General features: G+C 34.0%; 4 protein-coding genes across 4 annotated transcripts in view; 2 read left to right on the top strand and 2 right to left on the bottom strand.

Annotated features, from left to right (window-relative positions):
* Positions 1 to 21,558: 21,558 nt before the first annotated feature.
* On the top strand, positions 21,559 to 43,721 carry LOC133188365 (peroxisomal carnitine O-octanoyltransferase-like). The gene is made up of 16 exons (XM_061323753.1): positions 21,559 to 21,634; positions 22,034 to 22,189; positions 24,646 to 24,770; positions 29,038 to 29,219; positions 30,464 to 30,591; positions 30,928 to 31,133; positions 31,632 to 31,745; positions 31,945 to 32,049; positions 32,157 to 32,240; positions 32,427 to 32,534; positions 33,127 to 33,257; positions 33,919 to 34,042; positions 34,622 to 34,700; positions 42,201 to 42,294; positions 42,508 to 42,627; positions 42,933 to 43,721. Exons 2-16 carry the CDS (start codon positions 22,054 to 22,056, stop codon positions 43,066 to 43,068), a joined length of 1,872 nt encoding a protein of 623 aa, XP_061179737.1. The 5' UTR covers positions 21,559 to 21,634; positions 22,034 to 22,053; the 3' UTR covers positions 43,069 to 43,721.
* A 5,374-nt stretch (positions 43,722 to 49,095) lies between these two features.
* On the top strand, positions 49,096 to 64,452 carry LOC133188366 (peroxisomal carnitine O-octanoyltransferase-like). Its single transcript, XM_061323754.1, has 15 exons — positions 49,096 to 49,247; positions 49,868 to 49,992; positions 50,497 to 50,678; positions 54,362 to 54,489; positions 54,952 to 55,157; positions 56,034 to 56,147; positions 56,681 to 56,785; positions 56,923 to 57,006; positions 57,162 to 57,269; positions 57,791 to 57,921; positions 58,605 to 58,728; positions 59,601 to 59,679; positions 60,007 to 60,100; positions 60,329 to 60,448; positions 64,108 to 64,452. Exons 1-15 carry the CDS (start codon positions 49,112 to 49,114, stop codon positions 64,241 to 64,243), a joined length of 1,872 nt encoding a protein of 623 aa, XP_061179738.1. The 5' UTR covers positions 49,096 to 49,111; the 3' UTR covers positions 64,244 to 64,452.
* Positions 64,453 to 67,492: 3,040 nt separating this feature from the next.
* LOC133188753 (uncharacterized) lies at positions 67,493 to 70,141 on the bottom strand. Its single transcript, XM_061324240.1, has 6 exons — positions 69,994 to 70,141; positions 69,737 to 69,871; positions 68,835 to 69,244; positions 68,198 to 68,318; positions 67,852 to 67,934; positions 67,493 to 67,588 (listed from the first exon to the last, which is right to left on the bottom strand). The coding sequence occupies exons 1-6, from the start codon at positions 70,139 to 70,141 to the stop codon at positions 67,562 to 67,564; spliced, it is 924 nt and encodes a 307-aa protein (XP_061180224.1). The 3' UTR covers positions 67,493 to 67,561.
* A 579-nt stretch (positions 70,142 to 70,720) lies between these two features.
* LOC133188750 (neurogenic locus notch homolog protein 2-like) overlaps positions 70,721 to 72,089 on the bottom strand; it is an 8,548-nt gene continuing 7,179 nt past the window's right edge. The window contains exons 13-16 of the mRNA XM_061324239.1: positions 71,284 to 71,397; positions 71,168 to 71,185; positions 70,827 to 71,012; positions 70,721 to 70,731 (exon numbers count right to left, since the gene is read on the bottom strand). Of these exons, the coding sequence (XP_061180223.1) occupies positions 70,721 to 70,731; positions 70,827 to 71,012; positions 71,168 to 71,185; positions 71,284 to 71,397 (329 nt within the window). The remainder of the gene's footprint in view (positions 70,732 to 70,826; positions 71,013 to 71,167; positions 71,186 to 71,283; positions 71,398 to 72,089) is intronic.

Genomic DNA, 72,089 nt, shown 5'->3' with positions numbered 1-72,089 from the left:
AAACAGTATTCTTTTATGTTTCTCTAATTTTTTGTCCAGTGCATATCATAACAGATATCCTTATCGTATCCAAAATATACATCTAATGATTTTACATGACTTTTAGCAATCTGTACACCATAAATATATATTTCATGTAGATACATATCCATAAAATGTCCTGTCAATAAACAGTCTTTTTATCCATATTCAATTTCGGGCCTGCGACATTACTATATTCAAATGTTGTTTCTTGAACTTTTTTCAATGAATCAGTATCAAAGGCTCCATTGCATTTCACCGTTCACGGTAGCTCAGTCGGTAGAGCGCTCGCTCCGTGATCGGGAGGTCGTGAGTTCGAATCTCGGCCGCGACAGACCTAAGTCGATAAAAAATAGGTAGCAACTGTTCCTTCGCCATGCGCTCGGCACTCTGAAGTGAAAGTTGCGGGTCCTTCGGATGAGACCTTAAAAACCGAGGTCCCGTGTCACGGCAGGTGTTGGCACGATAAAGATCCCTCACTGCTCAATGGCCCTGAGTGCCGAGTAAAGGTCAAAATTTGAAGCCCTTCACCGGTATATGGTGACGTCTCTATATGAGTGAAAAATTCTCGAATGGGACGTAAAACAATATACAATCAATCAATCAATCCATTGCATTTCTGGGAATAATAGTTATCTACTTCTTCTTCAAGTTGTCGTTTGTACCTCATATCTATTTCATGATAATGTAAGTAATGTTCAGAATAATGTTTTAAATCAAGAAGTTTTAATTTACTTTCTAAATTTGATACGCTTTCTTATAATTATCTTTGTTTTTTTTTTTTTAGAACAATACATGCAAAAATCTTTAATAGATATTTTCCTCCGTTCCTGACTATTGGATCATGTACGTAATGTTTGAGTTTTAATAATAATCACGCCCCTTAGGCATCTGCACATGATCAAGAAAGAATAATGTATATGTTAAGTGACGTACTATATGAATGTTTAAGAGATATCTTAGATGTCATTACCAGAAAACAATCCGAATACCAAGGTAATATCTTAACTGACGACAAAACATAAAAAAAATATGAAATTGAAAATTTAAATACTTTGGCAATATCTTAACAAAAATCAAAGTATTTAATAATATGTTGACAAGGAGTATTCATGGGAATTTGTCAAAAATTATATATAACAGCACAATTAACTGCAAGTTTATTTTATAATGACAATTGTGTGTTCTGATCTTATTTGAAAATTTATGAACTTGATTGAATAGATTGCTTCAGTCAAAATTTAAAAGATGCAGGGCATTCAAAAACTAAGGTTGGACTGTCATTCACTATGATGAGTACATTGTATAATACATTCCTCATGTTCTTGGAAGACTTGAAACGCAACAAAGTTATAAAAGTAATTTCGGATATGATAATTCCTGATATTTTTTTCATATCATTTATTTATAATTTAGCTATCCTACGTTAGTAACACAAGTCATTAGTGCTTTATTAAAACCTTTTTCACTAAATGCAAGAACAATATATATCGGGCACACCTGAAATAAGTATGTTCAAGGCAAGGGGTAAGACCTTCATTTCCCTTACTATATGAATGAAATATATGGAGATAACGAACAGTATTCAAGCTCAAATGTCCATTAAACAATACAAATCAGGAGCAGAGCAAACATGGACCTCTAAAATATCAGAGGAGGGATCAGGTGCCATGGAGGAGTGCACATCTTCTGCCAACCGGTCACATCCGCCATGTGCTCCTTGTCATGATCGGAAAATAACGGATCAGGAAAAATCTGTCGACGATTCAGTGTGTAAATAATGGTCTAATAATTAGTATGAAAAACGTCAGTTAGCATTTGACTTAATGAAAGATTGCATTTGTACCCTAACCCTGACAAGGTCATTGTATCGACCATAGAACTTACGAAATAATGACTTAAAACGAGGCTGTTGATTTTTTTTGTTTCATCAACTTGTTTGTCAATAATTTACCTCATTTTAGAAATTGTTCATATGTAGAGCATGCTCTTGCGTATCGAATCAATTGAGAAATATAAACCCCGTATGCAGGTGATAAGGGTATATTGCTGCATAAGTAAGGGAAGCAAGGAAAGCTGACGATAGAAAAGTTGAAGTCATCAGGTTTATCATAAAGTTTTGTTGTTAGATTACCATTAACGTCTCTTTCTAGTAAAATATCAAAATAAGAAACATGTGTCAGAATCAGAAATAAGCAACAATGAAGGAAAAATACTTTTAACTTTCCGAAGCTTTAAGAAAAACATTACATGTCCACTTCATTAAAATCGACATGACTTGATCTAGAAACAACCGTTTTTAAAGTGTATATTTTTAGTTTTCAAACTAGCCTTACAAATTTATATACACTGATTTTTTTCTCTCTCCAAATTCTATCAGAGAACATGATAGAAATACGGAAGCATTATTTAAACCATCTTTGGTTACATGTATTTCCCAGGACTATCAAGCGCATGTGTATTTGCATTCTTTGATGAAATAATAAATAAATATTGGTCGTTTATGTACAAACACGTTGAAAAAAGTATCGATATCATCATAACCTAAATAAAAGTCACATATCCTGGTTACATTTACAAATTTTCAAAAAAAAGTTCTGGAACCTTCTCTATTCTAATCTGTGAGAGAAACCACTGAAATTATAAGATGAATTAATGTTCAAATTAAATATAAACAATCAATAATCTTATTTCTAAGCAATGCTTGCTTTTTGAATAGCATATCTGAAGCAGAAAAAAATACAAAGACATGGTTTGATCATTGCAATTATGTAGCATATGAACATTGAATATAGATATGAACAAGCATCATGGACACCTGTTTGCGTTTTTAACTTGTTTGGAATGAAAAATGTGAAGAAAACGAACAGTGATCAATCTAAAAAAAAAATACAAATTGCAAAATTCCTGATGAAATTCAGTAAAAATTGTGAAATTTATATAACTTTGATAGTAAAGTATGACAATGTTTTATTTAATGACTTTTTTTAATATTTAATCAAGTATGTACAAGTTCTGATTCTGTTTATCCGTATATGATAGGTGGCCGGTACATGATTGGTCCTCGTGGTATGTAGGGAATCCCTGGTCTGGCGAAATACACGTCAGGGGCGTCAGGAAGGTCCGGGGAATCCCCTCCGTAAAAATCTATAAAAACAGGTCAGAAAAGTTAACAAATGTACACTTACCAAAACAAACGTGATCAATTAATTATTTGTACTGGGTTCCGTCTTATAAAATCTCTTCAATCGATAAGAAATATAAGGGAATTGTATTGATCTTGTGTGATAAAGTTATTAAAATTCTATTTAAATGTTTTATCCATATTTTTAGACGTTTCTTGATTTTTTTTTCTTGTCGGACAAACAATTCCAGGGGGCTAAGGGTATCTTTTGAATAATAGTTTAGAGAGTTTTATAGTAATGACTAATTTAGCCTTGGTTGACAAACGCCTAACAAACATGAGGGCTATCCAAAAGGGTTTTGGACGTTCACTCATGACAGGTCAGAATAAGAGACAAAGCACAATTATTATATAAGCTTTTTTTTAACAGATTAATAAGTATTGCACATACAAATAGAAAGATCCACAACTTATAATAAACATTAAGCAGATGGTATTTAGTACGTTGCCCCGCCCAGCCGGTTTAATGTTAATGTAGCGTTTACAACATAACGCTATTTTAATGTACTTTCCTTGAAAAACGCTAGTTGATTGGACTAAGGATCGCTTTGTTTCATCTGGTGATAGTAGAGGAACCTTTCACATTTACATTTCTCAATGAACTACTCAGTTTTATTAAAAAGAATGATAAAATGATATGAAAGTGTACATGTTATGTATATTTAAGAATTCCCTGAAGTAAATGACCTTTTTCTGCTGAAAATTATGTAAGAATGTCGGAATACTATACATTTATATGCTATGAAGTTAAATTTGGTATCTCTACGGGAATGCTAAGCTTTTATATGTATACACAAAATATTTTAGAAGGAAACCGCCTTTGTTCGCGTTGATCAGTTTAACAGATTTTTTGGTGCCAAGCTTCCTTGACGGCATTATTTTAAGAAAATATCAAATAATATTTGCTCATTTTCAAATACATGTAGTACAGTGAAAAAGCCTTTATAAAAAGATAATCGTGAACACTTACACATAGGGGCCCATTGAGCAAGAGCAGCCGAGAACACCAGAGAAAGGTACACCAACACGGTAATAAAATTCATGGCAGCTGTGGTATGAAATAAACAGATAAATAAAACGTAAATAAATATATAAAAGTATATAACTAATGTATAACTACATAGAAAATATTGACTAAATAGCTTAAAAGATCAACCATAGATTAAATAATCAAATTTGTAAAATGTACATAAGCAAATCAATATGTGGGCTGTAAGCAAGTAAATGAAGAAAATATTTTCATTAATATTTCATGCTTCCGGATACCTGAAAATACGACTCATCTTAACAATATTAGCATGTTTATTTTTTTTTTAAATTCAAATCTGATATTTTGTAACTACTTCTTAAAATTTACTTTTATTATTCACTAGACAAACGGGGTAGAGGTAGAGTGTAGTCTTTGAATCATCAAATCATTTTAAAATAATAAAGAATTTAATCAAATTAATTTAAAAAATACTCACCAATAAATTAATAATATTTAATTAAAAGAGAAAGATGAAATTATAGATATTGTGACTGAAAAATAATCACATTATTTATCCAAACCATGCATAATGTTGAATAGTATTCAGAATACATAATAATATAATGCAATACATAATATGGAAATATAAAACACCAAAAATAAAAGAAATAGCAATACTTCTCGCATTAAAAATAGTTTAAACAGCCAAAAAATTATTAACACATTAGCTCAATTAATATTTTTGTAAACAAGTAAGACTATATTTTTACACTGACCTGTCGTTTATTTGCTTGTTTTTGATTCTGCCCCGTGAGACCTCTGCCTAGTAATGAGTTCATGTCGTGGTCTTACAAACATATATCTGTTCCTGGTTATTTGTTGGTTCATTACATACAGCGATAAATAGATCGTAATAATCCAAACAACAGGAACATGGTCATGTAAACGATTTGTTATAATAAATTACGGAAATAAAACAAAATTTTTTGGGTTATGTTTTTCTTGTTAGGTCCGTGTATATCTTTTTTCTGTCATCAACCGTCATAATTCATATTTAACCTCAGTGCATAAAAACGTCGTGATTGGACAATTAATTCGTTTATTGACCAAAACAAAGTATTTAGGAAATATCCTCATTATTTTTAATGTATAGGGTTGTTAATTTCTATTGATTTTTATTAAACACAATCCAAAACTTATGAAACGAAAAACCGCAAAGTTTACAAGTAAAAGTACTCTTATATTTGAAAAGAGAAAAATATACCAAACATAAAAAAAACCTCATAAGGTATTAAGCAATGAAGTGGTTGACCTGTCGCTCATTATACCTGTTATAAGGATCGATAACGTTATCTAAATATACACCCATATTTATTTCGGTTCCAGTTTATATGATATTAAACTGATCACCTATCAAAAGAGGTTTGGCGCAAAATATTTTCTAAATAGACATACAATGATCATAAAAAGAGTGAATAAACACGTGTAAATATTCCTACCATAATCTACCATCTGCGATGGACGTGCTTAATGATAGGAAGACAAAATTACCTTCATATACCTAATCTTAAGACATGCTGGTGTACTGTAAAAAAAGTCTTGGGGGATAGTGTTTGTTGTTTTGCATGGTACGAAAAGACCCATAAATTTAAGGTCTACACGAAATTTTAAGGCACAACATTTACTGACCACGAAATTAGATCTCTGTGAATCAGTATATTTTCCACAATTAAACAACAGAATCTGAGCTCACGAAAACGAGTGCCCTACAGTATGTTTGAATCAATATAAAATAAATCTTACAAAATTAAAAAGATAACATAAAAATTTAGTCGAGTAAATTATACATGCAAAACTAGCTATCATTTTACAGCTTATATATATATATATATATATATATATATATATATATATATATATATATATATATATATATATATATATATATATACTAGAATTATTTTGAAAAACAAAACATTAAATTTGATATACGATACAATTTAATATTTAAACATCAAATATGACATTAGAACATCAACGCATGGTACTCGGATCAATCCTCTAAGTATTAGTGCATGTATTTGTACTGTAGTTTCATACTAGTACTGGCAATTAATTCTGTAGTACTTTTTCTTCTCAACTATCTGCACTTTGCTCAAAGATATAAGATGATGTATCGGTTGCTAAGCAATTGATTTGTTTATATATCGTAGAATCATGTCTGAAATTAATATTAGAATGCTGAACATTTTCGGTGAGAATAAATTGCAACATGTGAGTTTATTTTTTTTTATGTTTTATGTATTGATCAGCTCGAATAGTGAATTATTAGAGGAAAGAAATGAATGTTCCACATTCCTGATTAAAAAGGATACGAAGCATAATGATATAATATTGTCTGTGATGGAACAAACAACGCTGTATGATTATTTAGATTTAATGTCTAATTTAATTTGTTAATCAACTAAGATGAAAAGAAATCATTAGTAACCATATTTACAAAAACTGAATTCTTGATTTGTATCTGTTGCATAAGTTCCTAATTCCTCATTATAAAAGGAAATGGAACATAAATACGTTGATTACGTGTCTGTATGTATTACTATATTATTGTAATGTGTAATGAAAACAGTATTTATATATAAATATTTACATTCCGCGTAATTCATAGGAAATCTACAACATTCAATACCCTATGATGAACACGAAACCTTGCATTTTCACTGCACGATACTATACATAGTAGTTCTAAGGAACTACTAGTATATGCATTTTCTATACTCTGAAATACCAAAATGTATATTGTTTTGGCTCAATTTGATTAAAAACAATTACCCTATGGCTATTAAATTATCATATAAATATAACAATTGTACATATAAAATTAATTTGTCATGATTTTCCCCCTAGCAATATTTATTTGCGGAGATAATTAAGGCTCTCCAGATTGACATCATGTAGTTTGTTTATTTGTTTGTTTATTTTATTACCCAAGCCATATGGGGTAAATTCGTCAGTTTTTGAGTAGTTTATTGTTTTTTAAACACCCTGTCGTTACCCAAACTGTCCCGTGTTTCTTTAAAGATTTTAATGAAATGATCGTTGAGTACCGTGAACTGACTATATAATGTGTACCTTACCTCTTCTTTCTTTTTCAGTAACCTATTAAATTATATTATTAAAAAAACAATGAAAATTAAGTGATAGTTCACACAGTTTTAATTATTGTTACAATGCAGAATAACTTGCGTGACATCCTTTTTGCATTTTTTCCTACTGAAGCTGAAACATCAGGCCATGTTTCATGCATGGGTCTCCTTATTTCTCTTTTCCCTTCTTCTTTGCTTATTAACATTGAAATAATGTATAAATCTGATAGACTACCGTATATACTCGCCTATAAGTCAGTTTTTTGGGAGTTAAATTTTGGTCCAAAACTCTGGGTCCGACTTATAGGCGAGTCATAGAAAGGTTGGTATTTTTCCGGACAACAAAAGGTAGTATTTTATCAACAATCCTGCCGATTATCGTTAAACAACGTCTTTATATATTAAATCATTTATGTATTCTAAGATTATTCATACAGTACAATATTTATAAAATTTTAATATTTTTGTTTTTATCTCAAGTGTGTGTCATTAAATTATAATGTTGGAATGTTTTACTAGAGAAAGACATCGATGTCAAACTAACAACTTAACTTTATGATAAATATGATGACCAAGTTTTCTACAAGAAGTCTTTTTACATGCAAGTTTTAAGTTTTTCGCAAATTCTATTGTCGATACAGTGACCTAAGCAAATACAATCTGTATTTGAGTCGAGTGTTGACTAAGTATTAAATACAGCTGTTAGGCCATTATTCTCATACTGAATTGTCTACAAATTTCTTTGTTTACCCAGTCATGACTAGGGACACTCGATGGATGTGACTGGTCGACAAGGGATGCATACTTTTCCATGGCACCTGATCCCACCTTTGATGTTCTCTGAGGTCTGTGTTTTCTCTCCTAACAATTTATATTGTTTAATTGGACTTTAAGCATGATTACCGTTCGTTATCTAGACAATTTAACACAATATTTAGATGTCAGACACCTATACCCATATTTAATTTTTAAACCTAGCACATCTTTGATTCTGTTGTATTTCAATTGCTTACGGATAGAAGGATTGATACATAATACAGACTTAGGAATGATCAACTTTATTTCTGCTATTTGGTAATATATATATATATATATATATATATATATATATATATATATATATATATATATATATATATATATATATATATATATATATATATATATATATATATATATATATAAAGCACTAAAAATGACCAACGACACGTTCAATAAAAATTGTCAAATTTTCGCGGGACGACCTGTCCCTTCCTCAGGTCAAAGAAAAAAGTTAAGACGTCATAAAAACAAAGGAAATAGAGAAGCAAAAACAACTAGCACTACTACTAAACTACCAAACACTAAATATTTACAATGTTACATGTTTAATATGAAGTTTATAAACAGTTGTGAAGAAAGAAATCCGGAGCGCTATGAATTGCGTCCGGTCTATCGGATGTACTCTGATGAAGTGCGATTAACATAATTGAACGAATTAATTATCGCTAATTAATTACGACCATGTAGTAAATCGTACATTCTCTAAAATAGCGTAACTATACATGATAAAAGGAAACTAAAGAAAGATAATATGGAAGGGCAATTTTAAAATATGAGTTTGGATATATTAAAAATTTTGAAATCGGATAAAAGAAATAAACAAAAATGTAAGCTATAAATATTTGCGTAGGTTGTTCCAGAATTGCTAATGCGGATTAACGGTAAAGTTTACACTATATAGAGAGAATGAACTTGTTTGTTACAATCCGGGATTGGGTCTAGTTCACGTTCATCCTGGTGAAGTCATTTAGTTTGTTAATACCATTAGGGCGGAATGACTTCAGCCTGTGCATCCAGAAATTTTCCTTGCCCTTTCTCTGAGCGTCTGTCCATCTTGGATTATGGTCAATAACCACTAATGTCATGTCCTCCCATTTGTGACCTTCAAGGTTGAAATGTTCCCCAACGGGTTTATTGAGTTTTTCGGTCCTAATGGTAGAACGGTGATTATTGACTCTCCTGCGGAGATTTCCTGTTTCACCAACATACTGTATGGAGCAAACTTTGCAACTGATGAGATAAATGCAGTTGTCTGTTTGACAGGACAAATTCCCTAGTATTTTGTAGCTGCGGCCTGTAACGGGGCTGTTAAAGCTGTCTGTGTCAGAGCTGTACATACAGAGAAGACATCTTCTGTCAGAGCAAGTTTTAAAGCCCCCGTTAGGTAATGGATTGTCCCATCTGGTTCTTACTACCATGTCCTTTAGGTTCCTCGGGCGTCTATATGCAGCCAATGGGGGCTCCTTAAAGACATCTGTTCGTTTATTTGAGTGGAGAATTGGCAAGTTCTTTTGAAGGATACCGCTGAGGTTCTTAAGGAAGGGATGGTATATGGTTACCAGAGGGACCCTGCCGCTATTGTTTTGCCTGTCATGTTCCGTCATCTCAGCAATAGTAGCTTGTACTGTGCGGGCATTGTAGCCTCTCTTGCCTAAGTGGGACTTGAGGAAACCGCTTTGTTCCTGATATAAGGCAGGGGATGAACAGATGCACCGAATTCTGGTGGCTAGACCCTTAGGCACACCCTTAAATGTGTGTGGGGGATGACAGCTAGTTGGCATAAGATACAGATTGGAATCTGTGGGTTTCCTGTGGAGACTGAACTCAATTTCACCATCAATCAGGGTACATGTAGTATCTAGGAATATGTTTTTCGAATTAAAAACGTCTACTGTAAATTTGATAGACTGATGAAAGCTGTTGGCAAACGAAATGAATGCCTCGATGCTCTTGCGACATTCCACCCACTTCATCTCTATATCGTCAATGAAACGCAACCAGCTAAGGGGCCTAAATGGTGCTTGAAGTAACAAGTTGCGTTCAAGTCTGCCCATGAAAATATTGGCATAAGATGGTGCCATTTTCGTACCCATAGCAGTGCCGTTAACCTGCAGGTAATGTTCTCCATTAAACATGAAGTTGTTATACTTGAGAACATGTTCAAGGAGCTTGGCAAGGATATACAGTGTTGTTGGTTTTTAGTGCTTTATATATATATATATATATATATATATATATATATATATATATATATATATATATATATATATATATATATATATATATATATATATATATATATGTCTCATTCATTACATAGAATGCAGTTATACAGTACCCTTTATGAACAGACACTTGTGTTTGACACACAGATATCAAAAACTACTTAAATCATATCTTTTTAAATTTTTCTCTCACAAATATATAAACATTTGCTGTTCTTTTTTTTACACTGTAATAAAAAGAAATTGTTTTTATCCCATCAACTTAAAATATCTATCATATTTCCTAAAGTTCAATCAAAATTCTCTTTTTCCTCCTGATTAATTATAATTAATTATAATAATATTGTTAACTTAGGGCACCTTTTTTAATGTTTTGTGGCAATATTTGATTTTGTAATAAGCAATGTTGTACTTTAATTTTCACTATCTACATCATTATTACGTATATGCAGTATGCGCAGTAGTTGTCGTTATAATATTATCTTACTATTTCTTACAAAAATTTGAAACACAAGAACATTGTTTTGTACTAAGTATAAATAGATACGGATACAGCACAGCATGAGTCATTTGACAAAGCGTCGCTGCCACATCTAATTCAGGGGTCATAAAATCACTCTTAACATAATCAACTAACTGGATAATAATTACTGGAAATACCGGAAGTGCCATTGCCAAAACAGAACTACTTAATATCAGAAAAACACGCCTCTGCCAAGTTAAGCTACGGTTTACAACATTTTCTCTGGGCATAATGTTAGTCCTTCCAGCAACAGATTTCGACGTCATTCTGGGTATTGGTGCTAAATGGTCATCGCGAAAGGATGTGGAAGGTACATCAGAGCCATGATGATTGGATAGATTTTTTGCCTCTGATGCATGACTGGATAGATTTTCCGCCTTTAAGTCATGACTGGATAGGTTTTCCGCCTTTGAATCATGATTGGATAGATTTTTTGCCTCTGAGTCATGATTGGTTAGATTTTTTAATTCTAAGTCATGATTGGGTCGAACTTTTACCTCCGAGTCGTGATTGGAAGAAGATTTTGCGCTGAATTTGTTTTCAATCACTACGACTTTCTGTTGTTTCAAAGATTCAGAAATGGTACGTAGAGTGTGTTTATTGGAAAGCCAATGTTCTTTGCTTGTTTTCTCATTCCCTCGTGTGTTTTGATTAACATTACATGTAACAAGTCGACCCAATCTGCTAATTTTTCTTGACAAGGTTATATACACAACAAGAACAATTATTATTTCAACTAAGATAAATGTCCGGACATATCTTACCGCTACTCTTTCATTTTCTCCATATAAATTTCTGAGGTTGCATGTTTTCGAGTTTCTACTTCCATAATGTAAGGTTATCGGCAGGATAAGTAACGATGAAATAAGAATGGAAATAATGAAAAAAATCACAGTACCTCTTGTTGTAATCATATGTCGAAATAAATGTCTTTTTCTTGGTATAACTGCGAGAAAACGCTCAAAGCAAAGGAAAACAAGTTGCAAGACCTCCACATTCCTCCCCACCATATACGTGCTGGATAAAACTAAACAACTGTAGTCTTCCTGGGATTTCCAAAAGAATAGAATAAGAAAAATCACATCGACGAATGTCTCGTTCAAACTTATGATTAAGTAAGCCAGTCTTTTGTTATGCTTTTTGAGTGATTTGTCCTGGAACATCAAAATGCAGCATCCAACGTTACTTAGAATTGCAATACCCATAAACAGGGACAGTATCGTGTACCAAATCACCGAGTTCATTTCAGGGTACTTGAAGACAACTGAAGTCTTGTTCATTTTGAAATTCTTCCTTCCAGAAATATCTCTCTTTGTTCTAGACAGTTATTGATCGTAAAATGAGCATAGAATACCACCGCAGTTTTCTACGAGCTTGAGAGAAGATAAAAAAGAATTCCTCTCTCTTTTTGATTTGGTTTTATTAAGATATCATTTTACAAATGATTTAACGTTAATTAGACACTTTGATACACTATCGATGTGGTAATTAAACTTCTTTACAACAAATATTATCAAATTTCAAGAAAAAAGAAACTTCAACACAAGTCGATGTTCTTATTGATGTTTTAATGGTGGTCATTTTACGTCTCAAATCGTTGTAATTATTTTTCTCCAAATCGTTGAATTAACTAATTTTCTAAATGGATTTCATGAATATTATGAAAGTTGTTCAAAACGTACGTAGACAATGTCAATTTTTGTTATCTTACAATCAAGAAATTCAAGATCAGCACATTATCGCGCAAAAAATATTTATTTTGCTGATGTGCAACGTTTCATGCCAATTGATTAAATTCATGTTACTTAATTCTATAATTACTATGTTTTGTTACAACGGAGCAAACTTTACATTATTGTAGTGTCAAAAAACATAACGTACCGATCGAGTCTCTCTCTCTCTCTCTCTCTCTCTCTCTCTCTCTCTCTCTCACAAATATGTCTATACCACTTAAAATCTAGCCAAAAATATTGGTTTAGTAGCATGTGTTCGTTGGTTTGTCATACAGGAGTAGTATAGAGTGATGCAAAATAAGCAATTTTGAGGAGTGAGGAGCAAAATGAACCCATCATGAACCCGGAAGAAAATTGTGAAGGAGTATTTACGTAATCCGGAAAACAACTTGATCCGAAAGTATTGATTAATCTTCTTAAATGAGAGATTACAAGTAGAGAAAATCAAATTGTTTACTTGTAAAAGAATTAAACTCAGATTCATCACAAAAAAATGTAAAATACAGATAGAAATTTAGAAAATGTTTAATAATGAAGGAGTTTTGGCTTAATCCGGGAAACAACTTGATCTATCTTTTCGAATGAGAGATTATAAGGATAGCATATACTTATTATCTGTATCATTAGAGTATATATAAATATATATGATTTAAAAAAGAGAGGATGAAGAAACGTGTTAATTTTAGCAAACACATCTCTGTTATAAATATTCCCTATGAAGATCGACAAGGGAATGGATGCAGATAGGAGTAAATAGATGTCGTTCCAAGAGACGAATTGAAAATGCATCAGATATTATTGAATCGGGTTTTGATGAAACATCTTGAGAAAATTTCTCTTAAATTTGTAAGGTGTAGTCGATCATGTTAGTTCAATTCAATGACAACATACAATCATCGAAAGCCATACTTCCGATTTGTATCATTTAATAGTCATGATTAATCTATGAAAACACAAAACTGTTAAGATCGGAAACTACGTTTCTGACAACACGATTTGATGATACATTTACTTTCATTTGTATCAAAATGAATTCTCACTGTAAACTGGATTTTGCTAGTCTACGATTTTATTTAAGATTTCAAATCCTTGCTCAGATATTTTATTCATTGTTTAAATTTTTATGTAAAAAATTCAAATCTTTGTTTATATATATATTACATTTATTTTAAAGTTAGATAATCAGGTTAACAAATTAATTACACCCCTCCCCTTCTTTACGACAAGATATTTTTATAAATAATAACTTGTACATATTTTAAGTATATGAGATATACAGACATTCTTCCTTCGAAAGGGAACTAAGAGTATAGGTTGGATTACCACTTGCAGAGCAGAAACAAATCCAAGTTCATCTGAAATACAATGAAACTAATTAATAAATCAAACTAATATAGTCTTACAAACAGAGAGTATATTATTACCTACTTATCAGGTGGGACCAGTACATACTGATCGTGAAATCTATCTAATTCTATTTCCACTTCTGAATTATTTAATACAGAAGGATAGAGGGTTAGCATATTGCCCCTCAATCGCTTAATGCGAGATTTCAACATCCATCTGATACTTTTGAACTATTCTGCCAAAGTGTCAAAGTCTTCTTTTTTCATGTTTGACCCATCGCCTGAATTCATAATATTTATAAATTTATTACGTCAGTTGAAGGAACGGGGTGTCCCTAAATTTTGGTCCTTTTGAAATAAGAGGTTTTAGGTCCTCATTATTAACTATATTTACATGACCAGTAATGAATCTGTATGTAAAAGAACGATACATGTAGCTCAAGTCCCTATAATGACAAGCAGTTCTTCACTCTGGCATACACACCTTTGCTCACGGTCATTATAAAATCGGACCATTTGATAATCATGAGTAAGACCATGAACCATGAATTGTGAAAATTGGTTATATAACAAGACATATCTAATTCGTCATATAGATTTATTGACTATGTATATTTTTTAGTGTGATGCATGCATTTTACACAATATGTAAATACATCTTCATCATCACATGTCAATTTGATAATAAAGAATTAGATTTAAACAAAGACTTTGTTTTATTGTTACATATTAATATCAAATCTCTTGTACGTGAATTATTCATCCCTTTCCCCGTCGTCAGATTCTTCCTCGGAATGATCCTGGTAAAAGCTGTCATCAACCTCCAACAACTGATCAAACTCATGTCTATATTTATTAAGAGTACGGGAAACCGCTCTTTCCAGATTTATATCCTTTTTCTCCATAAGGATTGAAACATCTCTCTTGATGTCGCGATGGAGTTTGCTTCGATTCAATTGCGCCAAAATTAAAAGAATTCTTTTGTACTTCTTAAAAAGTAAGTTTCTGTCTTTGGGTAACATCACTTCGCTTACTTCCTCTCGAGCTTCCTTTTTGGAGAGTTTTGAATTTTCCTCCATAAGCTTATAAAATTTTTTTTCGAACTGAGATTGATTTTCCTCCCATACTTCATTGACTAGAGTGGCGAATCCTTTGTCATCATCTTCGTCACTGACATCAGACATGGTGTCGTTTTCATCTGTATTTTCATCCATTGGGCAACCATTTTTGATATGACGCTGTAAATCATATGAGCTGGCATACATGGTTCCGCATTCGGCGCACGATGGGTATTTCTCGTCAAAATGCATATTTCTCGAATTAAGTTGCGATGGCCAAGGATAAGTTTTAAGATAATCAGCAGCTCCCATTGGTTTTCTTTGATAATACAACATATCTTTTTCATGATAATCCTGCATAGGTCTCTGAAAAGCCATCTCCTCGCTTTGATCGTCGGTGTGAAGAGTTTGAGAGTACGACGGATAACCTGGAAACGTCTTCTGTGTTTGATGTTCTGCTTTCAAATGATATCCAAAGTAGTCTCGCGCTCTTATATATGGTTCAAATATGTCCGTCTGGAATCGCTTTGATTCCGGGGTCATTTGCTTTAAATCTAACACTAATGCTCCGTATGGGATAGATACAGCTTTTTCATAAACGTCTAGAAGCTTCTTAGAATTTCCTGGATACATCTGCCGTGCTAGGATTCCGATCTGTTGTCTATCTCTGGGATTTTTAAACAGAACTATGTACTGACTGTTTAAACTCATGGTTCGATTTTCTTTTCCTTTGTTGAACAAATTCTGCATGATACAGATCACACTTAGGTTGCGATGGTGTGCACCTTCTGTAAACAGCTCACAGATCTCCTTGTCCTGGGTTGCATCCTTCATCATGTCGTCAATGATCAAAAGAGTTCTTTCCCGAGGGTTGATAACTGTATCTGAATTAATTTCTTCTGTAATGCCTCGAATAAATATTATACCAGGAATCCAGTACTTTAGTTCATCATAAAGAGGCTGCCATCGCTTATAAATCCACAACATTCTCTCTGGTACTGGACTTATGAGCTGTTTATTGTGAATTAATAGTTCCTTGATCCATGTGGATTTTCCAGACATTGTCGGTCCTGTGACAATCATTGTGAAGGGATGGATAAATTTAAATTTCTCATCTTCTGATGTCTTTGTTGGAAGAGACAAATCTTGAGGAGGAGGGGGAGGAGAGGGAAGAGGAGAAGGAGAGTCCTGAAGAGGAGGTAAGTGCTGAGGAGGAGGAGGAAGAGGAGGAGGAGGGGTAATCATCTCCTGACGATGAGGATATGCATGAGTGGTCTGAGGATATGGTTGGCTCTTTCCATGAGTAATACGTTCATGCCTCCTCATGTTATCGTACCTAGAAAATTTACGTTGGCAGACAGAGCATGATATTGACTGCATGGTTGTCTTGGACAAAATGAATGAATCTTCCCTTTATCCTCTTATATATCCTGTAACTCATACTCCTTAACCCAGGAATTATTTTTTTTTATATCCCTGCCATTTGATCAACACTTTCGTCTGGCGTCTGGGCATGCGTCTTTTTAATTCTTTTTAGCATTTTTTTCAATTTTCTGAATTATCACAACAACAGGAAAATAGAAAATGCTAAAAAGAATTAAAAAGACGCATGCCCAGACGCCAGACGAAAGTGTTGATCAAATGGCAGGGATATAAAAAAAAATAATTCCTGGGTTAAGGAGTATGAGTTACAGGATATATAAGAGGATAAAGGGAAGATTCATTCATTTTGTCCAAGACAACCATGCAGTCAATATCATGCTCTGTCTGCCAACGTAAATTTTCTAGGTACGATAACATGAGGAGGCATGAACGTATTACTCATGGAAAGAGCCAACCATATCCTCAGACCACTCATGCATATCCTCATCGTCAGGAGATGATTACCCCTCCTCCTCCTCTTCCTCCTCCTCCTCAGCACTTACCTCCTCTTCAGGACTCTCCTTCTCCTCTTCCCTCTCCTCCCCCTCCTCCTCAAGATTTGTCTCTTCCAACAAAGACATCAGAAGATGAGAAATTTAAATTTATCCATCCCTTCACAATGATTGTCACAGGACCGACAATGTCTGGAAAATCCACATGGATCAAGGAACTATTAATTCACAATAAACAGCTCATAAGTCCAGTACCAGAGAGAATGTTGTGGATTTATAAGCGATGGCAGCCTCTTTATGATGAACTAAAGTACTGGATTCCTGGTATAATATTTATTCGAGGCATTACAGAAGAAATTAATTCAGATACAGTTATCAACCCTCGGGAAAGAACTCTTTTGATCATTGACGACATGATGAAGGATGCAACCCAGGACAAGGAGATCTGTGAGCTGTTTACAGAAGGTGCACACCATCGCAACCTAAGTGTGATCTGTATCATGCAGAATTTGTTCAACAAAGGAAAAGAAAATCGAACCATGAGTTTAAACAGTCAGTACATAGTTCTGTTTAAAAATCCCAGAGATAGACAACAGATCGGAATCCTAGCACGGCAGATGTATCCAGGAAATTCTAAGAAGCTTCTAGACGTTTATGAAAAAGCTGTATCTATCCCATACGGAGCATTAGTGTTAGATTTAAAGCAAATGACCCCGGAATCAAAGCGATTCCAGACGGACATATTTGAACCATATATAAGAGCGCGAGACTACTTTGGATATCATTTGAAAGCAGAACATCAAACACAGAAGACGTTTCCAGGTTATCCGTCGTACTCTCAAACTCTTCACACCGACGATCAAAGCGAGGAGATGGCTTTTCAGAGACCTATGCAGGATTATCATGAAAAAGATATGTTGTATTATCAAAGAAAACCAATGGGAGCTGCTGATTATCTTAAAACTTATCCTTGGCCATCGCAACTTAATTCGAGAAATATGCATTTTGACGAGAAATACCCATCGTGCGCCGAATGCGGAACCATGTATGCCAGCTCATATGATTTACAGCGTCATATCAAAAATGGTTGCCCAATGGATGAAAATACAGATGAAAACGACACCATGTCTGATGTCAGTGACGAAGATGATGACAAAGGATTCGCCACTCTAGTCAATGAAGTATGGGAGGAAAATCAATCTCAGTTCGAAAAAAAATTTTATAAGCTTATGGAGGAAAATTCAAAACTCTCCAAAAAGGAAGCTCGAGAGGAAGTAAGCGAAGTGATGTTACCCAAAGACAGAAACTTACTTTTTAAGAAGTACAAAAGAATTCTTTTAATTTTGGCGCAATTGAATCGAAGCAAACTCCATCGCGACATCAAGAGAGATGTTTCAATCCTTATGGAGAAAAAGGATATAAATCTGGAAAGAGCGGTTTCCCGTACTCTTAATAAATATAGACATGAGTTTGATCAGTTGTTGGAGGTTGATGACAGCTTTTACCAGGATCATTCCGAGGAAGAATCTGACGACGGGGAAAGGGATGAATAATTCACGTACAAGAGATTTGATATTAATATGTAACAATAAAACAAAGTCTTTGTTTAAATCTAATTCTTTATTATCAAATTGACATGTGATGATGAAGATGTATTTACATATTGTGTAAAATGCATGCATCACACTAAAAAATATACATAGTCAATAAATCTATATGACGAATTAGATATGTCTTGTTATATAACCAATTTTCACAATTCATGGTTCATGGTCTTACTCATGATTATCAAATGGTCCGATTTTATAATGACCGTGAGCAAAGGTGTGTATGCCAGAGTGAAGAACTGCTTGTCATTATAGGGACTTGAGCTACATGTATCGTTCTTTTACATACAGATTCATTACTGGTCATGTAAATATAGTTAATAATGAGGACCTAAAACCTCTTATTTCAAAAGGACCAAAATTTAGGGACACCCCGTTCCTTCAACTGACGTAATAAATTTATAAATATTATGAATTCAGGCGATGGGTCAAACATGAAAAAAGAAGACTTTGACACTTTGGCAGAATAGTTCAAAAGTATCAGATGGATGTTGAAATCTCGCATTAAGCGATTGAGGGGCAATATGCTAACCCTCTATCCTTCTGTATTAAATAATTCAGAAGTGGAAATAGAATTAGATAGATTTCACGATCAGTATGTACTGGTCCCACCTGATAAGTAGGTAATAATATACTCTCTGTTTGTAAGACTATATTAGTTTCATTTATTAATTAGTTTCATTGTATTTCAGATGAACTTGGATTTGATTCTGCTCTGCAAGTGGTAATCCAACCTATACTCTTAGTTCCCTTTCGAAGGAAGAATGTCTGTATATCTCATATACTTAAAATATGTACAAGTTATTATTTACAAAAATATCTTGTCGTAAAGAAGGGGAGGGGTGTAATTAATTTGTTAACCTGATTATCTAACTTTAAAATAAATGAAATATATATATAAACAAAGATTTGAATTTTTTACATAAAAATTTAAACAATGAATAAAATATCTGAGCAAGGATTTGAAATCTTAAATAAAATCGTAGACTAGCAAAATCCAGTTTACAGTGAGAATTCATTTTGATACAAATGAAAGTAAATGTATCATCAAATCGTGTTGTCAGAAACGTAGTTTCCGATCTTAACAGTTTTGTGTTTTCATAGATTAATCATGACTATTAAATGATACAAATCGGAAGTATGGCTTTCGATGATTGTATGTTGTCATTGAATTGAACTAACATGATCGACTACACCTTACAAATTTAAGAGAAATTTTCTCAAGATGTTTCATCAAAACCCGATTCAATAATATCTGATGCATTTTCAATTCGTCTCTTGGAACGACATCTATTTACTCCTATCTGCATCCATTCCCTTGTCGATCTTCATAGGGAATATTTATAACAGAGATGTGTTTGCTAAAATTAACACGTTTCTTCATCCTCTCTTTTTTAAATCATATATATTTATATATACTCTAATGATACAGATAATAAGTATATGCTATCCTTATAATCTCTCATTCGAAAAGATAGATCAAGTTGTTTCCCGGATTAAGCCAAAACTCCTTCATTATTAAACATTTTCTAAATTTCTATCTGTATTTTACATTTTTTTGTGATGAATCTGAGTTTAATTCTTTTACAAGTAAACAATTTGATTTTCTCTACTTGTAATCTCTCATTTAAGAAGATTAATCAATACTTTCGGATCAAGTTGTTTTCCGGATTACGTAAATACTCCTTCACAATTTTCTTCCGGGTTCATGATGGGTTCATTTTGCTCCTCACTCCTCAAAATTGCTTATTTTGCATCACTCTATACTACTTACAGGTACTTGTGGACAGGACCCCCCCCCCCCATTCAACCCCGGGGCTTGTTGGACATTTTTTCCACAAATTATATTTATTACACTTATTCATCATGTGTACCATAGGAAAAAATTTGTGAAAACCCCAAAACAATCGTTCAGCACAAAAATACCCCACTATACATTATAAGAATGTATATTGGGGTATTTTTGTGTGGAACGATTATTTTGGGGGTTTTACGGGAGGGGGGGGGTCCTGTCCACAAGTCCCTGTGGTTTGTCAGTATTTTCATTTTTCAACCGCGTTACAACTCTAAGATCTGCAAGAGTAAAGCGCTCTTCTCTCTTTCTATATAATATAGTACTTTTGATCCAGTATTTTACTGATAATCCATTCCTCATAGATCGTATATTGTCTGAAACAGCGTTTCTACCACGAAAACACAAATGCAAGATTAACTTTTAACATATTTTTTGCTTCCTCCAGCATTTCTTGGAGATTTTTTCTGGGGTTTCCAAAGAGTGCAACACCAAATTACACTCAGTGGTATCAGATTTATTACATGTATTACATTGTAAGCTCGTGCTGTTCATAAGAATATCATCTCAATAAAACAAAATCAATAACCAATTACATGTATAAAAGAAATTTCAAAGTTTTTTTTTAATGTCGGCTTGTTAAAATTCAGACATGAATGATGAAAAAAAATAAGAGTGTATGTTTCTTACATGTTATTTACTCTTTAGCCATAAACACTTCCAAACACGTACAGAAAATGGATCATTTCTTCTTTCCTTTTGTAATATTAGATTATTTTGATAATCTACTGAAAAATATGATATGCATGGACACGCTTCAAAATGCTTGGCCTAGTGAAGTAGGATTCTTTTAAGTGAATTGTTAGAATAAAAAGGGTTCATGCCTCTGAGTACTCTCAGTATTAAATTTACTGGAAAAATGATTGAATTCATTTATTCAAAAATAATTTAAATGAATGTTACATATTTAACTATTTACTTATTTATCTATCTATTTATTTATTTATCTAGATCAGAGACATATAAAAACCATATATGTCTCTGTCTAGATCTATTTGTTAATTTATCAATTCATTCATTTATTACGTGTATTTCGGTGCGATGGAATTTTATAACTACAAAAGGCACATCATTTGGTTCAGTGGGTAAGGGGAAAAAAAACAGTTCGGCCATTTTTTCAAACGACATTCCGCGGAACGACTGTCTCACTTTCAATTTATAAAGTGAAAGTTGTAGGTTCGTAAACAAGGACTTCGAGTTCGCAAGAAGTAGGACTTCGATCTTGCCGGCGGAGAGATAGATATAGTGATCGATGAATGAAACTGCATAAGTAGGTTTTTTTAAACATAAAGCATTAACATTAATGGAAATGCATTCAATTTAATATTATGAAAATTTATGCCGGAAAGTGAAAGTAGGCTATGTAAACTTACTTCTTTCAGCAGCTGATATTGTAGCTCGGTGTCAAGGTGGTGTTCTATTCAGTGTTGTTTGTTTTATTTAATACCTGTCTAAATATGGTGATTCAAACTGAAATTCGCTGATATTGGTAGTTTTTGTGTGCATAGAAATTAAATTAATTGGGTATTTTTAAGACAGCTAACAGATGATCTGATTCAGTATCTCAGTCATCATATTCAGACAAACATAAAAGAACACCCATTGCACTAAAATAACTTACCATGAAAACGATCCCTGTGGATTATAGAGTACTGCCATATATTTTAAGATTGCAGTTAAGATTCTACCATGGATGACCAAAACATCCCAGACCCTGACCTTCTGTTTTCTTCAGAGGATGAAAAGACATTTGGATCTGAGTCAGAGCTACCCTCTCTTCCCTTGCCAGATCTCAATCACACATTACAGAGATATCTGGAGTCAGGTTAGTTACTCATTATAGAGATATTCACCAGACATCACAGAGATAAGTTACTGGTTACAGATCTCCATCACTCACTACAGTGATATCTGGAGTCAGGTGAGTTATAGTTTAAGACTTCCATCTCTATAAAACTAAAAAAAAAAAAATAGGTCTATCATCACAAACACTTATTTTTTAGGTTTAATCTACTAGGGTGTGATATATATATATATATATATATATATATATATATATATATATATATATATATATATATATTATTATTATAACAGTAACTTGATCCGAAGAGCTGTATCACGTCAAGTTGACAGGCGCGGATCATCAGATCAAACGAGACGAGACGCGAAGCGTCGAGTTTGATCTAATGATCCGCGCCTGTCAACGAGACGTGATATGGCTCTTCGGATCAAGTTACTGTTATAATGATAAATTTTTTATATACCCCTTTACAACTAGCAAAATATAATAAAATGAAACTTTTGGATCAATTACATAACTTTTATCCATTAAACAAACCATTTGTCAAGGAACTTTTTGATGCGCAAGAATAAAAACTTCATCATTTATCTGTGTACTACGTCATCAGTTTCCAAGAGGGCTGATATGGATTCAGAAAACCACAGTGTGGTGATCCGGAACATGATTGCATAAATTCAGCAGTAAAACAGAGTGACAAACAGTTGCGTATATAATAAAAATCCTTATCCTGCCTCTAATAAAAATCTTGAAATTTCATTGGTCAAGAAGAATTCTGTATTAAACCATATCATGCTGCTTACAGACATAGAATTGTTAATGTGCCCCCTCCACGTGACCTACCCACTGCATATCAAATCAATATGCCACGGCCCTCCATGTGCCATACTGTCCAGATTATATTAAGTATGTTAATTGTTTTCATTTGGGTAAGGAGCCTAATAACTGATGTCACATAAGCATCAAACGACGTAACAGTTGTTACGGAACGGTTTGGTTAACTCAGAGAAAGTCAATTTTATTAAAATATATTTGTTATGCAGACTTAGAGGGGTAATACGCAAATATGCAGGATTCTTGAAAAAATGCATATTGGGTGAGGCTTATGCCTTGCCCAATATGCATTTTTTCAAGGACTCCATATATTTCCGTATTACCCCTCTATGTGTCTACATAACTAATAGAATCAGTCCTTTAGATCCATATCAGTCCTGCAGGATCCATATCAGCCCTGGCAGCTGATATGACTGTTGTGATGTCAGGCATGTCAATATGCAAAAAACTTTATTAACTAAATATGTAATAAAATCTTATATATGATTAAGAGCACAGTCCATTAACTGACAAGATTGGAAATATGCAGCCAGCGTCATTTCCGTCTGTTACAGTCAAAACATTTGATGATATACAGTGAAACGGGCAGGTGCAATTTGGTGCAGGTGTCTGAGAAAACATTGGATTGAAATACCTTTTCAATCCACCTCAGCTACTCTCATACACACAGTGTTAATGATTGATCCACAAGACAATGTCAATTTCAGAATAGTTTGAAATTTTTATAAATCCAAGATTTCTGTCCAATATTTCTTAAAGAAATAATAGGACAACCATTGATTCCTGAAGGGGGATAGTAGATCTTGAAAATAAGTAGGAAAGTTTTTGGTTTTGGACACACACACACACACCCCTCCCCTCCTCCCTGTTTTTGTTTGTCAAACATTTTTCAAGGAAGAAAAAAAATAATATCTCTTGTTATCCTAGAAATAAATATACCGGTACAATGTATTTTGTTTTGTGAAGGCATGAACAGAAATAAATTTACCCCTCCACCCCCCTTTAGAATCAAATGGCTGTTCCCTGAAAGAATACATCTTTATTTTTATCTTCTATATATATTTATGATGTTTGCATGTCTTTCAGAAATTTTTGGATTAAATGCTGATCTATAGAGTATTCAAACTATTTGGGAACTTTGTGTATGAAAATAGCTTAGGTGGATTGAAAATCAACTTCAATCCAATATTTTCATAGATGTCCATATCATATTGTTCCCACCCATTTCATTGTCTATCATCAAATATTTTGACCGCAACAGATGGACATGACATAAGAAGCATTTTTCCAATCTTGCAAGTTAATGTACTGCAGTCTTAATACCAATAAAAGCTTGGCTCTGAATGATTTTTTTTTATGCTAAAATATTGATGATGATTGCACAAAATTTTTATTGTGCTTATTTATTTATAGTAGGCATTAAAAAGAGTTGCATGCATGGTCTTCTTAGATATAAATTAATTTCATATCAATTTCTGAAAAGCTTAGAGCTTTTTGGTTCTACACAATTTATTATTTTTAATCTGAAAAAAATTATAGTTGTTTGTTGTAAAGATTTCCATTGAATAAACTTTCAGTCTTTAAAAAGATAGGTTAATGATCATCGAGAAAAGTTCTAATTGTATCTTTTAATTATTTATTTATAGTTAAACCACATGTCACAGACGAGGAGTATAGACAGACAGAATTTATTGTTCAGCAGTTTGCCTCAGGTGTTGGAAAGGAGCTACACCAAAAATTAGCAGAGAAAGCCAGGAATGAAAGAAACTGGGTAAGTGTGCAGCATAAAGCCAGGAATGAAAGAAACAGGGTAAGTGTGCAGTATAAAGCTAGGAATGAAAGAAACAAGGTAAGTGTGCAGTATAAAGCTAGGAATGAAAGAAACAGGGTAAGTGTGCAGCATAAAGCTAAGAATGAAAGAAACAGGGTAAGTGTGCAGTATAAAGCTAGGAATGAAAGAAACTGGGTAAGTGTGCGGCATAAAGCTAGGAATGAAAAAAACAGGGTAAGTGTGCAGCATAAAGCTAGGAATGAAAGAAACTGGGTAAGTGTGCAGCATAAAGCTAAGAATGAAAGAAACAGGGTAAGTGTGCAGTATAAAGCTAGGAATGAAAGAAACTGGGTAAGTGTGTGGCATAAAGCTAAGAATGAAAGAAACTGGGTAAGTGTGCAGCATAAAGCTAAGAATGAAAGAAACTGGGTAAGTGTGCGGCATAAAGCTAGGAATGAAAGAAACAGGGTAAGTGTGCAGCATAAAGCTAGAAATGAAAGAAACTGGGTAAGTGTGCAGCATAAAGCTAAGAATGAAAGAAACAGGGTAAGTGTGCAGTATAAAGCTAGGAATGAAAGAAACTGGGTAAGTGTGCGGCATAAAGCTAGGAATGAAAGAAACTGGGTAAGTGTGCAGCATAAAGCTAAGAATGAAAGAAACTGGGTAAGTGTGCGGCATAAAGCTAGGAATGAAAAAAACAGGGTAAGTGTGCAGCATAAAGCTAGGAATGAAAGAAACTGGGTAAGTGTGCAGCATAAAGCTAGGAATGAAAAAAAACAGGGTAAGTGTGCAGCATAAAGCTAAGAATGAAAGAAACAGGGTAAGTGTGCAGTATAAAGCTAGGAATGAAAGAAACTGGGTAAGTGTGTGGCATAAAGCTAGGAATGAAAGAAACTGGGTAAGTGTGCAGCATAAAGCTAAGAATGAAAGAAACTGGGTAAGTGTGCGGCATAAAGCTAGGAATGAAAGAAACTGGGTAAGTGTGCAGCATAAAGCTAGAAATGAAAGAAACTGGGTAAGTGTGCAGCATAAAGCTAAGAATGAAAGAAACAGGGTAAGTGTGCAGTATAAAGCTAGGAATGAAAGAAACTGGGTAAGTGTGCGGCATAAAGCTAGAAATGAAAGAAACTGGGTAAGTGTGCAGCATAAAGCTAGGAATGAAAGAAACTGGGTAAGTGTGCAGCATAAAGCTAGGAATGAAAGAAACTGGGTAAGTGTGCAGCATAAAGCTAGAAATGAAATAAAATGGGTAAGTGTGCAGCATAAAGCTACATGCAGGAATGAAAGAAGCTGGATATGTGTGCACATCACATTATAAACTGCCTCTGTACCTAGGCTATAAAGGTTATTGACAATTTTGTTTATTTACCAGAATATTGAAACATAATTTTTATGCATTTTTTTTTTCAATTGCACAAATGACGTCTTGTAAAATTTTACAGTGAACTGTACATGCATACCCCAGTATATTTCATACATGTGATAATTTTTATAATCAATGCCAATTATTTTTTCCCCTTTGCTAGACCTTGAAGATGAGACTCCTATTCTTAGAGGGCAACATTATTTAAGAAATAAAGTCCGCGTTATCGTGAATGTTGCAGGATAACCTCACAGGTCGAGAAATGTTGTCTGAAATATAAAAGCCGAGGCGTTAGCCGAGGCTTTTATATTTCAGACAACATTTCGAGACCGAGGAGGTTATCCTGCATCATTCACGACAACAAGGACTTTATTTCTATTCTACTAACGGCTCTAAAATACAGTTGATCGTTTCCTCTATAGAGAAACGAATTAGGTCACCATGTCGCAATTTCGCTGTTAAATTTAACACCAGAGGGTGAATCGATTGCATAAAATGCAGACGATTTCAGCTTTTGCTGGATTAAAAATATCCTTTAATTATTTATAAATTTGCTTGTAACATATATTGATTAATTTTTATGAATGAAAAATAACAAAACCAGTTGTCTTTTTCATTGATTTATCAGTAAAATCACGGGAGTGTAAATGTTATGGGGAGGTCCGTAGAACAGCCCCACTTGGCTATAAAAACGATATTTATCAGCTGTTTCAGGCAATACACGTTTAGACTGCGGAAGACGACACATCGATATGGTCTAAATAAGTATTAGATTATACAGTGAAATATTTATTTCAACTGTACAGATTTGACATATGTTTCTGATCTGATAATTTTTTGATGACGTTCGTGATTTATTGGAGAATAATGTCCGCGGCATTTCTTTGATCTCGGCAATAATCGTAGTAGAATTTTTTTTTATGTCTTTCAACCAATCTCATTCAAGTAATTTACATGAAAGAATAAATAAAACAAACATTATAGTGTGTCCTATGTGACCACTTCTATGTCATTTTTAGCTCACCTTGACGAAGTCGAGATGAGCTTATGCTATACCCCCGGCGTCGGCATCCCAGTTAAAGTTTTAGGAGCAAGTCTATTCCCAAGTAACTGTAAGCCCTACCTGGACCAAACTTGCATGGATGATGCATCTAGGGATGGACACTACCACACTTGCTTTGGATGCTGGATCTGACCTAGATTTTCCAGATGAGTGACCAGGTTAAAGTTTTTGGAGCAGGTCCATTCCCAAGTAACTATAAGCCCTACCTTGACCAAACTTCCATGGATGATGGATCTAGGGATGGACACTACCACACCTGCTTCGGATGCTGGATCTGACCTAGATTTTCCAGATGAGTGCCCAGGTTAAAGTTTTTGGAGCAGGTCCACACCCAAGTAACTATTAGCCCTACCTGGACCAAACTTGCATGGATGATGCATCTAGGGATGGACACTACCACACTTGCTTAGGATGCTGGATCTGACCTAGATTTTCCAGATGAATGACCAGGTTAAAGTTTTTGGAGCAGGTCCATTCCCAAGTTACTATAAGCCCTACCTGGACCAAACTTGCATGGATGATGCATCTAGGGATGGACACTACCACACTTGCTTCAGATCCTGGATTCCACCTAGATTTTCCACATGAGTGAATTTTAGCCATATTTTAACCAAAAACCATGGATGATGTAGCTAGGCATGGTCACTTCCAGACTTGCTTTGGATTCTGAATCTGACCTACATTTTCCAGATGAGTGACCAGGATAATTTTTTGGGAGTAGCTATATAACATTATGGCCTGTTATGATTAAACTTGCATAGTTGGTGCATCTAAGGATGAAAACTTCCAGACTTACTTTGGATGTTGGAACAGACCAAAATTTTCTTGATTAGTAAACAGGATAAACTTTTTTTAATAGGTCTATTTCCAAGTAACTATAAGTCTTACTTAAACCAAACTTGCTTGGACATTGATCTTGGGATGTACACTAAATAAAAAAAAATATGATGTGAACTTTGCCTTACTTAAAGATAACATTCATCGAGGTGAGCCTCGTAATCTTTGATTACCTATGTTTATGATAGCAAATATTTAAATTAATGATAATTGTCTTGAAAGAAAAAAAACTATTAAATTTTATTGTTTTATCATTTCCAAATCACTCAGATTAAGTACATATAATTTGAAACAAACAAATATGACACAATTAATGTTTCCAAATTAATCAAAATTAAGAAAATTAATTTTGGTTATTTCAGTCAACAGCATGAGAGATTATCAATATTTCCAGAGATTATCCAAGTATGACATTAAATCTATTCCAAACATGCAGTACATCGTAAAGTCATTGATGTCAAGCAATTGAAAGTCATGACTAAAAACGATCCAATCCCTTTCCAAAGTGGCCAATGGTCATTTTCATAATGTTAATTCTCCTGTAAACTTTGAATGTACTGTTTTGTCAATATACAATTTGAGCTGAAAAGTTTGGGAAAAAAGTGATCTATTGATAAAACCTAACTTAAAGGCCATTGTATATATTTATTTATTTTGAGATAAGATGCAAAAACGTTGCTACAATGGGACAGAAAATAAAAGTGCTAATCCAAGATTGCACAAATTAGTTATTGACCTTCATTTGCCCAAAATTCTCAAGAAATGTAAATCAGTGCACTTAGTCCTCTCAATCCTTAATGCTCTAAATCTTGATGACGCCCAGATTATGATTTGGGTATTATCCAAACACAATGTCACAATGAAAGCGCTTATCCAAAATTGCACAAAATATTATAGGACTCTTTTGCTTTATTTTTCAACAATTCAAAATAAGAACATATAAAAGTTTACAGTATTTCCTGCGACAAACTTTTCATGTCTCTCATTTTCTTGTTTTATCTCAGCTAGAGAAATGGTGGGAGGAGAAGGGGTATCTAGAACTGGGTATCCCCCTGGCTCCCTTTATGAACCTGATTGGTTTAGGCCCCTATAACAATCATTACTGGACCCCAAAGACAGGAACCCAGCTAGAAAGGGCGGGAATTGTGCTGCACTACGACATCAAGTTCTGGCAGTTCATCAGAAGGTAACACAATGGCATGTTACATGAAACATGATGATGTGCTAAATGATTTCTCATAAATGCTATGTATCAGCATGTAGGTGTCTTGTAAAAATTATTTTGCTCTTTTTTTTTTTTTTTTACTTTTTATAGTCTTTTTTCTGGTTCTTTACATTGAGTATTATTATTTCACACTTAAAAATCATATGTGAAAGAGATGGTTAATAAAGAAATTTAACACATCATTGATTTTTTTTGTTGATTTACATCACACTCTATTTGCACTGTATTGTCTATTTTGTATTCCTTTTATAAAGACCATGATTTTGATTGATAAAGTATTAATTATAAAATAAATTTCATGCTAGTTAGAACCAATATATTGTACTTTTATTATATAGCTAATAGCTATAGATAGTTCATAATAAAAATCTACTAAAAGTCTAGAGAATTTTAGCATTCAATATCTTGGCGTTTTATTGAACGCTGAGTTTGTATTACGTATATGAGTATGTCCAAAACATTCGGAATACGAGCGTTCATTATCTAATGCCCCATTGTAAACAAAAAATGTTGCCTGGTCAAATTTATGATAGGTAGTGACAGCTAGGTAAGATGTGTTTATTTTTACGCAAAATTGAGATTATTAATTGATAACTTAGTACGTATTAGCCTCAACAAAACCTCAATAAGCAAATCATAATGCTTGGTAGGGTCAATGGAATGATGCGTTATTGAATACGTACAGGAGAGACGATAATTTAAATACCGATACTGAAAATTCTTATTAATTTGAGTTATTAATTGAAATAATTGATATAAATCAATGGGAGATGTTTTAGCTATATAATAAAGGAGTTATTGAACTTGTGTTGGTGAATATTGGCACTCGTTGGCTGTACAAATGCACTCGCAAACTCATGCATTAGTATAGCCAACTCGTGCCAATATTCACCAATATAAGTTCAGTAACCCTATATTATTGCTAACTCGAAATGATGCTACTCGCAGGGGTCTGGGTACAGGATCATGACCTTGCTGTTGTTTATATTTTTTTCAATGTCATACACAATGCTGGTTGAGTTTTAATCTATTATGATGGATTTAAGATGTGGCATATACCTGACACTTGTTTATTCTTACAATCTTGATTATAAATAGATGCTTCACGTACCAGTTGGTACATAACATTGATGGCATTTCTTATTTAAATTCAGATCTAAAGTATGCATGTATATGAATAGTATAATGAACATTGAATTTCATAGGGAGACATTAAAAGTGGAAGTAGACAATAAAGGGAGAAAACTCTGTATGAACCAGTTTAGGAGGGCATTCTCCACTTGCAGAGTTCCAGGGGTCTTTAAGGATCAACTGATTTCTCATTTTAAAACAGGTCAAGTATTTCATTTGGGCTACTATCCTCTCCATGCTCTCATTGAGAAATGGATAGGGAAATTACAAAATATTAACTTCATGGGTTTCTTTTTTTTTGGTTGAATGTAACTTAGTTCTCATGCAATTACCATAAGAGAAGGCTCAGTTTATGAGCTCCATATCTATAATGTGTAATCTTACTGTAAACAGAGTGCGGGGTTTGACCTACGTGTACAATCATACGGGAGGTTTATGATGTACATGTGGAATATACAACCCACACATGTGTATATTCTTCTTGAGAATAATAACGGAGAAGAGAGGGGTAATGCTGGTACATTATGTTTATCAACAGAATCAGAGGGCCCTACACCCCTTCATGCTGTGGTGTTATATAAAGGGCGGTTCTTCTGTTTCGATATTGTGGATGAGAACGAGGAACCACTGAGACCCCCAGAGATACAGCAGCAGCTGACCTTAATCAAAGAACAGTGTGACAGGGAACCCCCAGGTATCGGGCTTGGGGCTCTAACAGGGGAAACGAGAAAGAAATGGGCAGAGGTTTGTAGTCTACACTACTCTCAGTAGGGAATATACACTGTATTTCATGTCTGTAACAACTAGAGAATTATTAATCAGTACTTGCCAAAACTGTATATTAGACTAAGTGTACATTGTCCATACAGTCGAACTTTGTTATCTTGAACACTGAAATCTCAAATACCATGTATATGTCGAACTGATTTGGAAGTCCCAACCACTTATTCTTTTAGTATATTACCCTTGATATCTCAAATCTTCCAATACATGTATCTCTTAAGTTTTTTCTTGGTCCCAATGAGTTTGAAATAACAAGGTTTGACCGTTTATACTTGGATTTATATGCACCAAAACAAGCTTTCATACACCTTACTTATTTTGACTCATAGATAATAATGAATATTCTATCAACATTAAAATACATGAATATTTTTTATCATATTAAGATGAACTGTGTTAATTGTGAGCCAAGATGCTAACGTTTAGCAAGATGTCTACTAAAAGTTGTGAATTTTACAGTTCAGAAGTCGACTTTGTGCTTTGCATCCAGAGAACTTTCACAACCTGAAGAAAATTGAGACAAGTATATTTACTATTACACTTGATGATTCTGAGCCAAAAGATAATTCTGAGGTAGGTCTAAAGATATTCTCTAAAGTCTAATGATTACATATTTACAGAAACTTTATTCTTAAATGAGAGAAAGAAGATGCTCTTAAATCAAGGGGCAGATCCAGGAATTTGTCGGGGGGGGGGGGGGGGGGGGGGTCTAAGTTTATAATCTAGTCTGCGAATAAAAGATAAACCTTTTAATCCTTTTTTTTACTTTCAGGCATTTACCTACTCAGGGGGAGAAACAAACTCCAGAGACAGATGGTTTGACAAATGTGTCAACCATATTTTCTACGAAAATGGAATATGTGCTTGCAACTGTGATGTAAGTTAGTTATACTCTTTTTTTCCCTTTATATTATTTGTTGACTTCTGTATAATATTCCCACATAAACAATTTTTGAGAGATATTGTTTTGGATTTTTTTTTCAGCATGCTCCTTTTGACGGAATGGTCATGGTGACAAGTACTTATTATATTGACCTTAATGTTCAAAGGTCAAAGGGCAGATGGCAGGTAAATAATTAAGAGAGAAAAACAGAGTAACCTTGGCAATGTTACTAAATTTATGGAGTTACATATATGAGGTAGATGTAATATAATTTGTGCTAGTCCTTCTCAACTGATCATTGTGTGAATTGTCAGTTTTTGTTTTCAGTGTAATATCTATCTATCTATCTGAAAATTTTGCTGTTCTTGCAGGGTTCTATGGAAATTAGAAAACTTCCAAAACCAACAGAATTAAAATTCCATGTTGACAGTGTCATTATGGAGGCTATTCTTGCTGCTGAGAAATTCTTCTTAGCTAATGTAAGCATACCAAGTCACAATGACTGCTCATATCTTTTTTTCTCAAATCATGTTCTATTCTACATACATTTGTATAATGAAGCTTTTTTTTTAAATTTTAGCTGAGATATGTTCTAAACAAGAAATGAGAATTGTTTTTAATCTTTTTGGAAAGCAAATAGCCTGATAATTCATGTATCTAGAACATTCTGTGTTTACCCAGGTATTCTGAGCAATTGAAGTAAATCATAATACGTGGTACAATGGTCAACAGAAGAGTCTTTATATTCACCCGAGGCTTGGATATAGATTGAATAATAAAATTAGTAGTATAGTTCATCTATTTGCTGTAGATATATTAAAGAAAATAGTTTTGTGTTGTAAATTTTTTCTTGTCTGTAGAGCACTGTAAACATACTATTATTCAAACAACTTTTAATCGTCAGTTGGAAATTCACCCGCCACTGTTTATTTTTGTAACTGATTAGAATTTTTCCCAAGTGCTAAAATAGACAGCGAAGTTTTGATATGAGAGTGACAAATTCTGCATCAATTAACTTTTTAGTTTTCCTAGCTGACAGTGTGATCTAAATTTCAGGTTTCTTTTTTTTAGGCAAGTAACCTATCCTGTACATCATTTAAATATAAACAATACGGCAAGAAAAAGTTACGGAAGTACAAACATCACCCTGACACGCACGTACAACTGGCTCTGCAGTATGCTTACTACAAAACCCACAACAAGTAAGACAGTTATATATATAGTGGGGGGGGGGGGGATTTTGGTAGTGAAATGTTGAACAATCATAACCCTTCAGTAATAAAGAGAAGGGGTTCAAAATATTATGTCTGATGGAAGTCAAGGTTATTTAAGACTGCAACATATTAAACCCTCTTAATTTAAAAAATATAGGAGGATCAATATTTTATGGTCATAATATCTTGAACCCCTCCCTCTTAATTAAAAAAAAGATAGGGGGTATCAATATTTTATGGTCATAATATCTTGAACCTCTCTTAACTGTAGAAGATGAATTGTAAAGCCCCCATATAACCATAATATTATGAACCCACTGGGTTCAATATTTATAGGGGTTCATTATATAGCAGTGAAAAAGTGAACCTGGGTTCAAAATACTATGTGCTATATTGAACCAGGGTTCAGTATTTCATGGTATCAAAATATTATGCTAATCTGGGTAAAGTAATTCCTAAGTGTCCCATTGCTTTGCAGGCATCACAAAAATATAAAGATTTTTACTTGAAATACAAGGTAGCAATTTGTAAATTTGACTTATTTTTGTGAAATATACACAAGGTAACCAATGAAATGGTATGTAAATGACACAATAAAAAAATTATTATTCAAATGTTGATATAGAGACAATTTTATTCCATATTGTAGACCAGCTCCTGTATATGAGACTGCAATGACAAGAAGATTCTACCACAGTCGGACAGAAACCTTAAGATCGTGTACTGTGGAGGCAGTAGAGTTCTGTAAAGCAATGGGTAGTCCCAACGCTTCAGTAAGTTTTAATTCCTAACAGATTGAGAAGTTTGCAGACAACTTCGGTAACTAACAGAAGTGTGCCGATTAGGCTTCGATCAATAACAAAATGTGGTCATGCAATGCAGCTTTCTTCTTTGATGCTACATACAAATGTGTGAGCTTCAGTTTTAGATTTGTACATGGATTCAAGCATTTTAATTCATGGGATTTTCAATGTTTGTAGCTAATAAACATCATACAGGTTAATGGAGACATAATTTTGTTGGTAACACATATGTACAGAACAATATGTTGACAAAGTCATGATTCATGGGGATGTAAATTCGTGGGTAATCCACAAAATCTGAGAGAACTGTTCCCTAGATTCCACAATATACTATATGGTAATACTGCTGTAGAATTGTTGTCTGAAAAGGCATTGCTTATTGACAAAACGCAGGTAATCAAACCCAAAGGTACAGGAACAGTATTTTCAAGATTTAAGGATAAAAAATGAGATTCTATAAAAGGTCAACCCAGACATTATAATGAATTAGAATTGTTTATTTAAATATTTAATCACATTATTATTAGATTACATATTTTATTGTTTTAGGTTCAAGAGCAGAAGTTTGCATATATGAAAGCAGCAAAAAAACATAATAAATTAATGGACGAAGCAAAGGAATTGAAAGGTATTATGCTGTCCCAAAAAGTCGAGGACACGACAGCTAGCAAACTTAATTTATTCTCTAGGAATAAACCGTAGATGCTACAACAAAATATAAACAATACAATGTAGCACATGCAAAAACGTATCATAGGTCAGGGAGTACATTACCGATAAGCAATTAATTCATTCATGACCAAAATATTTAAATGCATAAATTAAATACATCATAGATATTGAAAGAAATGCACTATTTATCACTTATATAATGGTGAAAATGAAATAACAAAAATACATACACTGTGGGGTCTGTAAAACACCATCGATAAAATTCATAACATGAAAAGCTCGTGGAGCGGAAGAAGTATATTGAACATAAACACCAAAACCAAATACCTAAAAATTTTCCGGAACGGAACACTCCCTGCCTAATATTGGTATTATTATAACAATATTACTACATAATCATATTAAATTTAACAAACACATTCCTATTCATACATTACAGTACAAAAATAAGAAAATATGGTGCAGTGACCAGGATCCTACACATAATATTTCATTGCACTACACAAAATGATTTTCAAGGTTAAATTAGAATAAAATTTAACAGTTAATTACTCACTTCAAACTGGCAGTTTAACTGACATAAAACTGTTAATCTATGAGTCGAATAAGTTCACTTATTGGTCTTGTATATGTACACGGTTTTCCATTAATCATAACACGCACAGAAGCCTTCCGCACGAGTCCATCTGCACTGGGGAAAACTTCTTCCACAAGACCAATAGACCACTGACATCTTGCAGACTCACGATCCTTGATGACTACTACATCTCCAACCTTCATGTTTGTTCTTTCAGATGTCCACTTGCGACGGGATTGTAAGTTCTGAAGGTAATAGGTTTTCCACTGTTGCCAGAATAAGTCAGATAAGACTTGTACTTGCTTCCACTGTTCTTTGTATATATCACGTATGTCAACATCCATACACATAGAATAGTGACCGGATATCTTCTGATTCAAAAGCATTGCTGGACTCAACACAAATGGTACCTCAGGATCGTTAGATATAGTAGTAATTGGTCTTGAATTAATTATGGCTGTCACTTCGGCCATCAATGTACTAAGTACCTCGTGAGTGACATTTTTTCCTTTAGGTCCTAAGAGTAGTGTATCCAATACTCGACGTGTTAATCCAATCATTCTCTCCCACACTCCTCCCATGTGGGAAGAGTGGGGAGCATTGAATGTCCACACAATCTTCGACTTATCAAGGAAGTTTTTCACTGGTCCTTTTGTTACGTCAATCCCAAGATCTTCTGTAGCTCCGATAAAGTTAGTACCTCTGTCTGATCGAAATAAAGACACATTCCCACGAAGTGCGATAAATCTACGTAACGCATTGATGAAAGATGAGCTGGACATTGACTCCACTAACTCAATATGAATTGCTCTAGTTGTCAAACATGTAAACATAATGGCCCACCGTTTACTTTCAGCTTGTCCTCCACGTGTTTTACGTGTGACGATGGTCCAGGGTCCGAACGTATCTACTCCAACTGCACTGAATGGAGGTCCTGGAGTAATTCTGTCTGGTGGTAAATCTGCCATCCTCTGACTTTCAAATTTCCCTCGTAATCTTCTGCATATAATACACTTATGAATCACAGATGAAATTAATTTCTTTGCACCAATAATCCAGTAGCCTTTGTTTCTAATCGCACCCTCGGTGATGTGTCTGCCCTGATGAGCTGACTTCTCATGAAAATGCTGTACAATTAATTTCGCCACATGAGATTTCTTAGGAATAATGATTGGATTCTTCAGTTCCTCAGGAAATACGCTAAGATTCAATCTCCCACCGACCTTCATAATGCCATCTTCACTCAGGTAAGGACACAATTTAAGCACAGAACTGTCTCGTTGTAGAGGTTTCTTATGCTGTAAACAATAAATATCATCCAAGAAAAAAGTTTTCTGAGTTTCTTTGATGATGACTGATTCACTGTCTCGTCTGATCGTAACAGGATCTGACACAATTTGTTTTTTCTTTCTAATGAAAGTCTTGAGCACTGTAAGTGCACTAACTAAAGAGTCCCAGCTGGAAAATTTTTCAAAGTTCTTGGTTAGGTTAAAGTCCTTAACCACTGTCCTTTTTGCACTGACACGAATTTCTTTGTCGTGTTCCAGGTTAATGAGAGGAAAGGATTCGTTGACAGTTTCTATATTGAAATGGAGGAATTCTGGTCCTCTCAACCACTCCTGGTACAAATTTTGAGCTGAGTTTAATCCTCGTGTTCCTAGATCTGCTGGGTTCTCTGCAGATTTCACATAATTCCACTGAGAGGGATTTGATGTTCGTAGAATACGCTCAACACGATTGGCCACATAATTGTAGAAACGTCTAGTTTGGTTGTTGATGTAGCCAAGTACAATCATACTGTCAGAATAAAACTTTGTGGTTATAAATTTGATACTCAGATGCATATTGACAATTTCTGCTACATCTACTGCTAGTAAGGCTGCACAAAGTTCAAGTCGTGGCATGGTATGTCCATGAAGGGGCGCTAATTTTACTTTGCCGAAGACAAAAGATACTTCTATTCCCATCTCAGTTGAAATTCTCATGTAGGAAACTGCCGAGACAGCCTGTTCCGAAGCATCACAAAACACATGAAGTTCAACCATTTCACTCTGGCTCAAAGATTTGGTAAAATACATGCGAGGAACAGTCACTTGCTGTAGTGATGTAAAAGAATCTTTCCATGATTCCCAACGACAAACATATGAGGGGTCAATCTCATCATCCCAGTCATACAGTGCTGTAATTTCACGAAGAATAATCTTTCCTTGGATCACAAGGGGTCCAGTGAAACCCAAAGGATCATAAATGCTGTGAAGCATAGACAAGTAACCACGTCTTGTGTTAGGTTTCTTGGCAAAATCCACATGAAACACAAAACTATCTGTAGATAAATCCCATGACAAACCTAAGCTCTGATGTATAGGTAACGAATCCTTTTCTAAATCTAGCAGTTTTATTTCTTTGCTTAGGTCATCCTTGGAGAAAGCCGACATCACATCTTTATGGTTTGACGCAATTTTGTGTAACTTAATATTGCCATTGTTCCTAAGTACAGTCTGAGTTCTTTTCAACAAATCGACTGCTTGTGAAGCAGTTGGTAAAGACGTCAATGCATCGTCTACATAGAAATCATTTTTCACAAATTCTACAATGTCTTCATCAGAATTTCTGGTGCTCTTGAGTAAGCCAAATATTGCTACAGATGGCGATGGAGAGTTCCCAAACACGTGGGCACACATGCGATACTCTATGAGTTCCTTGTTAGGATCATTATCCCTATACCACAGAAATCGCAAGTAGTCCCTGTGGTCGTCGTTAACAAGAAATGAGTAGAACATCTGTTCAATATCTGCTGATACTGCCACAGCGTCTTTCCTGAATCGAAGGAGAACACCCACTAAATTGTTTGTCAAATTAGGTCCTGTGAGGAGAACACTGTTAAGAGACACTCCTTGGAATGCTGCAGAAGAGTCAAAGACTCCACGTATCTGATCCTTTTTCTTGGGGTGGTATACTCCGAACAATGGAAGATACCACACCTCTTGTCCATCCTTTAAGTCTGGGGCAATCTCTGCTGCACCGCTACGTATTACTTTGTCCATGAATGTAACAAAGTGTTGACATTTTTTCTCATTCTTCTTTAAGCTTGAATCAAGAATCATTGCTCGCTTTAACGCCATTGGTTTGTTGTTTGGTAAGGGAGGTCTGTCTTTACGAAATGGAAGAGGTGCCGACCAATTTCCACAGGCACTAATTTTCATTTCTCTTTCCATAAGACTAAGGAAATCACGATCCTCCACAGAATGACCAATGATATTATCATCATGTCTTCTCTTGAAAACATCTATATCTCGACTCGAATCTCTCTCTAATATTTTCAACTCCTTGTCACATGGTTGAAAGATTGTAGATCGTCCGTTAGGTAATACGTAAGTTTTAAAACTTGTGATGGTAATATCTGTTGGAGTGTCCAGCATAGGTAAGTGCTTTCCATCCAAGCACACATTTCCGATTATAACCCATCCAAAGCATGTTTTCTGTGCAAATGGATTGTCCTTGGGTCCAATGATTTGTTGAAAAACATGGTGTGCTTCTGTCAAATCACGTCCAATCAGAAGTCCAATGTGATGTTCTGGATCATATTTAGGAATTTCTGATGAGATGGCGCAAAGGTGTGGATATTGTTCTGCGATCTCAGGGGTAGGTATCTCGGATATATCTTGTGGAATACTTCTGCATTCAATGAGGGTAGGTAATCTCAATGATGTAGATGAGTCTAGAGACTCCACTATGAAACCATAGGCTTGGCGACCAAGAACATGTTCCCTTCCAGAACATGAAGACAAATTGTACATCAGTTCATTTCCTTTTACACCCAAGGTATCCATTAATTCAGTTGAGGCTAATGTACGGTTACAATGTTCATCTATCATTGCATACACTGTCACAAATGACTCTGGATGTCCTTCTGGGTACACTCGTACTAAAACAGTTTTTGCACATGAGCGTCCATTGAATTGATTACAGATCGCTGTACATTTTGAATCCACGTTTATGAAACCAGTCTCCCCGCCGTGGGCTGTCTGGGAGCAGCTGTCTTGAAGTTTCCTCTTATAATTCACGTGCATTGCAGTAACATGACTGTTACTTCCACATTCTTTACATTTGATTTTTTCTGTACATTGTCTTTTCGTGTGACATTTAGTTCTTAAGCACTTGAAACAAAGTTTATTTTCCAACACATATCTACGACGTTCCTCCATTGACTTCTTCATGAAGAGTTGACATTCTTCAAGGAAATGTGAGATAGCATGGGGATGCAAAGGACATGATCCTTTCTTAGGGTTTCCATCACTTCCTGTTTGAACATCAGTTTTCTTTGATACAACAGTGGTTGGTTTCTTGGTGAATTTTGGTTTATCCTTTCCTGTGTATAGAGCTGGAGTATCAAACACAAAGCCAGGATCATTCAAGGAAACACTGAGTTCATGAATAAATTTCACTAATTCCTTGAATGGTGGAAATGGAATGTTATGTTTTATTTTAAATTTCACGGCTCTGTCACGCCATTTGTTCTGTAAGTTTTCTGGTAGTTTAGACACAATAGGATTGATGCCGACTGGTGTATCATAATAAGACAACAGCAGTGAATACTGAGGATTGTTCTTGTTACATTCTATTTCCCCCAAGAGGTCGACGAGGCTGTATAACAATGTTTTGTCCTTTGGTAACTGTAAGACAGGAAATTTCATGAGTTCACATCGTAACTTCGAGTCGATCAGTTCAGGTGATCCATATCGTTCATCTAACCTTTGCCAAATCTTATTAAGTGCAGCACCAGTATCACTAGGATTAGCTCTTCTAATTCTAGTAGCTTGAACTGTTGATTCAGGTCCCAACCATCTTAAGAGTAAGTCTATCTCTTCAAGGGGACTCAGTGTGGCTTCTGACACTATGCTCTTAAAGCTTCCTTTCCAGAGATTATAAGATGAAGGATCATCATCATACTTTCGAAGTCTTTGTGAGATCAAGTCTTTCTTCATCATGTAACTGTTCATGAAATTACCAGTAGCACTAGTAGTTGTAGGAATGACAGTTGACGGCACAGATGAAAACTGTTGAGGTTGAGTGTCACTTTGAGAATGTATATTCCCAGATTCAAAACTAGGCTGCGATATCACAGGTTGTGCACTAGAGGGCATAGGCTGTGTATACATAGGCTGCATTGGTCGTGGAGTGTATGTCGAGAAGATAGGATGCATAGGCCGAGGAGTATGAGGAGCATACATAGGTAGCATAGGTTGGGGTGGGTATGTCGGCTGCATAGGATATCTAGGATAAGCTGCCAGTATGGGTTGTGGTGGATTTATAGCTGGTCGCACTTGTTGTGGATTACATGTATAAGGTTGTTTTAAAGTTTCTGGAACACATGTTGTTGACACGGAAGGCAGAGTATTATCTGACTGTGGAACAAACTTTTCTGCTTGAGGATTAAGAGGTAAGTTCTTTATAAAAGTTTTAGATTTCTCAAACCCTCCTACTTTCGGTAATCCTAGATCAACGTGACTCCTTTCTTCATCACCCATTTCGAACTTCACTCTTGTTTCTGCTATCTGAACTTCCTCTTGATGTTTTAGCAATTCTAGTTCCATGTCTAAACATTCCTGCTCTTGTTTCAATTTTGCAGCATTTAATTGTTCTTCAAATTGTAATTTTGATTTCTGACGTCTTAGCTCGGCAACCTTCTCTGCAGTCTTTAGCCTCGTTTTAGCTTCTTCTACTCTCTGTTGTGATTTGGTACTTGAAGACACTCTACCACTAAGAGTGTTTGCCTCCTCTTCCATAGATCTTATACATGTTATAGTCTCACTGAGTTTTGTCAGACACGATTCTGTATCTTCACTAATTAGTCTACAGCTATTGTCTATCAATATTCGTTCACTATCACTGTAAGTATGTCTGTTCATAAATTCCTGACTGTCATTATATACTTGTTTATAAACCTGAAAGTTTCTCTCAATCTTATCGCGGATTGAGGTCAGTATTGTTAATTCTTTTGAACATGTTGTAGATTCTTCAATGTCTGATCTAATTCTTTTCTCTATATGAAGAAGTTTTTCTCTAAACTTATTTACATTTTCCTTTAACTGTTCTTGTGCCTTTTGTGTTGGAACTTTTACTCTTTCTGAAGTTCTTGTCGGTTCTGATCCCAGGGTGCCTGGCTGAACATGAGTCTGTTCCCCGGAGGGTATCTCATGTTGATTTGGTGTCAACATGGCCGGTAGTCATCTACTATGCTGTCCCAAAAAGTCGAGGACACGACAGCTAGCAAACTTAATTTATTCTCTAGGAATAAACCGTAGATGCTACAACAAAATATAAACAATACAATGTAGCACATGCAAAAACGTATCATAGGTCAGGGAGTACATTACCGATAAGCAATTAATTCATTCATGACCAAAATATTTAAATGCATAAATTAAATACATCATAGATATTGAAAGAAATGCACTATTTATCACTTATATAATGGTGAAAATGAAATAACAAAAATACATACACTGTGGGGTCTGTAAAACACCATCGATAAAATTCATAACATGAAAAGCTCGTGGAGCGGAAGAAGTATATTGAACATAAACACCAAAACCAAATACCTAAAAATTTTCCGGAACGGAACAGGTATATCTATCACTGAAAATAGAGTTTGTCACAAGGAGAAAGTAATGTCTCTGTGCAATCAAGCTCTAATATATTTCAATAAGATTTTAATAATCAAACATTTATTTTATTGTCCATACACTGTGAAAGAGTTTTCTCAGATATATACAATTTCTATTTGTTGGTTTTCATAATGTACATGGCCATAACTCTTATTATTTTGAAAAACAAAGAATGTATACTTGATGGTTTTTACATGTTTTTTATATGTAGGATGTGACAGACATTTGCTTGGTTTAGCGACAATAGCTGAAGAACTTGGTATACCAAAACCATTGCTGTTCCAAGATAAATCATTCACAAAAAGGCAAGTCAGACCCAAAGGAGGACATACTTGAGATTAAAATTAAACTAAGCTTTTATGAAACCTAAATGTAAATAGGATCTATACCTAAGTTTTTCTTCTTTCGTTTAGAAAAATAGAAAAAATATTAGCTGAAGGTCATTGACTATAAATATAATGAATACAGGCTGCCTTACAATTGCACCATTCTCAGTAAATTAACATGTTTTTTTTCAGTGGTGGGGGAGGAAACTTTGAGCTATCCACTAGTTTTGTAGGGTACACTTCAGTGTTTGGGGGAGTAGGTGCAATGACCAATGACGGATATGGTTGTTTCTATCACATGGAACAAAACTAGTGAGTATCACTCAGGTTGGAAGTAGAATTAAAGTCTTATTTTTTTTAATACAGCATCCTAAATGAAAGTATTTAATATCAGGTTTACAATTTTTATGGTTATAAGGAATCATTTTAATCATTGCAAATTTCAAAGAGGTCTCTCTAGTCACAAAAGTGTACAAATTCTTTGGATAAACATGCTTTTTTCAAACATATACATATCTTTATACTTGAAAACTGATTGAGTAATTTGAAACTCTTAGACAAGTGGTGAAGTACATAGAAGGATATACAAACTGATGATTTTCCTCTGTTGTTAACAGCATTGAGATGGTGGTGACAACATGGAGAACTAGTAAAATTGCCAGATCAGAAAAGTTTGCTCAAGTCATTCAGGAATGTTTGGACCACTTGGATGGACTGGTTTTAACAGGCACACCAGTCTCCGCTAAACTCTGATATTGTTTAGCAAAACTGAGAGATATTGGCAGTAATCTTAAACCTTTTTTTCGCTGAGTATTTAATAGTTCAATCTAGATCACTTTATAAAGGGTCATTAACTATTAATTTGTGGCCTCAGAGTGATCATGAGCCCCATAAGACTTCAAAATGACATTTACAGCTAAGTAATAAAATCTTTTAAATTATAAACTTAAAGTATCTATTAAAATAAACTGTCAAAAATAAGATGAAAAAAAAAAATCCTATGATTTTTCCAAATTTTTGTTTTCTTGTCTCATTCCTTGTATTTTACTTGATTATTTACATGTGTTGATTTATTTTTTAATTCATTTTATAATAATTTTTAAAAATGAGGATATAATGTAACTTGCAGCCTTTTTTTGTGATTAATATTACTAGTAATTGTCAGTGTTAATACTGTATATAAGGTTATTTTCGCCCTTTCATACTCACAAACAATTTTGCCCCATTTTAAATTTGCCCAGTCACAAATCTTTTTAACAAATTAAACTGTGATTTTTGATTTCGCCCCTTTTTAAATTTGCTCACTTGTGTTTAGGACAAAAGGGGCGAAAATAAAACGGGTCGAAATTTTCCCTGTATACAGTATACACTTATTTCATGACTACAAGGGGAAGAGTCAAACTGTTGTCCCGAGGTAATGGGGAAGACCTGGGAAACTGTTGCCCAAGGCCGAAGGCCGAGGGCAACAGTTTCCCAGGTCTTCCCCATTATCGAGGGACAACAGTTTGACTGTTTCCTGAGTTGTCATGAAATAAGTGTTTTATTACCTAACCTACTATATAATTTCTTAACGTAATGATATAGACATAATAATCAAAGAATTTTCAAATACATCAACAAAAGTCTGTATTATTTCTTGAAACCAAACTAAACGAGATGAATATTAATCAAATTCTCACACCGATTGGTGTAAAATCAGAAAAAAGTAATGGGGATGATATTATCATGCACTAGTAAATTGATGTATACATGTACATGTTTTATTTAGTAAACAAAATACTGATGACTTGAAGGATTGAATATAACACGCTGAGTCAGACGTTTAAGGCAAAGATCTATAGTAAGTGAAAGGGGCCTACATTTCCCCCAAATCACCTCAGAAAAGGTGTTCTTGGCCTTCTTTTTTGAAATGATATGAAATTGAATATATATTTCTATGGGTATTCGGATTACTTTTCCAGTAATAATGTCAAATTGAATGCCATGAAAATGCTTCAATTTATGTATAACTCAATATTATAGCTGAAAAGTACGGGAAATTATTTATGACGTCATAATTGACCAGTTCAGCCATGCAACAGTTCATTCTGTGACCGGGTAAACAGTTTGACTGTTTCATGATTTGCAAAAAAATATTTTAATGAATCAGGAAACAGTTAAAAGTGCCTAATTACAATTTATATGGTAGGTTAGGTAATAATAGTTATTGTTTAAGAATTTATGGTATTTAGGCACAAACTGGTGACCAAGACTGTACTTGCTCAGATAGTTAATTATAAATGTGTATTTGTAAATAATGCAGTATTTATCGTTTATACATGTATGTTATACATTTATATATTGCATGTATTTTTGCATATCATTTTAATTTTGAAGTAAATTTATTTTAAATGATAGTAGATACAGTGTAACACACATGCACTATTGTACTTTTTAGCTCACCTCGACGAAGTCGAGATGAGCTTATGCTATACCGTCGGCGTCGGTGTCGGCGTCGGCGTTAGCGTCGGCGTCCCAGGTTAAAGTTTTAGGAGCAAGTCCCATTCCCAAGTAACTATAAGCCCTACCTGGACCAAACTTGCATGGATGATGCATCTAGGGATGGACACTACCACACTTGCTTCGGATGCTGGATCTGACCTAGATTTTCCAGATGAGTGACCAGGTTAAAGTTGTAGGAGCAGGTCCATTCCCAAGTAACTATAAGCCCTACCTGGACCAAACTTTCATGGATGATGCATCTAGGGATGTACACTAACCAACCTGCTTCGAATGCTGGATCTGACCTAGATTTTCCACATGAGTGAATTTTAGCCATATTTTAACCAAATCAGCATGGATGATGTATCTAGGGATGGATACTTCCAGACTTGCCTTGGATTCTGAATCTGACGTACATTTTCCAGATGAGTGACCAGGGTAATTTTTTGGAGTAGCTATATAATATTATGGCCTGTTATGATTAAACTTGCATAGATGGTGCATCTAAGGATGAAAACTTCCAGACTTGCTTTGGATGTTGGAGCTGACCAAAATTTTCTTGATTACTAAACAGGTCAAAAGTTTTTTGAGCAGATCTATAATTAAATCAAACTTGCATGGATATTGATCTTGGGATGTACCCTAACTAGAAAAAAAATATGATGTGAAATTTGCCTTACATGTAGATAACATTCGTCGAGGTGAGCTTCGTAATCTTTGATTACCTATGTTTACTGATTCTTATTTTATTATTTAAAAATTTTAACTTGAATATTTTCCTGCTGATCAGACATAAAATTTTCACTTCAGCATACTTTAAAATCACATATTTTCGTGGGGTAAAATTTTCGACGTTTGAGAAAAAAATATTGGTTTTTGGGGATTTGATTTCATGTTTGGAGAAGTGTTGAGTAATAATACATATGAAATTTGTGGTGATCATGAATTTCATTAGTCTCTCCATACCTAGAAACTCCAAAACTGATACACCCCCCCCCCCAACCCCAACCCCTGAAAATTAGAATTAGTGATTTCACAGTAATTTCATTGGTCAGAAACAGATTAATATAACAATGTATGGTGCAATTATGAAGATGTAAATCTGTTATTTGATACTTCTTTATATTATGCATCAAAAAACCATGCAATGAAGACAAATTTATATATTACCGATATTATGATTGTGTGAAAAGCACCACAATTTTAATGTTATTGATAAAATAATATTTCTTGAAATAGTTTCTCTATGTACTGTGTAAACTTTTTTTTTTTTTTTTTTTTTTTTTACAAAATACTGTATAGTTAAGGTATATTATTTAGCATTTTATTAACAATATATACTTGATGGAAAAAAGCATGATGAAACATATACGGAAGGAGAGAGTACTGTGTATTTGAGTTACAATATATTGTGCACATATCAATGCAGGATTTTACTTAAGTGCATCACAGAGTCCAAAATAAAGATTCTTAATAATAAATTTCGTTTGTTTTTTTTTTCCTTCAAGAAATAATCTGTTGGCTTTAATAATGCTACATTTAATTTGCCTTTGTTTAACTTGCTTTAAGTATAGTTTGTTTCAATTCTCTGTGTTTCATTTTAATTTTGATAATGGTATAAAATTCTTATCTTTCGTTGATACTGATTTCGATATTGAGGTCATACGTAACGTACCTTACAATCTATCTTACCCACGGATAATATTTACAGATGTTCTTATATTCAACCATAGATCCAGCAGATGTTCTTATACAAAAAATAGGCATACATTACCATTTACCAGGGGTGTTTATCTGATTCAACAGTAACGTCCTTACAAATAAATGTGGTCGCCCGCCTGGCGCAGTGGTTAGAGCGTCTGCTATAGAGTCGCGGAGTAAGGAGCTGATATTTACATCGCGGGTTCGAATCCATTGTGGGACGTGGAGACCGGTCATTCGGATGAGGCCGTATAAACCGAAGTCCCGTGGCGCAGTAGCTGTTTGCACGAAAAAGATCCCTCACTGCTCAATGGCCCTGAGCGCCGAGTATAGGTCAAACTTTGCAACCCTCCATCGGCAAGTGGTGGCGTCTCCGTATGAGTGAAAAATTTTCGAGAGGGGCGTTAAACAACAAACAAATAAATGTGAAACTTAATAAAAGCTGTTGTTGGAGTTGACCAGTTCTTGACATTATGATCCTTGATTTTGAACTCAATTCTTCAGTTATCCACTTGTAGCTATGGTGTGCGTAACTTTCTTCGATTATTCACGTCCTATCGACATACATGTATCAGAGTTAGGTTTTCAAAACTGCTTAGGAATTCAATCTCGACGTTTGGCCTTGATATCGGTAAATGAAACCGCTACAAATTTTGTACGTTTTCAAAGTTTAAGAAATCCTTTTTGTGATCGTATTTTACTTTATAACCTCAACCATTTATTCTCTTAGACCAATGTGCTCCTAAAATACAAATTCAAAGTATTATATAAAAGTTCGAAATTTTAATGGTAAATTAACAGAAAAACTATAAGAGAGCCGAAGAGCTTAAAAGTCAAGAGCTAAAAAGTTTTATTCTTGGTATAAAATTACGTATATAACGTTGTCCAATGATCTCTTACCACGTACGTTTGTCAAATTAAATTGTATATACATTTGTATTTAATTCCTCAAATGAATGGTTGCCGATTCAATTTTTGTAAGAATTTTATAGACTAAATTTCAGACTGGAAAATGAAACTTTTTTTTTAAATTGATTTCATAATACTTAGAAAATGTTCAGAGCTTTTGTGTCGTCTATATATCTGTAAAGTTTTTTTCTCATTATGATTTTCTACTTCAAAAGAACATGATTTGAAGTTACTCCTTTAGGTGTATTTAAAGTTACCTTATTGCTGATTAATTCAATAGGGTTAAAATAGTCTGCTTCGAACTTAAAAAAATATATATTGTATATAATTCATTTATTTAAAATAATTTTCCCTTACCAAAAATATTGCCTTCCTGCAAACATTTGCTGCAAGTCTGCAGTAAACATTGCTACAAACTTGCTGCAGACATTACTGCAAGCTTGCTGCAATGAAGCTAAAGAAACCATGACAGCCTATACAAAGCCTTTGTGATTGCAGCAAGTTTGCGGCAAGTGTACAGCAAGCTTGCAGCAAGCATTTTACCATGCAAATGAGGTTTGCTGCAAGTCAGCAGCAAACATTGGATTTCCAAATATGGAAACCTTGCTGCAATAATACCGATTTATTTGAAAACATATAAACATTTATGATAATTAACTTGGAACCTTTAATACATTAAAGGAATATACAAATGTGATCTTAAAATAAAGATTAAAATTCATAAATAAATTAAGATTTGACCAAGCAAGTACATATGTTACTTAAACATGCTTTAAAGAGATAATTGTTTCATATTATAATAAAACAAAATCAGATCTTATCAATTACATGTTGTGTATGCCAGTGTACTCCTACATCCAGAATTATGCTTTTGTAATCATTCAAAATAGTATATATTTCTTACAGAATACTGAAACATCTAGAACTTCTATTCAAACATTTCAAAATGGCGAATTCTGTCTTGACCCCAGTACAATCTGCATTTCATTCCTGCAAACATTCATTTTGTTAAATGTTTCCTGCGAACTTGCTGCAAACAACAGATTGGCGTGTATGTTTCTTGAATTGTTAATGCAAAAATTTTGAGTTCCTGCGAATTTGCTGCAAACCTACGGCAATTGCTGCAATGTTTGCCGCAAGATCGCAGCTAGCGGCAATCATCTGCGAACAAGAGAATTTTCTTCCTGCGAATATTTTGTTTGCTGCAAACTTGCAGCAGACATGCTGCAGGTCTACACAGCAAACATAACATACTTTTTCTATCGGTTATCGTTACTAAGAATAGTAATTTCCAAAAGGAACATTGTCCTTTGAAAAAGGAAAAAAATCATCCAGCTTAATTACCCTATTTCTGTTTTATTATTGTATCTGCTTTATTTTCGAAAAGAAACTAACTTTGACTTTCGTTTCATAAATTGAAAGTACGGGTTCGTAAACAAGGACTTTGAGTTTAGGTTTAGAAAAACTAGGACTTTGTGTAGTTTAATCTATGAACTGGGTATGTATGTAAATTTTAAAACAAAGAATCACCTTTTTACGAAAACAAACGCGACTCAATGTAATGAAATTGACTTTTGTGTATAACTATGTTAATTGTTAATATACCGGAAAGCGAAAGTACCTAATGTTACCGTCATTCACTTAGCAAGTCGTACAGTTTGTCATTTCTTTTAGTATTTATTGTAATTGCAGTTAAGATTCTATCATGGATGACCAAAATATCCCAGACCCCGACCTGCTGTTTTCCTCAGAGGATGAAAAGACATTTGGTTCTGAGTCAGAGCTACCCTCTCTTCCCTTACCAGATCTCCATCACACACTACAGAGATATCTGGAGTCAGGTGAGTTACTGGTTACAGATCTCCATCACACACTACAGTTATATCTGGAGTTGGGTGAGTTACTGGTTACATATCTCCATCAAACACTACAGAGATATCTGGAGTCAGGTGAGTTACTGATTACAGATCTCCATCACACACTACAGAGATATCTGGAATCAGGTGAGTTAATGGTTACAGATCTCAGTCAATCACTACAGAGATATCTGGAGTCAGGTGGGTTACTGGTTACAGATCTCCATCACACACTACAGAGATATCTGGAGTCAGGTGAGTTACTGGTTACAGATCTCAATCATATACTACAGTGATATCTGGAGTCATGTGAGTTACTGTTTACAGATCTCGATCCATTACAGACTACTGAGATATCTAGAGTCATGTGAGTTCATTCGAAAATTCCTTTGAATTACTTTAGATTGAGTTTCAATTGGTATTGTTTCCTGGCATCATCAATAGAAAATAGGCATTGCTTTACAAACTCTCTTTTGCTCTGAAGATACTAAAATATGTTACTCCAAAAAAAAAAAAATAATAATTATAACAAATTTAGAAGATAGGCCAGTGGTCATCCAGTAGAGCTTAAAATGGATATATGTAATAGTTTATTTCCATTTTAGTTAAACCACATGTCACAGATGAGGAGTATAGACAAACAGAATTCATTGTTCAGCAGTTCGCCTCAGGTGTTGGAAAGGAGCTGCACAAAAAACTAGCGGAAAAAGCTAGAAATGAAAGAAACTGGGTAAGTGTGCAGCATAAAGCTAGAAATGAAAGAAACTGGGTAAGTGTGCAGCATAAAGCTTGGAATAAAAGAAACTGCGTAGGTATGCAGCAATATTTATTATGAATTTCCTTTCAACGTGGCAAATAATGACCAAGCCGCAGTGTATTGTGAATAAATAGTAGTTAGAAGAATTAATAGAAAAATTGTCTGATCAAATTCATTTCAACATGAATTTGAAATTTACATTACTGTATATTATGATGGTTTTTTTAGCTTAATGGTTTTTTTTTATATCTTTAGCGTAATTGTTAATACTCTAAATCTTGACGACTAACAAATTATGTTTTTTTTTGTATTATCCAAACATTTTGACAGTGCTAAACCAAGATTGCACAAAGTAGTCTTCGATTCACTTTGTACTTAATTTTCAACAAATCAAAATAAGCTCACGCATAAGTTTACATTATTTCTTGAAACAATTCGAAAGAAATTCATACCTATTATTTTCTTCTTTTATCACAGTTAGAGAAATTGTGGGAAGAGAAGAGATATCTAGAATCAGATATCCCTTTAGCCCCCTTCATGAACCTAATTGGTTTAGGCCCCTATTACCATCATTACTGGACCCCAAAGACAGGGACTCAACTAGAAAGGGCGGGAATTTTGTTACACTACGACACCAAATTCTGGCAGTTCATTAGAAGGTAACTCAATTGGACGGATTTAAACATGACAAGTAATAGCTTTTCAAAAAGCTTGCCTGACTAATCAATCAATATCTATGGAACGTATAAGCAATAGAGGTGCTAAACGTTTCCGTCATCAAGGAGCGACATAGTTGCATTACTTCATTACACAAGATGTACAATTGACTTTGTCAAATCTCATAACCAAATACTACAGATTAACGAATATCTAAGACATGCCATGCACCATTCAATCATATATTACCGTATATACTCGCCTATAAGTCGTTTTTTTGGGAGGTAAATTTTGATCCAAAACTCTATGTCCGACCTATAGGCGAGTAATAAAAAGATCAGTACTTTTCTGGACGTCGAAATGTAGTATTTTATAAACATTTCCAATGATTATCGTTGAACAAAGTCTAGATGTATTGTATAATTTATGTATTCTAAGATTATACATAAAGTATAGGTATTTTAATATTTTAATAAATTTATTTTGATCTGTGCATTATGTACTTTTCTTAATGATTTAAATTTAAATATCGGAGTCATTTCTAAAAATATAAATCGAAAAAAGGTTAAAACATTAGAGCATTGATTTGAAATTGTCAACTGATTCTGGCAAAAAATTGTACCGACTTATAAGCGGGTCAAATGCAAATCCCTTCAAAATAACCTCAAAAAAATACAACCGACTTATAGGCGGACCGACTTATAGGCGAGTATATACGGGTTAGCCCACGGGCTGACAAGTTACGTTGGGATGAAACTCAAAGTGCGATAGCGTAGATTATAATTTTGGGAAAAATAGTTATATAAATGATTCTAAAGAAATTCATATTACATGTACTCTGTTACTAGAGGGCGCGCTTTTCTGGTCAGTGATAGATTGATGAGATGGCCTCTTTTTATAGACTGGTCTTTTTCCGTCGTTCTCGACGTCGAAGTAAATTATGAACAGTTTTAACTGCCTTTTCTTGAAGTGTTTGAAGCAAAAATGCTTCAATGCTGCTCTAGAACTCAAAGTAAATGGACTGTACACTTTATAGCTAGAGCAAAACAAGATACCAACAAGACCCCCCCCCCCCCTCCTCGCGGACGAAACTCACGCGCTGATGGTCTTACCATATACATGTACAAGTATTATAAATGAGTTTAAAAATACATCTTTATGTGCAGTTTTAAAATTGTTTAGTTTTTTCTTTTCAATCGATTTCAGGACCTTTCTCATAATTATAATAACGTGCTTTTATATGAAATGAAAACTAGTACAGATCATGATGTCTTCTTCATTTTGCCGATTCTTTGCTTAGAACCTTATTGGAGTTAAGCCCATTCCTCTATGGGTACTGACCTACTCTTGTCACTATCCTTGTTCATCACAAAGCATGAAATAATATGCTACTGGCTGACTTTCTAAGCTTTTTTAAAAAACCTAACCTTGTAACGTACATTATTAATACATGTAATATTGAAAGAAAAAGTTGGAAACAGACTGAATCAAGAAGGGATGTCCCATTTAATAGGTCGAGGGAGTTTGTTTATGATTGGAATAGTTCACTTATGGGATAAATAGTAAGAATAATCAGCAAATCCATTGCTTTAGTGTTGCTTGCCCATATATAATGTGTTCTTTTAAAAATGAGATAAAATTTACTGTTAATAAAAATAAAAAGCCTAAGAATCAGGTTAAAAGAAATAAACGTTATTTATTTCCATAGAAGTTATCGTGCACCCATTCAATAGAACAAGCCAAGAAAAAGGCGCGAAGATAATTTACATATGACATTTGGCGCGAAATGATTGTGTCACCCCTTTTGTAGAAGGCAAATGGACTGATTCAGTAGTTTAGAAACGCAGAAAAAATGTTACACGGACATGCCCGTACAAAGAATCGCAAAGAATAAAATGTGTATATATGCAAAAAACTGAAGGAATTAAACACAACATTATTTTGCATCAGTAATATGATTCTTTCTTCTGCAAACTGTATTTGTTTAAATGCAGGTAACAAATTCCAGTGTAAATCAGCTTCCAGAAAATTTAATAATACATGTATGCTTAATGATTTATCATAAAGGCTCTGCACCAAAATTAAGTCATCCAATGTTAAGCACTCTCCTGGCAATGCTATCAATGATTGTTCGTCGTCGTCCGCCATTTATCGTTTATCTTCCATAAACTTTGGAACATTTTCAACTTCCCTGAAACTACAGCTGTACTAAGCGACAATATGTATCTACCATCACGGCACATATTGTCGTCCGTCGGTATACATATCGACACTGGCGACAATATGAATCTAACCATCACGGCACATATTGTCGTCCGTTGGTACATATGGACACTGGCGACAATATGTATCTAACCATCACGGCACATATTGTCGTCCGTTGGTACATATGGACACTGGCGACAATATGTATCTACCATCACGGCACATATTGTCGTCCGTTGGTACATATGGACACTGGCGACAATATGTATCTAACCATCACGGCACATATTGTCGTCCATTGGTACATATCGACACTGGCGACAATATGTATCTACCATCACGGCACATATTGTCGTCCGTTGGTACATATGGACACTGGCGACAATATGTATCTACCATCACGGCACATATTGTCGTCCGTTGGTACATATCGACACTGGCGACAATATGTATCTACCATCACGGCACATATTGTCGTCCGTTGGTACATATCGACACTGGCGACAATATGTATCTAACCATCACGGCACATATTGTCGTCCGTTGGTACATATGGACACTGGCGACAATATGTATCTAACCATCACGGCACATATTGTCGTCCGTTGGTACATATGGACACTGGCGACAACACGTGCCAACACGAGCCTTTTTTCTTCCTTCAGAAGGGGCGACAAAACGTACCTTACATTCTTGTACGAAATAACATCAGTGACTATACGTGTATGTGCAGCGGATATTTGGTCTTTTTGTTGACAATAGTGTCGTTTTCAAGAATTTTGACTGGGGTCGAACAGAGAGAGAGAGAGAGAGAGAGAGAGAGAGAGATTCATGGCTTTTGTTTTATGAATTTATATTAATTATGTTAACTGCTCTATTCTCCCTCGTCATTTTGCAAGATTGCAACTTGTTTATGTAGAATAGAATTTTATTGCAACTGCTTCATTAAAATTGATTATGGGATAGTATTTAAAAAAAAAAAAATTAGTGAACATGCAATCTCATGAAAACTGAAGGTTTACTATTCTATATGAATACCATTTTCACGTATACTCTCGCGTATCAGTGCGTACTGAGTATCAATATACAAAGAAGAACTTAGACTTTTGTGCTGTTGCGCGTCATGAAATATGTTTACGAGAGACGTTTGTGTGATACACATCAATAACATATACATAACTTAACAGTCATTCCTTAAGTAAGATCCACTTGATAAGTAAACGCATACTGTAAAAGCAGAAATATTCGGGGGGGGGGGGGGTAATTTCATGTATTTCCTTGTTATCTATTGTCGACGATATTAAACTTCACACGAAAGTTTAATATGAATATCTATTGAATAGGATTACTTTCGAAACAATGAAATTTAACGCAGCGAAACCTATTTAGGTGGCAAATCAACGAAATTTTATCCCCAGGAAAATTTGTGCTTCTACAGTATGTAAATTTTAAAAAAGTGAATAAACTTTGTATTTCACAGGGAGAAATTGAAAGCCGAAGTAGACAATAAAGGGAGAAAACTCTGTATGAACCAGTTTAGGAGGGCATTCTCCACCTGTAGGATACCAGGGATCTTTAGGGATCAACTGATCTCTCACTTTAAGACAGGTAAAGTATTTCATTTGAGCTAATATCATGCCCATTCTGTCAAAGAGAAATGGGAAGATTTGGCTGTATTTGGAAAGACTATTCATGGTCTTCTTTGCTAAAATGTGCTACATTCTGATGCAATTGCTAAATGGGGATACTCCACATTATATAAAGCTTTATCTATGTATACATATTTTTTAGTTTATATCATTGTGCAATAAATTAATTGTAATTCATGTAATTTTTTATTATCAATGTGCATGTAAATTATACAACCAACAGGTGTATTTATTCTTGAGAATATATGCAAGCACAGGATAAAACTGCACCTTTCAGTCAACTGAAATGTCACTGAAAAGTCATGAAATGTGACTAAATAACAGAGCTCTGCCATTCAGTCACCTTTTCAGTTAACTGAATGACAGAGTTTTATCCTGTGAGGGATGTGTCTACGTCCCTGATGTAATATTTTGTCAACAGAATCAGAGGGACCAACACCCCTTCATGCTGTGGTGTTATACAAGGGGCGGTTTTTCTGTTTCGATATCGTGGATGAGAACGAGGAACCCCTGAGACCCCCCGAGATACAGCATCAACTGACCTTAATCAAAGACCTGTGTGAGAGGGAACCCCCGGGTATCGGGCTTGGGGCTCTTACAGGGGAAACGAGAAAGAAATGGGCAGAGGTATGAAGAAATACTGTGGATGAATTGCTAACAAAATTCCAGATTGAAAAAAAAAAACATTGTTCATCTTCACATGCTAGACTGATTCATTTTTTAAGACTGTCCATATATTTTACATAGATTCATGCAATAGAACACATTCTTATTGTTGTTAATGATAAATCTATAGATTGTGATCCGATCAATAAATATCCATTGGGGTTATGGGTGCATCTGTGCATGCAAGTTTCTTAAACATAAGATTTGTAATGTTTTGGGTATTTATCTGGCAAATAACCTGATGAGTAAGTATATTCTGTTCAACAATTCATAATCTAGATCATTTAGAACATCCTAAACCTTTATAACATTTCTTAAACATTTTAAATGCAGGTAATTATAACTAGTAAGCAAACATTTAAAAATATTTGGTTTTTAAATCACATTATTTATAACAATGTGGTAGAGAGAATTCACTCATAGCAAATGTCTGGATGATATTTTTTGTTACGTTAGCTATTTATTATGTGTTCTCTTACATTTATATACAAAAATGTGATAAAATAATATCACCATACAGACAACACCATAAAGATACATACTTATTTGACGTTTTAAGGTCAACTTTACCGTTTCCAATTCATGGTAGAAATACAGAAATCTGAGGATTTTCGTATTCATGAGAATTCACTTATTAAAACAAGTTATGTTATAAACTTTCTTTGTAAGTTCTCTGCTTAGAAACACCTTGCTTATTTTGGCTTATACGTGATAATGATTATTCTATTGACATTCAAGTACAAGTATTTTTTGTCATATTGATTGTATCAATTGTGTATCAAGAAACAGATTCTACAAGTTTGGCAACACGTCTATTAAAACTTGTCAGTTTTACAGGTCAGACGTCGACTAAGTGCTTTGCATCCGGAGAACTTTTACAACCTAAAGAAAATTGAAACAAGTATATTTACTATTACACTTGATGATTTTGAGCCAAAAGATAATTCTGAGGCAAGTCTATATAATATATTCTCTAAAGTCTACTATTTATATAATGTAATGTACTAGACGGAATCTATAATGAGAGAAATATTCATCCTATTTGCCATTTAATGAAAATATTTTATATATAGTTATGAAAACAGAGAGAAAGAGAGAGAGACAGAGTGTGTGAATATACATAAATATGATATATACATGTATATGAAAAATGGTTAAAACCTAATGAAATCTGAGGAAAGTTAATATTGTTTTATGTCACTTGTTAGGACATTTTTAAGTGTTTTGTATATTATATATCATTATGTTCCAATATAACTATAATTCTTTTTCGATTTTTTATTGAGATAATGCAGTTTATCAATGAATAGATCTATATAATTGTCTAATCCAGACATCACTGGTTCTAAGGAAATTGTCCAAATAAGAATAAATAATTACTGAAAGGGACTTATAGATTGCATCGCAATTGGCAAGACTGGATCGTACAAGTTTTACTGCCCTTCATTTATATTTTAAAAAATCCTCTCTTTTTTTCCTTTCAGGCATTTACCTACACAGGTGGAGGAACAAATCCCAGAGACAGATGGTTTGACAAATGTGTCAACCATGTTTTCTATAAAAATGGAATATGTGCTTGTATTTGTGATGTACGGTAATTCTACACCCCATCCCCAACCCCTTTATGCTCTCAGATTTTTGTTACATTGATATCATGTACTTGCATTGCTTAATAATTTCCTCAGATAAATGTTATTGAGTGTATTGTTCTTGGCATTTCTTTTAGCATGCTCCTTTTGACGGAATGGTAATGGTGACAGGTTTCTACTATATTGATCTTAATATTAAAAGGTCAAAGGGCAAATGGCAGGTAAATGATTTAGATGAATGGTAACAACTGGAATATTAAAGAAGATGTAAAATAACTAGTGCTAATTTTTTTTTAAAATTTGTTCCAAACACTACTGCATAGGGTTTGTCTTAATAAAGTGATATTTCTGCTTGAAACTTTTACTGTTTTTGCAGGGTTCTATGGAAATAAGAAACCTGGCAAAACCAACAGAATTGAAATTCCATGCTGACAGTGTCGTTATAGAGGCCATTCTTGCTGCTGAGAAATTCTTTTTAGCCAATGTAAGCAAACCGAGTTATGAAGTTTCTTGTATTTTTCTTTTTAATCATCTTAAAATACACATTTTTAGCTCTATCTGAAGATATATTTCAGTTGTTTGTTTTTTTTTGTTGTTGTTGTTTTTTTTTTTTTTTTTTGGTTTTTGGTTAAAAAATGTTCAGTATTTGTATTTGACTCTTTCCGCTGCGAAACACGTAGTTCTACACAACGAATATGAATTCTTAGTAATGGAATTAAATAAGATTGAGAATGGTAGAAGGTTAGATAATTATCATGACAAGGGAAACTGAAAAAAATATACACAATGTTTGATGTAGAATAATGGAATTTTTTAATACAGCAGATATATTAAGGAAAACAATTCTCTCGTTTGGGACGTAAAACAACATACAATCAATTATTCAATCAATCAATCATAATGAGACCTAAACTTGAATAAACGAGAAAAATGTTTTACAATTCTAGATCTGATTCTTCCTACTGATAGATAGTGTTAACTCACTCCCAGAGAACCTTCTTGTAGGCAAGTAATCTCTCATGTACCATCTTTAAATATACAAAATATGGCAAGAAAAAGTTACGGAGATGCAGATATCACCCTGACACGCATGTACAACTGGCTCTGCAATATGCTTACTACAAAACCCACCACAAGTAAGACAGTTTTAAAGATAATAATACTGAGTGTGAAGTTATTCTACGATTAAACATGGATGGACAATTGGTGAAATCAGAATTTAATGCATGCACATTCAGTGTTGGTAAATAATAACATAGTGCAACAAAGGGAACATTATATATAGGAACCTGCATTAATATGATTGTAATTGTTAGCTCACTTGAGTCAAAGGGTAATGTTAGCTTTTCTGAGCAATCAGTTATTGAATTTTACCTGCCTGTCTACCTGTTCTGATGAATATTGTGTGTTGTCTGTATACTTTTAATGTTTTATATAATTTCCTCTTCAGAAATTGTGAGGAGAAATTCAAAAATCTTTCAAAACCACGGATCTAAATAAAAAGTGAAAATTAACTTACTTACTTACTGAGTATTTTGTTTAAATTATAGGCAAAATTGAGATATTGAGTAAAACTTTGGCAAAGTATTGCAAAGACTTGAAGGAAAATAAGTCTTTTTAAAAGATCCAATAACTGCATTGCGAAATCTATTTTTTAAATGTGAAGTAAACTCTATGTACTATAGAAATTCCAGTTTGGCTGAGCCTGGGCCTATGGTATAGGATGGGGCCAAAGAGAGGGAACAATTTTCACAAAAATACACTTGGCATGTAAGTGACACGATTAATATATGTATTTACAATAAAAATATTCATTCAGACCAGCCCCTGTACATGAGCCTGCCACCACAAGAAGATTTTACCACGGTCGAACAGAAACCTTAAGATCATGCACTATGGAAGCAGTAGAGTTCTGTAGAGTGATGTGTAGTGCCAACGCTTTGGTAAGATTTGACTACCTTGATAACAAGCTAGACCAATTTGACGTGTCTGCCTCAAAGTTATCATAATTGTAAGATTGGTTGTCAAATGCTTATTCTGTCATGCAGTCATTTTTTTGATGAGATTGAATTGAAAACGATTTGCAGGAACGTTTTCCTGTTTGAGATTCCACCTACTTTTTACGGCTTACAAATTACAATTAAATTACAAATGCAGTGTCATCAACTGCATTCAACTTTGGTACATATTCATCTATCAATATGTATCCTACAAAATTTTCGAAAGCATGTTTGTCTGTTCTGTATTTATGACCATGCCTAATGTATAGAAACACAAAGCTTAGTTCAACTGCATTGTTTCCAGTTTTCAAAACTGTGCATATATTATGAATTTATGGATGTTTCAGCACACACCTTTGGTTTTGTAAATCTATTGCAAAATATTTAATCTAATTTCACTCATTATCATAACAATGAATATATTAAGTCTGTTGCACGTTGCATAAGCTGTATCTGAACTGAATTTGAAGGGTATGCATAAGTGATCCAGGGAAACAGGACACATGTATTTTCTGGCTCATTACAAGGAAAACCTGTCTAGTATAGTTGGGGACATCTGTGGGAGCTTCAGTCTTTGCAGTTTTAGATACATATACTTGAAACTACGGGGTGGTTCTTGTTACAGTTATAGTATGGAATTTTTTGTCTTTAAAGGCATTGTTCGATGACATAAAGAATACATGAGAAATTGTTCTCAAAATCTAAGGATAAGAAAAAAAGATTCCATAAAACATCCAGATAAAATAGAAATAGTTAATCTAAATACTTAATCATAATGTGTAAGACAGTGAGCATTATTATTATTGTTGTTCCAGATTCAAGAACAGAAGTTTGCATATATAAAGGCAGCAAACAAACACAATAAGTTAATGGAGGAAGCAAAAGAATTAAGAGGTATAGATGTCACTGAATATGTTTTAATTTCGTTGCGCAATCAAGCTCTAATTTTAATACAATGAAACAGTTCTTTAAATTTTGACAGTATTCTGCAAATAAGTGAAGAACTCCAAACGTATTATTTGAATTTCAAACTTTTATGCATTGTAATATTTTATCAATGAAAACATTCTTGATAGTACATGTATACTGAAAATTATAAAATATCTCAAATGTTTAATTTTCTTTTTTTTTTACGGGGGGGGGGGATCTATTCAATGAATTTTATGAATTATTTTATCCTCTTGCTGATAATTAAAAGGATTTTGATATGTATATTTGTAGGATGTGACAGACATTTGCTTGGTTTAGCGACAATAGCTGAGGAACTAGGCATTCCAAGGCCATTGCTTTTCCAAGATAAATCATTTACAAAAAGGCAAGTCAGACTCAGAATAGAACCTTTACTTCAGATTACAATAGTAAAGCAAGATTTGTAATTAAATTTCAATAAAATTCATTAATTTTTTTCTAGTTTCTTAGAGAAAAGGAACAATGCTAAAAAAAGCTGTCCTGTTCAAAGGAATTTGGATTGAATTATAATGATGTCAAGTTACCTCTTGAATATGCACCGGTATCTATTAATTGTTTAACATATTTTTTTCAGTGGTGGGGGAAGAAATTTTGAGTTGTTCACTAGCTTTATAGGGTACACCCCAGTGTTTGGAGGAGTGGGTGCAATGACTAAAGATGGATATGGATGTTTCTACCACATGGAAGACAACTAGTGAGTATCGCATCATGTACGTTAGGAGAATTAAACTCAATTACTTGTTTAAGGAGGAACAAGGCCTTGAGCTGAAAAGTCTAGTTAAACTTTTCTGTATATTATCTATTTATTGTTGTCTAACATATCTTAACGTAGTGTTTATCATCCTATTTCTTGGTTTATTTACAGTATGTAGCTGGAGAAATATTGCACCGATCAATGTCTTAAGTAGTTTTGATTCTTCATGTTTACGGCGTGTTCGGAAGGTCGTGTGTTCGAATCACGGCCGCGACTGACCTAAGTTGATAAAAATAGGTAACAACTGTTACTTCGTCAAGCGCTCGGCACTTTGAAGTTGCGGATCTTTTGGATGAGTCCTTAAAAAACGAAGTCCCGTGTCACTCACGGTAGTCGCTGGCCCAAAAAGAACCCTCACTGCTCAGTGGCCCTGAGTGCCGAGTAAAGGTCTAAATTTGAAGCCCTTCACCGGTATATGGTGACGTCTCTATATGAGTGAAAAATTCTCGAACGGGACGTAAAACAACATTCTATCAGTCATGTTTACGGACCCATTATTTTTTCATAATGGGACTTCTGAAGCATAAATCAAAGTATGTTTGAGGAAATGCCTTTCTTCAAATATTTTAGAATATGAAAAGAGTGAAAAAATTTAAAGCAAGTTTTTGATTACACACTGCATATAGATAAGATAAATTAAGCACTTTTCAAGACAACTTAAACGACAAAAACAAAATTAATTTTGGTAAGAAATCTGTGAATCAAAATTTTAAAAATTAAAGATTGAACTAAAATCCTACATTTCATTGATTAACTGTAACAATATTGTTAGGTGAAGCTTATCTCAATATTGAATAGGATATCGTTGAACAGAACATAGCGTGATACAAATTTTTCCGAGTACGGGAAAAATAACTATAAAATCACACGAAAACTTAACAAGCAAATTAAGATATCAATATTTATTATATACCCAAGTGTGTATCACTCAATTCTACTGTAGATTTCGTACAATTACGTGACGGTGTGATCCGACTTTCTGGATCACCACACTGTGGTTTTCTGAATCCATATCACCCCTCTCTGAAATTGATGACGTAGTACACAGAAACATGACGTTATTTTTCATGTGCATCAAAAAGTTCCTTGACAAAATGCTTTGTTTAATGGAAAAATCTTATATAATTAATCTCAAAAGTTTTTTTTAAACTATATTTTGCTAGTTGTAAAGGGGGTATATAATAAATTTATCATTATAACAGTAACTTGATCCGAAGAGTCGTATCACGTCTCGTTGACAGGCGCGGATCATCAGATCAAACTCGACGCGAATGTTATAATAATGTATATACATAATCTCTGTTACCAGTCACATAAAAGATATTATTGGGTTTCTGGTTCACAAATTCCCCACCATGGTGCGATTCAGTGTAACCTGCTTTTATTGTACTCTTGATCTTACTCACACACCGTCAGTCGCCCGCGTGGCTCAGTGGTTAGAGCGTCTGCCCTAGAGTCGCGAAGTAAGGAGTTGATCCTTACGTCGCGGGTTCGAATCCCACTGTGGGACGTGGAGACCGGTCCTTCGGATGAGACCGTATAAACCGAGGTCCCGTGTCGCAGTAGGTGCTGGCACGAAAAAGATCCCTCACTGCTCAATGGCCGTTAGTGCCGAGTATAGGACAAAATTTGCAGCTCTCCACCGGCAAGTGGTGGCGTCTCCATATGAGTGAAAAATTCTCGAGAGGGACGTTAAACAACATACAATCAATCAATCAATCACACACCGTCACGGTAGATTAGTCGATAGAGCGCTCGCTCCGTGATCGGAAGGTCGTGTGTTCGAATCACGTCGATAAAAGATAGGTAGCACCGTGTTTGCTCTGCTCCTATTTTGTAATGTTAAATGGACTTTTGAGCTCGAATACTGTTCGTTATCTCCACAAATTTCATAGCAACTGTTCCTTCGCCAAGCGCTCGGCACTTTGTAGTGAAAGTTGCGGGTCCTTCGGATGAGAACTTATAAGGGCCCCCTGTCACGGTAGGCGTTGGCACGATAAAGAACCCTCACTGCTCAATGGCCTTAAGTGCCGAGTAAAGGTCTAAATTTGAAGCCCTTCACCGGTATATGGTGACGTCTCTGTATGAGTGAAAAATTCTCGAAAGGGGCGTAAAACAACAAACAATCAATCAATCAATCTTACTGCACACAGAACGTGTATGACGTCACTGACCAGACATTGTAGGGAAATAAAGGAGACGACCAATTTATTTCACATTTTTTATTATTATACTTTCATGTTAAATACTAAAATCTGATTGGTTTAGACGCATTTAACAATCCGTAATGTTACCCTCAGCGTTAGCAACACACTTGACAACGGGTAACATTACGAAAATGTCACATGCGTTCAAATCATGCGCGTACGGTTCACCGTAGAATTCTCAAAACGTCAGTTGTGCGTTTGAAAGAAGCCGAATAGACGACGTCAATAAAAGCTTGCGTCCGATGTAGCTTACTTGAAAACAACAAACGACAGACGAAACATCCTTGCGAGTGCAAACTTTAGATGATAAAGGACTTTTTGAGTGGCAAACAAACAAATAAGAGGTTGGTAAATCTTTTCCGAAGCTTTCTTATTGAGAAAAATAGAAGCGGGGAGTTTGAAAGCGTGAACTTATCGACGATCTCCGAATTTTTTTTATGACATCCGAAATCAATAAGACATTCAGTATAATAAAATGAATAGTGCACGTTTTTGAGGGTAACAGTTGAAATTGACACCCCTCGGAAAACCATTGTCAACCTCCGCTGACGCGTCTTATATTACTTGAACATTAAAACTTAACAAATCATTCTTATCAGTTGACTTCGCTATTGGGAGGTACGGGTTCGATTGTTTTTCGTCGCGCCGCGTCAAACTTAAGACGTAAACATAGAAAGCGACTATTCCTTGGCAAAGCGTCCGGCTTTAAAAGTGAAAGTCAGGTATCTTTCGGATGAAAATTTCCGGAGGTCTGTGCCCTGTTTATAGATTTGTATTGTGTGTAGATTTTTTGAGATGGATCATTGTTATTTATCTTCACCTTTTTCACCTTAATAACAGAGGTTCCGTGTTACGGTAGGCGTTGGCACGATAAAGAACTCTCACTGCTCAATGACCCGGAGTGTCGAATATAGGTCTAAATTTGAAGCTCTTCATTGGTTATGTTGACGTCTCTTTATGAGTGAAAAAATTCTCGATTGGGACGTAAAACAACATACAATCAATCAATCTTATCGGTTCATAAAGCACCTATTAGGTGGGCTTCATGATGACCCTTTGATAAATGACAGACCGATTAAAAGCTATTTTAATTGTCTGACGTCCATCAGAAAGGTATCTTTAAGACCACTTTCTGAGTCGGGGACATAAAAATAGTAGCTGAAAGATGATTTTAGGTGCTTACAACGTCTTAAAAAATATTTTTAATTGTTCTTTATGCTATCTTTACGCAAGGAATGAAAGGAAGTATTTCGTCTTGTGGGTGTGTAAAACGTTTGGAAAATCAGCTCTCGTCAGAACTTTACTTACCTCTGTTAATTTAAACTCGAAGATAAATAGTGAAAGTACATTAAGAATAACCATGTAGATCATTTCCTTTTCTATTGTTCATAGCATTGAGATGGCTGTAACAACATGGAGAACTAGTAACATCGCCAACTCAGAAAAATTTGCTCAGGTCATTCAGGAATGTTTGGACCACCTAGACAGACTGTTACTAACAGACACACCAGTGACGGCACAACTCTGATTTTGTTAGATCTGCAAGATTGTGAGAGAATTTAACAATGTCAGAGAGTGATCATGGGTCAAGATCAGAGAGCCACTGCATTCAAAATGACTTTTTAGGGTTTGGTTAAAAAAAATCTGTGGAAATATGGTGAAATTGGGATAAGACGAATACTTGCCATAATTTTGCTACACTTCTGTTTAAATGTTACATTCCTTATGTATTTTTAGTGTTTGACCATGTTCGCAAACGTTTATTAATTTTTATTATAATAATTTTTAACTATTATTATAAATCTTCAATCAGTTACAGTGGTCAATATCTATATTATTGTATTTGGAGATAATATAGAATTTTTAGTCATATTCCGGTGACAAACTATGTTAGAAGTCAGTCATATGCATATAGTCAAACTGTATGTATATGTATTATACTTATAGGCATGTAAAAATTCTCATGATATTCTTATCAGTTATATGTAACGCATATTCTATTACATTGCATTTATTTATTCATTTACAGTTTAACAGAATTTCATTTTAATTATCATTGATATCTTAGCATAAGTTATTTATACGTTAGCTTATTGATCGATCCGACGTTAATATAACAAAAATACTGAAATTGATCATTCTCTATATTAAAAAAACAGCTTAAGATACTCAGAGCTTTATATTATTCTGATTTCTAATCGGTACTATTTTTTAACAAAAATGTATTTTTTTAGATTAAAAAAACTCCTGAAACACTAGCTTGATGCACTGAATCTTCTTACAAGTACTCTAAAGATTAGGCATATTATACAGATTGTAATGTTATTTATATACATAGCAGGGAAGAAACATATTGATAAAATATACAGAAAAAGAGAGATACACAGCTATTGGATTTACTGTAACGTTATACATATATCAATGTACGGTTTTGTTGCTACATGTATGTATTCTTCTCAGCGTCAGAAATAAAGATTCCAAGTGATATCTCGACTTTTTTCCTTTAAGAGGAACTATAATGTTTATGAACATTCTATTTATATTTCTATATTTATTTTCCTAAATTATTTATCTATTTCACAGTTAGAGATCTTTCTTATCAAATAGTTATCTGTCCTATAATTTCTAGAGTTATCTTTTTATTTGTAAATCAAGATGTACTTTTCCTTAATTCCTCTCTTCCTGTGTTGTTTTCCTTTGTGTGGCCCACACTAGGAGTCTCATCCCATTATGTCAAATTTCTGACCTATGCTGCCACACACTGTAAGTTACTTATGCTGTTTATATTTATTACGCATATATTTATTATATTTATACTGTTTTTGAATGAAATGTCTGTAATTTGAATATATTAGGAATATCTATTGTTATCACTCTAAAGTATGGAACCCTATTATTGTCATAATCCTTAAACATAAAACTGGAGTACGTTCATAACATTTTTCTATGGAAACCCACTTGTGTCAAAACTTTATATTCTGGATTTAATAGTGAATCTTTATTTTTATTTACCTCTTGAATATTTTCATTTACAACTTATTACAAAGTTTATGCTATATCTATAGTTATATATTGATACTATTTATCATGTTATTGATAAGTAATTCTATTTTTTGTTTTGTTTCAGTTCTTTACCGCATTTACACAATAAATCTATGCACCGAAATATTGTGTGGTTATACTATCTGCAAGATACAGGCAGAATAGGAACAATCTTTTATTTTTATTTGCAATTATCGAATTACTTATGGTAAAATATAATTAATGAGACAAGGCTGTCATTTTGATCTTAAATATAAGTTCATGACGTAATAAAATGATTTCAACTTGCTTTTAACTTTACGGCCATAAACACATGATGCATTTTCGTGGCATTCAATTTTAAATCATGTGAAAAGTAAGCCAGATACCAATTATAAGTTTGATAATATTTTAAAGAGGAAAGTAATATCCACTGTAACCGATTTATGAGAGATTGTAGGTAATTTTAATACATTTCGTTAGTCTCATAAAAAATTCACATATCTAAAACAAAGTTGTTTTTTTTTTATTGAAAACTACAGTTTCGAATAGTTTTGTAATGTTTGTACCCAAAATATTATGTCCTGATATACATTTTTTGACCAAATTAAAGTTTTTTAGAATACTTAAAGACAGTAATTGCTAAAATACTGGAAACAGTAAGGCATCATTCCTTTACTAATTGATACTGATATCGATAATGCAGCATTTTTACTCAGAATTTAAATCGTTATTTTTTCTTAGAAAAGTTTTATTTATCAACACATTTCATAGTTCTCATTCACCCTTAAATATATATATGGAATAAAGACTTAAATGTCAAATAATTTTATTTCTATTTAACCTTTACTAGTGCAACATAAATAAGAAATATAAATAGCAAAATAAAGTTAACAATGCTCACCCTAGTCAATATCCCCTGTATGACCAAGAATGAATACATGTTTAAAATTAATCCTTTATTGTTTTCTCTACATTCAAATTTATGGTTTGGAAAATTTTGATTTATAGTGCAATGGCTGATGTCAACTTTACAGCTTTTGTAAGCTTTTTCATTCTTGTGGATGTCTTGATATTTATGTATGAATTTCTGTTCCCTACATGGACTCGAATTTAGTTCATCAGGCCTTGCATCAAATAAAACTGACTCTGAATTAAATAGAGATGTTTGTATATTAATATGATAAAGTTTACTTTGTTTTTCGTAAGATATTTTTGAAAGAACTTTTTCTGTGTGTTCCCACGTACGAATTTGACCTTCTTTATCAATCCAAGCTTTGTCCAAGGAGCAATGCAATGCCTCATTATGGTTCAGCTATACAAAACAGATTTTCTTAGATATATTCCAGGGGAGCTTTAGATCTTGATTGCTGCTCCATCTTAACCCCTGATCGAGGCTTCGATTTTCCTTTTTATATCGGGAAAGAGAGTAACTCTGCATTTGATAAAAATGTAAATGATTCTCAAAGGATGCTTTGAAGCAAACTGACCAAGTGATTTTAAAAAGTTGATAGACACTTAAAATGTATTAAATTTATAGATTACACATGAAAAACAGACGACGGGCAGTCTTCAGTCATAAAAGCTCACTGAACATTTACCTCAGGTAAGCTTCGACTAAAAATAAATAATATTTGGATTATTCATAGAAATACATAGTAAAAATATTTACAAATATCATACATGTTATACATGTATTATTAATGGAAATATTGAAGATTTTGGATGAAAATTAATTGTTACTCAAATACATTACAAATAGAACAATAACAAGTAAAACACAGATAAATAATCAGTGGACGTTTTGGAATTCTTCAAGTTGAGATCATGGATTGCAGTCAAATACTTGAACCTATTAGGAAATAAATGGAAGGATTCAAAATATGCAAATACATGTATTCCAAACTAGCTCTTTTGTTGTTCATCAAAAAAAATATGAAAAAATGTGTGTTAAACAAAACCGAAAGCCTTAGGTTGCAGTTGTCATTGAAAAGGAATGAAAAGTAACACATCAAATGTCTTTGTTGACTAGGCAACGTTGACCAATGATATAAACTGATTGAAACTAAAACAGCATTCGACCATAATTGCACAATACAATTTATTTGTACCTACCATGTCCATATATCCATAGAAAGCATCTTGATTTTCCTTGCACATTCCTATGCCAAGTGGACCATCTGGAGCTACAATGCTTCCTGTTTTGAATGACAACAGAAATAATTGATTACATCTTCTAAAAAGGCACATTTTCTATCTCTAAGCATTTAAAAGTGGTATTTTACGATATTCACTTTTTCCGAACCAATTAAGGACAATATATATGGCTCTGTTTTTAGATAAGTTGGCAAATAAATCCCTCTGAAACATTTTCATCTACAATTGAAATCATGTCAATGGCCAAATTTTATAGCTATTTTTATGACATTTGACCAAATTAAAATATATTTAGATTAGTCACCTGATAAAACAGTTTCGTCTCGACTTTCAAACGAAATTGAACCATCTGAATTAAATGACGTCACTCGCCCTGCCAGACTTCTGCCGTCATATAATAATTCTACATTCATCCAAGCTTGGACCTGATAAACATGCAAAATCAAAACTTCTCAAATTTTCGAAACCAGTATCATACATGAAAAACTTAGAAGAAACATGCGTATAGAAAACAGTTTAGTGAGAATAAACTAAATAAAGAACTTTAATTAGAATGTCATAACTTTATTTTTTAAATTCTTAAATTTCGTACAAATTACATGTAAACTCATATTTTTCTATTATTTATTTATCTATTCAGTTAATTATTTATTTGTGATTTTCGACTAGGGTTATATTTCTATACTGCAAAATCTCATATTTTCATGGTGTCAATCTTTTGTGGTTAGAGAAAAAAATAGAGAATCATGGGGATTTGATTTTGAAGTTGAAGAAGTGTTGAGTTGTTATGAGTTTGAAAATTTACATTTCGTGGAGGACAAAATTTCTTAGGTGTCTTTAAACCAAGATTTAAAAAAAAAAAACACGAAAATTACCCCCCCCAAAAAAAAATGATTTCACAGAATATTTCTTTACTTAAGCAATGTATGATTTAGCAACACCTTATAAGATAGCGTTAGTATGGCAGGCCTAACTCTCCAATCCTCGCTATACCCCAGTAGTGTAAGATGTTCATCCTTGGTGTCAGCCACGATCGCTACGGAAGGAGTCTGGTTTTGGAGTTCTATAATCCCTGTAGGTTTCGCTGAAGAACGGCAATTAGATACCAAAACCTGATATCTTGGTCCAGATGGCAGAGCATAAAATCTGATTTGTATTGTAAGAAGGCGAAGTGCAACTGCACTGAAACGAGGAATTCGTATACTTGATGATCTTCCGTTGAAAAATGCATAAACGTCCTTTGGTTCACTAAAATTCATGCGCATAACATTTTTTACTTCGACGTAGCTTTGATGATAAACATCTTGTATTTTATCCCCTTGAAAATCCAAATAAACTAACGATGAACACCCTGAAAAGAATATGAATTTATGACATTTTGTTAAATGCACATCTGGGTCCGTTTTACAGCCGAATTTACGACTAAGACCAAAATGTAATTTTGGGAATATCTTTCTATTTTACATTAAATTGAAAATGGTTTTATTTAAAAAAAAAAAACAAAAACAATTCAGATAGATTTATTTATACATGCAAAATTTACCAGAATCATTTATTTTGCAAGATTTTACAATCAACTCAAGTTTTTGGTCTTAGTCGTAAGTTCTTTTGTAGAACGGGCACCTGCTTAGTACAGAGTTGTTGTCCTTTATCTATTTCTATTCATATCATTTTTTTTGGGGAGAAAGAGAAATATATTTTACATATAATCTAATAGTGATCTCTTCGAAGCAAATATACATTTCCATATATCAAGTCAACATTTTATGATAATATTAGCGTACATATATTTAGAATCAGAAAAAAATCTTTTTCTAGAATTTAAATGATAAATAAATCATACGTGATTGTATAAAATCCTTGTCACTTCCACAACCACAGATAGAAGATTGGAAAATCGTGCCCTTTGCACAATCTCGTATTATCCCACTGTGGATAAATTTACTGGGATCTCCTCTGACAGGGAGAAGTTCACAAACTGGAAAATAAATGATGCAACATATACCACCATACATACATGTATATAGAACGAAGTGAACTTTGAAAGCAAAATATCATCTATTAAAAGATGTATAGTATATTTGTACTGAAAATGCTTACATCCTTTGCTTTCTGAAGTAACCCATGAGGGTGTTGTCTCTACTGTTGTTGCTGAAACATTCTGGGTAGAACATTCTAAGTTGCAGTATCTGCTTCTCGTACAGTTCTTAACTTCTGGGTCATATGCATACCCCCAATCACAGCACATTGCTATTGACTGCATGTTTCTGTTGCATACGTAGAATGTACGGCAATTAAATTCGCTAGGATAAGTTGAATCAACAGGGAGGCTAAGGCATGGATCTAAAAAGACGTTTTTTTAATTAGATTAGGTGGAAATCCATATTGTTAACCGTTCGAGATAATACTGAATTGAATGGAAATGATATACAAATTGACTGTTCGTATGTTTTTGTAATTTCATCCCACAGGGCAACTCATTCTGCATAGGTAAGAGATATCAAGTCGTCTTAGCAAGATTCACTTCCCTTTCGAAAACAAAGAGAAAACTTCCAGTATCTCGATACGCCATAAGACACAAAAATATAAAAATTCAAATGCATGCCTCTCCTTTAAAAAATGTGGTATTTCTTTCTTTAATTATACATTTCCTTTAAACTTCAGGTGATATTTTTTATTTCATTTAGAAAAAGTAGCCTTCCTTAACAATACAACATATCTCTGTCAACTCCATACAAATATACATAATAATTTTCAACTATATATCTGCAAACACAACAAACTCGATGTTCAGTTTTACTGCGGAATGACAAAATGGTGGCAATTGTTAATCATTGTCTAAAAGAGCATTTTTATAGTAGAGAATAGGACAAATCAGCTCAATATCTCATGCATTCAGATGTTTCACGCTATTTAGAACAAAACTAACATACCCGCTTTACAAAGTACGTTAGATACTTTGTCGCATGTGTTGAGGGAAGAACTCCAAAACGTTCCAAATGCACACTTCATCAATGTACAGTGACAAGCAAAATTCCTAGCATAGCAGTGCTTATAATGGGTACAGTCGTGTTCTAAATAGCAGGACTCCTCACCTTTGCACATGTCTGCACATGGACCTTTATATTTAGAAATGAAAACTTCATTTCACTGTAATGCACGTGTCATTGAATGATTCGTTAATAGAGAGAAGCGTATTAATATTATTGTTTACTTGAAAATTATTTTCTTCTGTCTTAAATTAGAATTTTGAAATATAATAATATCATACTACCTGTCGCTCTCTTCACCTCTAAAATGTAAAGATTTCGCATTAAATGAAGTTTTTGACGTTGATAAAAAGCTCAAGTATGAATATTAAAAAAAGTATTTGATGAATTTCAAAATAACCTTGATCACAGTTTGGCCCCTCCCATCCAATTATGCAGGTGCATTGATAAGAACTGTCTTTTGTTTCACACACTGAATTCTTTGGACAAGGATTGGACAAACAAGGATCAATTCCTAGAAAATGGATAAGAATATATTGAACAAAAATGTTTCAATCTATGCTTTAGAAGATGGGCAAAAGGAAAATGACATATACATTTACTTACAAAGGTGCGTTTAAGAGAATAGATTTTTGTTCAGATATAGGTTTATTTATAAATACTTTATATGTAGGCTGAATAATAGTCTGGCTGAAGTACATGTAGGAAGCAGAGCTCTTGCTACAGATATTTGTCAATCCATCCATAAATTTCATTGATCAGTTTTGATCGGTTCGACTCTTGATGATCAGTCTTATAAATTAGAATTGTTAAAATGTATTTTTGTTTGCTTGCTTTACTTTCCTTCGAGAATATTTCTTTTATGTTTCGACGCAATTGATTGCCAGAGGAATATTACAGATTAAGACTTGTTGGCAGCACAAATGGCCATTGAGAAGTGATGCTAGCATCTACTGTGACACTGGGCCTAGGTTTAAACGGTCTCATCCAAAAACAGGTCTTCATGTCCAACAGAGGAATTTCAACTCGCAAATATGTTCCAAAGGTATATCAAAATATTTTTTTAAATTCTCTTTCAAATTTGATTTTGAGGTTTGGAATTGATATTAGTGAATAAAATCCTGTGAACTTGACCGTAAACGAATTACAGTAATATTTATCAATATTACCGTTGATATGCGTAATCAGACTATAGTACGTAAATTT

Source organism: Saccostrea echinata, unplaced genomic scaffold, assembly GCF_033153115.1.
Source record: "Saccostrea echinata isolate AGI-Se365-2 ecotype Australia unplaced genomic scaffold, CSIRO_AGI_Sech_v1 ptg000016l, whole genome shotgun sequence".
Lineage (NCBI taxonomy): Eukaryota > Metazoa > Mollusca > Bivalvia > Ostreida > Ostreidae > Saccostrea > Saccostrea echinata.
This window is presented reverse-complemented; position numbering and strand designations above follow the sequence as displayed.

Excerpts from the sequence above, each read along its gene's own strand:
- LOC133188365 (XM_061323753.1), top strand. The coding sequence starts at position 22,054 with ATGGATGACCAAAACATCCCAGACCCTGACCTTCTGTTTTCTTCAGAG. Across the intron at positions 32,241-32,426 it reads GGTCAAAGGGCAGATGGCAG|GGTTCTATGGAAATTAGAAA; the intron begins GTAAATAATTAA and ends CTGTTCTTGCAG. Across the intron at positions 42,628-42,932 it reads TATCACATGGAACAAAACTA|CATTGAGATGGTGGTGACAA; the intron begins GTGAGTATCACT and ends TGTTGTTAACAG.
- LOC133188366 (XM_061323754.1), top strand. The coding sequence starts at position 49,112 with ATGGATGACCAAAATATCCCAGACCCCGACCTGCTGTTTTCCTCAGAG. Across the intron at positions 57,007-57,161 it reads GGTCAAAGGGCAAATGGCAG|GGTTCTATGGAAATAAGAAA; the intron begins GTAAATGATTTA and ends CTGTTTTTGCAG. Across the intron at positions 60,449-64,107 it reads TACCACATGGAAGACAACTA|CATTGAGATGGCTGTAACAA; the intron begins GTGAGTATCGCA and ends TATTGTTCATAG.
- LOC133188753 (XM_061324240.1), bottom strand. The coding sequence starts at position 70,141 with ATGTGCTGTGATTGGGGGTATGCATATGACCCAGAAGTTAAGAACTGT. Across the intron at positions 67,935-68,197 it reads AGACGAAACTGTTTTATCAG|GAAGCATTGTAGCTCCAGAT; the intron begins GTGACTAATCTA and ends CATTCAAAACAG. Across the intron at positions 67,589-67,851 it reads TCTATGGATATATGGACATG|GTTCAAGTATTTGACTGCAA; the intron begins GTAGGTACAAAT and ends ATTTCCTAATAG.